This window comes from Taudactylus pleione, unplaced genomic scaffold, assembly GCF_031769625.1.
Source record: "Taudactylus pleione unplaced genomic scaffold, aTauple2 ptg001443l, whole genome shotgun sequence".
Lineage (NCBI taxonomy): Eukaryota > Metazoa > Chordata > Amphibia > Anura > Myobatrachidae > Taudactylus > Taudactylus pleione.
The window spans coordinates 565,758-626,705 of record NW_028285842.1 but is presented as its reverse complement, the minus strand read 5'-3'; the positions used below and the strand labels follow the sequence as shown (position 1 = coordinate 626,705).

The following is a 60,948-nucleotide window of genomic DNA, read 5'->3' as shown; positions in this document are numbered from 1 at the left end:
TTAGTGCTATGAAATATGTCTTTGATCCATGCAGTCACTTTCTTTTGGCTCCAGAGTTGGTAGCCAGACACGATATAACTCGTTAAGACTTTTTTATGTATTTTCAGATTTGTCATTTTATTTAATCCCTTCTGGATCCTTATGACCCCTCATATGAAGTGGACCCATAATCTCCCTTCTTAGTTTAGTTTCCATTGTTTCTTATAGGATTAGGTTTTTGTACTGGGATTTAGCGCTCACTAATCCTCTCTTACTGAAATGACCCCAAATACTGCGAGTTAAATACTTATTATGTATTAGGTAAATCCCCCCTAATACGGAAATCTCTACATTCAGCACAACTGCAAGAAATTCACATAAAATGACGTCACAGGGCTTACATCTCTGAAGGCCAGATAAAGCACATGGCCATTGCCCAAAATGTAAGAACCCTAATGTATTGTTCTTTCCCAATTTCTGGCAAAGTCCTAAAATTCAAAAATGTTGGTATCAAACTCTCTGGTTTATCAATACTACGTTTGGTTTACACTGATCCCTAGACCCCAGGGCACTGATAGTTTTGAATGTCTCTTCTTGGGGTCTGCACTCTCTACATAAACACCTTACCTCATTTCTTTATGTCCTCACACTGGCTAATAATGTGATTGTATCTAAGTGGATGGAACGCTCTAACCCTAGGCCCAAACAAGTTCATGTTCTGCTTCTACATATGCTACACTTAGAGCATCAGTCCACTCTTCCTGATGTGCAGAGAAATGTAACCTGATGTTATAATATATGGGGTACTTATATTGTATCTTTAGGCCACTATGAAGATGGCTATGTCCTTCTTTTCCTGTTTTTATGTATGACTTTTGGTTCTTTATGCACCGTCATGTACTCTGTACGGTTCCTGATTATGATGTTCATATATCTTATTTGTTGTGTTGTCTTTGTTTCCATCATAGTGTTTGTTTTTCTTAAAAAACTCAATAAATACATTTTCAAAAAGTGTTTTTAATACATTATCCGCATTGCATACAACTACACCTAACGCTTATAACCAGTGCACGTCCATCAAGTCTATGTACATACACTGGTATGCCTCAGTGGGGACTGTTCTTGCATCCCAAACGGTATCTGACTACATAGGGAAGTATACATTTTCTTATTGTCATCTTTTATGTATGAGAAGTAATGCTCATGTCCATCTGTAAATAATCCCCTTAGTGTATAAACAGAATATGATAAAAAAAGAAAATACACTTAATTCTGTAGAGAACATTTCTCAACTCTGGAACATTTAGAATATTGTTCCAACTCCATTTTAGGTCTCCCAGTTCACAGACAATGCAGTTCTCCTGTGCATTTTCTGATGTTTAACAAGAGATGATTTATGTGTAAAACATTTCCCACACTCTGAACATGGAAATGGTTTCTCACCTGTGTGACTTCTCTCATGTGTAACAAGATCTGATTTCTTTCTAAAACATTTCCCACACTCAGAGCATGGAAATGGCCTCTCACCTGTGTGATGTCTCTGATGTATAACAAGATGTGATTTGTATGTAAAACATTTACCACACGCAGAACATGGAAATGGTCCCTCTCCTGCCTTAGCTTTCCCTATGAAAGAGGGAAATATTTTATCTGTACTAGAAGTTCCAATATCAGAGTTATCAGGAGAACATTCCCCATGAGTAGAGGGATTAGATGACACATCTGCACGGTGATGTACTGGGTGTATAATGGGACTTTCTCTTGGGGAATCTCCTGTGGTGTCGTTGCCTTCTATCTCACAATCTGGAGAGAGCATGGGAAATTCCTCCGAGACATTCCTGCTGCTACATCCATGTGCTGGAAATAAAATAAATACATGGTAATATGAATGTTTTCCCTATGACAAGTTTACTTTGCCCAATAAAGACTATAGTTAAATGTCCCAGAATTACCACCAAATAGATACAATGATGATGCTGCAATGTATAATGTATAACTCATTACTGACAGTGTAAGTTGCCCTATGCATATAGCAGGGTTTAGAAAAAACATTCAGACTGCGGTTAATTAAAAAGAGGTGGGGACTGGGCAATTAATCAATATTAATATTCTCTAACATTAGGATATTACATATAAAATGCACCAACAAACACTTTTCAAGCCAGTCCTGGTTTAGGAAATAAGGGAAAAACCAGCTTGGGAGTCCCCCATATTTCAATGAATCAGCATCGGGCTCTTGTACCAGTCCAGTTCAGCAAATACAGTGAAAACAATACATAGGGGTCTCCTGTATTACCATCAACCAGCTTTAACTAGCTGGGGGATCATGTCAGAGCAAGGGGACACGATTCACAGAGTCCCCCTGGCCAAAGCACTGACTCCTTTAACTAGTCATCTTAGGACTGGGATTCCATGGGAATTAGGCCCACACTTAAAAAGGGGAACCCCCTGCCAAGTATACCCCAGGCTGATAGCCCGGGGTTATTCCCCACACCCCTAGTACCTTTGGTGCAGGGTTGTGTAAAAATAGAATATAGTCCATTACAGTAGGACTACTGGTCCCGGAATGTTGGCAATTAGAGATTCGCAAGTGCCGACATTCTGAGACCTAAGGGCCTGCTGGCACTTTTAGTCTTACTGCAAAGGAAATATTGAACAAACAACATGACACACACCGAATATGGTATTAGTTTAATACACATGCACTCACACTCCTCCATGGTGGCAGTCGGTCCTCTTCTCCATGTAGGCATTCCAGGACTTGGCAAAATAAAAAAATCAAATTACCCATGCCCACGGACAATAGCACTGTACTCTAAGTACCGCACTTGCCAAATGATGGCTTAGTCATGCTGTTTCCCACAGAAGTACAGGGGAACCCCCACGCCATTTTCCCCCTGTATTTCCTGAACTATGAGTGGCTCAAAAAGCCCCGTGCTGGTTATGCTTTGGGAGGTCGCCTTTTTTTACATTTTCTTATACATTACATACACACAGAAGCCTGCACGGATATCACTGATCGGTGCAGGCGTCTACAAACATGCGGCTCACAGGGCACTGAGCGGGTCCGGTTTTCCGAGAACCGTACCCACCCGAACTTCATGTGAAGGATCGGAAAACGAGGCAAGACACGTCATCCACCTACAGATTCTCGCTGGTTTTGGATTATATAAAGGTCCCCGTGATCTGCGCCATTTTCACTCCAGCTGTGGAGAGAAGCTAACAGACGTGTAGTACTAGTTGGTCACTCAGTGTGTGCGCCCAGTCGGGGTCTTGGGCTGAAGACTGCTGCTGTGTTGTCCATAAAGGGGCTTAGCCTGCAGTATATAAAGGGGGGCTTCCTTTAGTGGGTGCTGCAGCTGTTGTGTCACTTGTCCTGTCAATTAACTGTGGCTGCTGCTGTGTTGTTGTCCTGTCCATCAGGCTAGGGCTGCAGTCCATAAAGGGGTGCTGTGTTGTCCAGGGGGGGTGCTCTGTCAATTAGGGGTGCTCTTCCACAGCGTGAAAAAAAAAAAAATACTTTTTCTTTTTTTTTTGGTGTGCGCCTTAGCAACTTAGATGCGTTATTATTTTTCATGACACTGCCACAGTTTATTGTCCACGTATTTGTGACTCTGCAGGTGGTCTGTCCACACTCGGCTGGGTTGCGCTTGTTGTCCATAAAGAAGGGGTTCTGTCTGTGTTGTTCATCAAGGGGCTGCTGCCTCATTCAGGGGCACTTATTGTGACACTATAAGTCATAGCGTAGTGTGTTATTCTTATTCATAAAAAATATTGTCATACTGTAAGTGGTAGCGCAGTGTTTTACTCATAAAGAATCTTTTGACAATAAGTGGCAGATCAGTGTGTTCTTTCCATATTCATAAAAGAATCCTGTGACACTGTAAGTGGTAGCGCAGTGTGTTATTCTTATTCATAAATAATATTGTGACACTAAGTGGTAGCGCAGTGTGTTATTCTTATTCATAAATAATATTGTGACACTAAGTTGTAGCACAGTGTGTAATTTTTATTCATACTTAATCTTGTGATACTAAGTGGCAGCGCAGTGTGTTATGCTTTTCTTATTCATAAAAGGTCTTGGGACACTGTAGGTCATTGATACCGCAGTGTAATTTTTAAAATTAGTACAAATTGACATGTGCGCTGTACCCCCACTTCATTCGTGTTTGTTGATATGGAGAACAATTAGTTGATACTTGAGAGGAGAGGAGGAACCACATATTAGTGCTGGGGCTTCTGCCAGTGCCATCAGTCATGACGATACTAGTCCATATACATAATCTACTAAAGCCGATGCCCAAGGGCATAGAGGGCTTAAGGGCATCTAAAATCAAGAACCAATCTTTTACAGTGGTAAAGAAAAAACCATCAAAGGGAAAGTTAGCTGCAGAAAGACAGTTTTACCACATGAAGTGGCAAGGAAAGGCTAAGGCCTTGACCTTTATTTATGACTGGTGGTTCTGCCTTTTATGATGATGTAAGCACAAGTGAACATGCTGACATAGATATTGAGGCTACTTCTGTGGAAGTGCACCAGGATATTTGTGTAACTGACGCTAATAAGGATGTTGATGAGGATGTTGTTTGTGTAAATTAGGCACCAGTGGATTAAACAGTTGTTGCCCATTATGCCTTTGCACAAGACAAAAATACTTGGTTGTGTTGACTCATCTGCATCACCAGTGTTTTTTTTGGTAAAGTTTCATTTTTTTTCTCGGCAGCACTTGCTGGAGAAACTGAAGGAGAAGCCATCTCTGCAACACGTGACACTTGAGCTGACAATTTGCTTACCAACAGCCCTATACATCTCTTCAGATCTGTGTCCGTTGGGAAGAAAGACACAACATATGAATTAAACCTTGAATCTTAAGTTTGCTCTGTTCAGCTTGTCCTCATAGCTGTGGTTAAAAGGACAGTGGGTACAACAGCATTTTAGAGGCCAATAATTAAGTTGTTTTTTTTTTAATGTCCCTGTACAGGTTGGGAATTGCTTTTCTAGTGAAGAGGAATCTTGATGGAATTTGGTAGCGGGGACACAGGACCTCAATTAACTGTCTAAAACCCACTTCATTATTGGCGGATATTGGACCACATCTAATACCAGCATAGATGTTATGGCATCAGTGATCCTCTGGGTAACTGGGTGACTGCGGTCATACTTGCTTTAACAGTTAATTGTTTTTTAAAGTATACTACTAGTAGTCTTCCTGGTCCCACTCTGAGATGAAAATCCACTCCCAGCAGCAGCAGGCATAGCGCTCAAGGATTCATCTGGGGCAAGGACTAATGTAAATGAGTAAAATATTTTTTGTACATGCCTCCCCTCCTCCCTCATAAATTTGCTTTGGAATCAAAAAATTTAATGAAATTTACTACTAATCAGATCTTCCTTTCTCTGCCTTCAACTACATACATACTCCAACTCCCTCAGGCCTCTTGATTAATGAAAACATGTTTCCTTATGTGCCATGTTGGAAGTTGAACTGCCACGTGTTTGTGTCGCTCACTGCTGCCGCTTAGCTTAGTCAGCCAGTTAGCTTGGTGCACATTTTGTGCCTAAACCGAATGAAAACAATATTGTGAGCTCTTAGGTGGTCAAAATTGACTGGAAACAAGTGGAAATTGATGTTATTGAGGTTAATAATACTGTAGGAACAACTCCTCAGTGAATGGCATCTTGGCCAGACATGATTCTTAGTATTATTCCCCTAATCTGCAGTAATGGGTCACATCACTGTTACAGGACACCAATAACAGTACGCTCCAGTTAACATGTAGGGGTCGGTGTAATTATAAAGCCCATTTCATATCAGAATGGGCATATTAGCAATGTTATTAGTAACAGTATGTGTTATGATCTGTAGACTTATGATCCACTGTATAAATTGTATCCACTAACCAAATGATTTGTATGTTCAGATATAGAATGTTGAGGATTATGAAGTTGTAGCCATGGAAGACCGATGACAAGACGATGAATAGCTTTGTGAATAACTAGCAGCTATAGTAGTAGAATTAGTAATGAGACCTCATTGAATGCGGCTCCCGTCCACCGCTGTGAGAAAGACCAATGATGATGTAATAAACTTCCCAGCAGCTACGGAGTCAAAGTGTGTCAAAAGATTCGGAGTGGTGGTCAAAGTCACATTCAACAAATCTTTATCTTTAAAGTCTAACTTGTTATCGTTATTACCACACAACACACCACTCAGTCACATTAATTCCAGAAGGGAAGCTCCAGCTAAAATAACTTTTACTTATTGCACTGGAAATAAACACTGGGACTGGAATGTAGCACCAAATGGGACCGGACTATAGCACAAACTGGAGCCGGGTGGGACCGGACAGTAGCACAAATTGGAGCCAAATTGGGACCAGGCTATAACACAAACTGAAACTGGATTGGGACCTAACTATACAACAAAATGGAGTCAGATTGGGACCGGATTATAGCACACCCTGGAGCCGGACTGGTACCACAACAAGAATCAGCAGTGAACTGCAGACAGCTAGCCAGGGAGCTGGAGCCTAGTAGTCTAGTAGTGACGAAGCTCAGGCACAGAATGCTATCAAAGAAGGATAGTTATACCCTGGGTCAACGCAGTAATTGGCTGGTGCAGTCAGGTGGACATTAGCCTGGCTACCACGGGGAAATAGCGGTAAGCTGACCAGGTCCAACATGGCGGCGCCCAGTATCCGGAGCCAACAGGAATGCCGCCTGAGCTCCAGGCCTAAGAGACGACCACCATGCTGAGGGCCTGCCAACAGTGCACTCTCCTGAGTCCCTCCATAATGTGAGGAGGAGAATGTGGGGAGGAGACTGGACAGATTTCTGGGCTGGTAACACACAGTGACATGATGTGAGGGGGAGAGCAGGTGTATAATAGGGGCTGATGGCTCCTTATGTATGAGATACACCAGAGAGTGTGGGGAGGAGACTGGTCAGATCTCTGGGTTGGTAACACACAGTGACATGATGTGAGGGGGAGAGCAGGAGTATAATAGGGGCTGATGGCTCCTGATGTATGAGATACACCAGAGAGTGTGAGGAGGAGACTGGTCAGATCTCTGGGCTAGTAACATACAGTGACATGATGTGAGGGGGAGAGCAGGAGTATAATAAGGGCTGATGGCTCCTGATGTATGAGATGCACCAGAGAGTGTGGGAGGAGACTGGTCAGATCTCTGGGTTGGTAACACACAGTAACATGATGTGAGGGGGAGAGCAGGAGTATAATAGGGGCTGATGGCTCCTGATGTATGATATACACCAGAGAGTGTGGGGAGGAGACTGGTCAGATCTCTGGGTTGGTAACACACAGTGACATGATGTGAGGGGGAGAGCAGGAGTATAATAGGGGCTGATGGCTCCTGATGTATGAGATACACCAGAGAGTGTGAGGAGGAGACTGGTCAGATCTCTGGGCTGGTAACATACAGTGACATGATGTGAGGGGGAGAGCAGGAGTATAATAAGGGCTGATGGCTCCTGATGTATGAGATGCACCAGAGAGTGTGGGAGGAGACTGGTCAGATCTCTGGGTTGGTAACACACAGTGACATGATGTGAGGGGGAGAGCAGGAGTATAATAGGGGCTGATGGCTCCTGATGTATGAGATACACCAGAGAGTGTGGGGAGGAGTGGTCAGATCTCTGGGTTGGTAACACACAGTGACATGATGTGAGGAGGAGAGCAGGAGTATAATAGGGGCTGATGGCTCCTGATGTATAAGATACACCAGAGAGTGTGGGGAGGAGACTGGTCAGATCTCTGGGTTGGTAACACACAGTGACATGATGTGAAGGGAGAGCAGGAGTATAATGGGAGCTGATGGCTCCTGATGTATGAGTTACACCAGAGAGTGTGAGGAGGAGACTGGTCAGATCTCTGGGCTGGTAACATACAGTGACATGATGTGAGGGGGAGAGCAGGAGTATAATAGGGGCTGATGGCTCCTGGCTCCCCCACTGGCGGATACATTTCCCTCATTAGTTTGTACTGACAGAGGAGGGTGTAGGATAAGAGACTGTTGTAGTAACTGAACAAGTAGAATATGTGACTCTTTTCTGTAACAAGTATTTATTACTCACCTGTGCGGATATCTGTAGGGATTTCCTCCTCCTTACACTGCTGATCACCCCTCACATACGTCTCTTCTTCTCCCTCTGTATCTTCAACTTTAATATCAGTAAAATCTTCACTCTAAATGTCCCATAAAAATTAATATCCGATTTAATTAATTTAGACCACAGATTCTCAAACTCGGTCCTCAGGATCCCAAACAGTGCATGGTTTCCAAGTCTCCCCACATAATCACAAGTAAAATAATTAGCTCCACCTGTGGATCTCTTATAATGTGTCAGTGACTAATGAATACACCTGTGCACCTGCTGGGTGATCTGGAAGACGTGAGTTGTATGAGTTTGAGAACCACTGATTTAGACTAAACAGTACAATATCAGTGTATAAGGCACACACAGCTGCTCTACAGATCATATAGTGAGTCACTGTGGTATATTTTTGAGACCCTAAATTCCATCTACCTGATGCTCCTGTGGGGTCCTGTGATTCTCTTCTGTACGCTCCTGTGAATACAGAGGACGGGGACATCTCTCTGGGGTATTTCTGTTACTGGGTCCATCTGTAGGAGACACACAGTGACTGAGTACATTGTATATATGTGATTATCAGATGATGTGTGTATATAGGGGGTCCCCATACCTGGTCTCCCCTGTACAATAAATGACAGTCTCCTCTTACCCAGTGATGTGAGGGGCCGGTGATTCTCTATCATCACGTCCTTGTACAGACCCTTGTGCTCCTCTATATACTCTTCCTCCTGCATGGAGACATAGACAGTGACATCCCGATACCTTATAGGAACCTGACACACACAATGATACAGTCATCACCCAGACACATCCCCTGGTGTTACTGTATAATGTCCCATTCCCAGCATTCACTTCTCCAGTCAGCAGCTGAATGATCTTGTTGGTGAGTTCCAGGATCTTCCGGTCATTGTCTCTCTCATGTATCAGTGGATGATGTGGAGGCACCGTGATGGAGCGTTGGGTCCTGCTCAGTCCTCCTGACACATGGGGACAGCTGCTGGGTGTCTCACAGTCAACAGATGTCTTCTTCACTACTGTGTAATCCTGTGTATAGGGGGAAGACACCAAATATAACTGCATACACTCCCAGATATCACTGTAACAGTCCCAGATCCCCTCACCTCCCCAGTCATGTCCCTGTAGTATTACTATAGATATAAGTGATGTCACTGTGACACTCCCAGATCCCCTCACCTCCCCAGTCATGTCCCTGTATTATTATTATAGATATAAGTGATGTCACTGTGACACTCCCAGATCCCCTCACCTCCTCAGTCATGTCCCTGTATTATTACTATAGATATAAGTGATGTCTCTGTGACACTCCCAGATCCCCTCACCTCCCCAGTCATGTCCCTGTATTATTACTATAGATATAAGTGATGTCACTGTGACACTCCCAGATCCCCTCACCTCCCCAGTCATGTCCCTGTATTATTACTATAGATATAAGTGATGTCACTGTGACACTCCCAGATCCCCTCACCTCCCCAGTCATGTCCCTGTATTATTACTATAGATATGTGATGTCACTGTGACACTCCCAGATCCCCTCACCTCCCCAGTCATGTCCCTGTATTATTAGTATAGATATAAGTGATGTCACTGTGACACTCCCAGATCCCCTCACCTCCCCAGTCATGTCCCTGTATTATTACTATAGATATAAGTGATGTCACTGTGACACTCCCAGATCCTCTCACCTCCCCAGTCATGTCTCTGTATTATTACTATAGATATAAGTGATGTCACTGTGACACTCCCAGATCCCCTCACCTCCCCAGTCATGTCCCTGTATTATTACTATAGATATAAGTGATGTCACTGTGACACTCCCAGATCCCCTCACCTCCCCAGTCATGTCCCTGTATTATTACTATAGATATAAGTGATGTCACTGTGACACTCCCAGATCTCCTCACCTCCCCAGTCATGTCCCTGTATTATTACTATAGATATGTGATGTCACTGTGACACTCCCAGATCCTCTCACCTCCCCAGTCATGTCCCTGTATTATTACTATAGATATAAGTGATGTCACTGTGACACTCCCAGATCTCCTCACCTCCCCAGTCATGTCCCTGTATTATTACTATAGATATGTGATGTCACTGTGACACTCCCAGATCCCCTCACCTCCCCAGTCATGTCCCTGTATTATTACTATAGATATAAGTGATGTCACTGTGACACTCCCAGATCCCCTCACCTCCCCAGTCATGTCCCTGTATTATTAGTATAGATATAAGTGATGTCACTGTGACACTCCCAGATCCCCTCACCTCCCCAGTCATGTCCCTGTATTATTACTATAGATATAAGTGATGTCACTGTGACACTCCCAGATCCCCTCACCTCCCCAGTCATGTCCCTGTATTATTAGTATAGATATAAGTGATGTCACTGTGACACTCCCAGATCCCCTCACCTCCCCAGTCATGTCCCTGTATTATTACTATAGATATAAGTGATGTCACTGTGACACTCCCAGATCCCCTCACCTCCCCAGTCATGTCCCTGTATTATTACTATAGATATAAGTGATGTCACTGTGACACTCCCAGATCCTCTCACCTCCCCAGTCAGCAGGTAAATGATCTCCAGGGTGAGATTTAGTATCCTCTCAGTCAAGTGACTCCTGTCCATGTCCATCCTCAGTGATCAGTGATTTATACAGGACACGTCTCACCCTCACGTGACTTCTCTAGTAACAAGGATCTAACTCCTCAGTGAACAGATATCTAGGAATAAATATATTTATTAGAAGTTATTTCTTACCAGTTATTTATGTAGTGAGCACACATCACACAGCGCTTTACAGGGGATATTTAGTCACAACTGTCCCTGCCCCAGGGGAGCTTACAATCTACATTTCCTATCACACGGACACACACACTAGGGGTACTTTTAAAATAAACCAACTAACCTACCAGTATGCACATGGAAGACACCAATGCTAACACAATAAGAACATACAAAATCCACACTGACAGGGTTTTGGTCCGGATTTGAATTAACAACCTCAGTGCTGAGTAGTAATGCTGTCCATTACGCTATCATGTTGCCCATATAAACATAAGAGTACACTGAGTGACCACTAAGTCCCCTCATTCATAAAGACATAGGCCCTGATTCAGAGCCGGATGCTCTTTCAGAGCGCTCGCTCTGAATCAGGGCGTTTTTTCTTTTATGGAGCCGGCCTCCTGGCCGCTCGCTAAGCTGTGGGTGACCACCCACAGCTTTTGCGAGCGGCAAGGTGATGGTCGCGACCATCGGGGCTTGCGACGAGACCCTTGTGGTAGGGTCTCGTTCCCGCAAGCCCCAGTGAGCTTCCTGCTCTAAATAGAGCAGAAAGCTCACCACTGACATCACTGGTGATGTCAGTGGTGCCTCACACAAACAGCAGGCGTTCCTTCGGGAACGCCTCCGTTCGTGTAGCCACCTCCCCTGCCCGCCTCCAAAATGGGGCGAGCTGTCAATCACAATCGACAGCCGCCCCGTTTTGGTGCAAGAACAGTAGCGACAGAGCACCCGTCGCTAGCCGGGTCTCGCACATGCCCAGGGGGCAAACATCGACCCGCTTGCGAGCGGGTCTGAATCAGCCTCATAGTGTCTTGTTCAGTGTTTCACAGATGTTCCTCTGACCCAGCTTCATAGCGCTGCTCAGTGATCACCACACGGCATTGCTGGAGGTTACACCAATGGTGCTCTCATGGCCAAGAGTCCTGGACCTTCAAGACAAATACTTGATGCAATTTGCCTGAGGAATCAGACCTGATCCGTGTATAGGGGGTTACACAGACACTCCCAGGTCCCCCCCTCTATTAGTATTTGGGTAACCATGGTTGGCTTGAGCCCTCCTGGGTGAGAGGGCTAATAGTCCCCTCCCTAGATATGATGTTGCCCCCCCCAGTGTTAAAAATAATGGATGACTTGTTATTGTGGATGCCTTGTATGCAAATGCTCTCCCTCTGGGTGTGAGTGTTTTACAGGGACTCCTTCAAAATGTTGCTGCGGGGCCACAAAGCTCTAGTTACACCTATGGTACTGAGACACCTATTCCAGGAGCTGGACGAGATGGAATTAGTAATCTAACACCTGTTCTGGCAACTGAAACATATAGGACTACTGCTCCAACACCTATTCCAGAAGCTGGTGTGAAGGGCTCAGGTACTTAGAGCCCCATTCCAACACCCAGAATGGATGGTAAGCTACTGGGACACCAATGGGGCAGCTGGATGGGATGGATAATGTTCCCGTATACCTATTCCCGACACGCAGAACTGCTGGCTAACATACCCAAAGCTCCATTCTGGCACCAGGAACAGATGGCTAAGGCACATTGTGCTCCATTCTGGCACCTGGACCTGCTGGCTAACGTACTCAGGGCTGCGCACTTGGGGGAATTTAGCGCGGAGGATGCGATGAGCCGTTCCGGAGCCCATCTGCACTGTGAGGTTTTCTCTCGCAGAGGTTCAATGTCAGCTCTACTGTACATGGCAGATCTGTGCGCAGCCCGGCATCACCTTCTAGCAATCCCACCTGGCAAATGTAAATCTATATTCATATGTGATAGGAAGAATTGAATGGCGTCATGTATTTGCCCTTACGGCTTCCTTTTGCAGGAAATCTATTTTGACAAATGCAGGATTTCTAGCAGCCCCCTCCCCAGATAAGGTTACCACTTGTTTCCAGAATTCAGGGGTCTCAATGTTCCTCAGCCTTCACCCACCACATAACCAGCTAAGCACGACCCACGGCACACCTACACACCACCTCGTTTATATATATATTCTAGTAAAAAAACAGATACGCACGATGTAATAAAATTGTACATTTCATATAGATGGAAGTCTCCAAACACCGACGCTATGATCGTTCCGCTCTGAGACAGCAGAAGAAGCTTTATAAAGAGTCGGCGGGGAGTTCTGATACAGCCGTCAGCGCGTGAGTACCACACCTCGCTGTGAGGTCCGTCACAGAGTAATCACATGAATCACCATCCCAGGCGCTCCCAGATGCATTTCATCCACAAAGACGTCATCAGTGGGTGTGTTCTAGTGCCCCATACATTACCTTATATCCAGCTGTCACTCATCATTATATATAATACATCACCTTATATCCAGCTGTCACTCATCATTATATATAATACACAAAGCCTTCATCAGTGGGTGTGTTCTAGTGCCCCATACACTACCTTATATCCAGCTGTCACTCATCATTATATATAATACACAAAGACTTCATCAGTGGGTGTGTTCTAGTGCCCCATACATCACCTTATATCCAGCTGTCACTCATCATTATATATAATACACAAAGACTTCATCAGGGAGTGTGTTCTAGTGCCCCATACACTACCTTATATCCAGCTGTCACTCATCATTATATATAATACACAAAGACTTCATCAGTGGGTGTGTTCAAGTGCCCCATACATCACCTTATATCCAGCTGTCACTCATCATTATATATAATACATCACCTTATATCCAGCTGTCACTCATCATTATATATAATACATCACCTTATATCCAGCTGTCACTCATCATTATATATAAAACACTTAGGGGTAAATCTACTAAAGTGAGAGTTTTTAGAATTGCGTTTTAGAAGTGATGTTGCCCATAGCAACCAGTCAGATTCTACTTAACATTTAACTAGCACCTTCTAGAACAGGGGTGGGGAACCTCTTTTCTGCCGAGGGCCATTTTGATATGCATAACATTATTCGCGGGCCAGTACAGGCCACGCCCCCTCTGTGTGATGTCACACAGGGGCAGGACCATAATCACCGAAGCTTACAGCAATGCCCGGAGCTGTAAGGGCAGCGGTGTGAAAGTCTGAAGCATCCTAAGGATGCTCCAGGTGGCACTGCTGCATAGATTCTGGCTGCAGGGTACCATTCTAGGCACCCTACTAGCCAGATGAGGCTAGCAGAAAAAAGCTCAGAGGGCCAGACCAAATGATTCCGGGGACCTTATACGGCCCCCGGGCCTGAGATTCCCCATCCCTACTCTAGAAGATAATAGCTACAATCTGATTGGTTCCTATGGGCAACATCACTTTTAAAACTCACTTCTAAAACCTCTCACTTTAGTAAATTTACCCCTTAGGCCCGAATTCCTGTACCAGTGGGGTCTGTTCCACATGTATTATACTAACAACAGAGTCTGTACCACCTGTATTATAGTAACAACGGGGTCTGCACCACCTGTATTATAGTAACAACGGGGTCTGCGCCACCTGTATTATAACAACAGAGTCTGCACCACCTGTATTATAGTAACAACGGCGTCTGTGTCTCCTGTATTACAGTAACAACAGGGTCTGCACCACCTGTATAATAGTAACAACGGGGTCTGTACCACCTGTATTATAGTACGAAAATCTGCACCACCTGTATTATAGTAACAACGGGGTATGTACCACCTGTATTATAGTAACAACAGGCTATGTACCACATGTATTATAGTAACAGGGCCTGCCACCTGTATTATAGTAACAACGGGGTCTGCACCACCTGTATTATAGTAACAACGGGGTCTGCGCCACCTGTATTATAGTAACAACGGGGTCTGCGCCACCTGTATTATAGTAACAACGGGGTCTGCGCCACCTGTATTATAGTAACAACGGAGTCTGCGCCACCTGTATTATAGTAACAACGGGGTCTGCGCCACCTGTATTATGGTAACTACTGAGTCTGCACCACCTGTATTATAGTAACAAAGGGGTCTGTACCACATGTATTATAGTAACAACGGAGTCTACGCCACCTGTATTATAGTAACAACGGGGTCTGTGCCATCTGTATTATAGTAATAACGGGGTCTGCACCACCTGTATTATAGTAACAACGGGGTCTGCGCCACCTGTATTATAACAACAGAGTCTGCACCACCTGTATTATAGTAACAACGGCGTCTGTGTCTCCTGTATTACAGTAACAACAGGGTCTGCACCACCTGTATAATAGTAACAACGGGGTCTGTACCACTTGTATTATAGTACGAAAATCTGCACCACCTGTATTATAGTAACAACGGGGTATGTACCACCTGTATTATAGTAACAACAGGCTATGTACCACATGTATTATAGTAACAGGGCCTGCCACCTGTATTATAGTAACAACGGGGTCTGCACCACCTGTATTATAGTAACAACGGGGTCTGCGCCACCTGTATTATAGTAACAACGGGGTCTTCGCCACCTGTATTATAGTAACAACGGGGTCTGCGCCACCTGTATTATAGTAACAACGGGGTCTGCGCCACCTGTATTATAGTAACAACGGGGTCTGCGCCACCTGTATTATAGTAACAACGGAGTCTGCGCCACCTGTATTATAGTAACAACGGAGTCTGCGCCACCTGTATTATAGTAACAACGGGGTCTGCGCCACCTGTATTATGGTAACTACTGAGTCTGCACCACCTGTATTATAGTAACAAAGGGGTCTGTACCACATGTATTATAGTAACAACGGAGTCTACGCCACCTGTATTATAGTAACAACGGGGTCTGTGCCATCTGTATTATAGTAACAACGGGGTCTGCACCACCTGTATTATACTAACAACGGAGTCTGCACCACCTGTATTATAGTAACAACGGGGTCTGTGCCATCTGTATAATAGTAACAACGGGGTCTGCACCACCTGTATTATACTAACAACTGAGTTTGCACCACCTGTATTATACGAACAATGGAGTCTGCACCACCTGTATTATAGTAACATCTGAGTCTGCACCACCTGTATTATAGTAACATCTGAGTCTGCACCACCTGTATTATAGTAACAACGGAGTCTGCACCACCTGTATTATAGTAACATCTGAGTCTGCACCACCTGTATTATAGTAACAACGGAGTCTGCACCACCTGTATTATAATAACAACAGAGTCTGCACCACCTGTATTATAGTAACAATGGCGTCTGTGTCTCCTGTATTACAGTAACAACAGGGTCTGCACCACCTGTATAATAGTAACAACGGGGTCTGTACCACCTGTATTATAGTAAGAAAATCTGCACCACCTGTATTATAGTAACAACGGGGTATGTACCACATGTATTATAGTAACAGGGTCTGCCACCTGTATTATAGTAACAACGGGGTCTGCACCACCTGTATTATACTAACAACGGAGTCTGCACCACCTGTATTATAGTAACAACGGGGTCTGTGCCATCTGTATTATAGTAACAACGGGGTCTGCACCACCTGTATTATACTAACAACTGAGTCTGCACCACCTGTATTATACTAACAATGGAGTCTGCACCACCTGTATTATAGTAACATCTGAGTCTGCACCACCTGTATTATAGTAACATCTGAGTCTGCACCACCTGTATTATAGTAACAACGGAGTCTGCACCACCTGTATTATAGTAACATCTGAGTCTGCACCACCTGTATTATAGTAACAACGGAGTCTGCACCACCTGTATTATAATAACAACAGAGTCTGCACCACCTGTATTATAGTAACAATGGCGTCTGTGTCTCCTGTATTACAGTAACAACAGGGTCTGCACCACCTGTATAATAGTAACAACGGGGTCTGTACCACCTGTATTATAGTAAGAAAATCTGCACCACCTGTATTATAGTAACAACGGGGTATGTACCACATGTATTATAGTAACAGGGTCTGCCACCTGTATTATAGTAACAACGGGGTCTGCACCACCTGTATTATAGTAACAACGGGGTCTGCGCCACCTGTATTATAGTAACAACGGGGTCTGCGCCACCTGTATTATAGTAACAACGGGGTCTGCGCCACCTGTATTGTAGTAACAACTGAGTCTGCACCACATGTATTATAGTAATATCTGAGTCTGCACCACCTGTATTATAGTAACGGAGTCTGTGCCACCTGTATTATAGTAACAACGGGGTCTGTACCACCTGTATTATAGTAAGAAAATCTGCACCACCTGTATTATAGTAACGGTGTCTGTGCCACCTGTATTATAGTAACAACAAGGTCTGCGCCACCTGTATTATAGTAACAACGGGGTCTGCGCCACCTGTATTATAGTAACAACGGAGTCTGCGCCACCTGTATTATAGTAATAACGGGTTCTGCGCCACCTGTATTATAGTAACAAAGGGGTCTGCGCCACCTGTATTATAGTAACAACAGAGTCTGCACCACCTGTATTTTAGTAACAATGGCGTCTGTGTCTCCTGTATTACAGTAACAACAGGGTCTGCACCACCTGTATAATAGTAACAACAGGGTCTGTACCACCTGTATTATAGTAAGAAAATCTGCACCACCTGTATTATAGTAACAACGGGGTATGTACCACATGTATTATAGTAACAGGGTCTGCCACCTGTATTATAGTAACAACGGGGTCTGCACCACCTGTATTATAGTAACAACGGGGTCTGCGCCACCTGTATTATAGTAACAACGGGGTCTGCGCCACCTGTATTATAGTAACAACGGGGTCTGCGCCACCTGTATTATAGTAACAACGGGGTCTGCGCCACCTGTATTGTAGTAACAACTGAGTCTGCACCACATGTATTATAGTAATATCTGAGTCTGCACCACCTGTATTATAATAACAGAGTCTGCACCACCTGTATTATAGTAACGGAGTCTGTGCCACCTGTATTATAGTAACAACGGGGTCTGTACCACCTGTATTATAGTAAGAAAATCTGCACCACCTGTATTATAGTAACGGTGTCTGTGCCACCTGTATTATAGTAACAACAAGGTCTGCCTCCTCTATTATAGTAACAATGGGGTCTGCGCCACCTGTATTATAGCAACAAAGGGGTCTGCGCCACCTGTATTATAGTAACAAAGGGGTCTGCGCCACCTGTATTATAGTAACAACAGAGTCTGCACCACCTGTATTATAGTAACAACGGAGTCTGCACCACATGTATTATAACAACGGGGTCTGCGCCACTTGTATTATAGTAACAAAGGGGTCTGCGCCACCTGTATTATAGTAACAACGGAGTCTGCACCACCTGTATTATAGTAACAACGGGGTCTGTGCCACCTGTATTATAGTAACAAAGGGGTCTGCACCACCTGTATTATAGTAACAATGGAGTCTGCATCCCCTGTATTATAGTAACGGGGTCTGCACCACATTTATTATAGTAATAACGGGGTCAGCACCCTCTGTATTATAAAAATAGGGCTACATAGTGCATCCCACCCGCTCAATGATAACGCAGAACCACAGTCACTGTTGCCAACTTTAAAATAAAAAACAAGGAACTGATGGGTGACAAAGAAGCCCAGACCAATCCAAAATAGCCCAACGTAATGTGGGGGCACGTGGGTGGGGGTCATTTAATGAAAACCACAAATGTTTTGGTTCATTTCATTTAAATACATAAAAAGATTTATACATCTACCTTTAATTTCTTTCCCGTCCGCTCCTTCGTCCTCCCGCTCAGCATTATGGGACAGAGACGTCATAGCGCCTCTCCCTCCACCCACTGCGGGAGCCGGAAGGCGGAGCTGATGAGTGATCTCCAGCCCTGGTCCCCTCCGTGGATGCAGCAGCCAATGAGAGTCTGTCTGACCCTGGCTGACAAAACAAACACACCGCCGTGTAGGAGCGCACTACCCGGCGCCGGCGGTGAGATCTGTCACTGTGTTGTGTGGTCCGCACTGCACATAGGGACAGAGGTGACCTGGACCGCGGCCAACTGATCAGACGACGCTACGCCACTGATTGGTGGGCGGGAGGGGGGGGTTCTGGGTGCTCAGAACCCCCCCTGCGTGCACACATGCCATCTCTATGTGATTATACCTGCAGGGAGGAAGACTGTTATCACCACCTAATAATACAGATTAGCACCAGGACTGTCACCATCCTACCTGCCCTCCCCTGCAGCAGTCTCCCCGGTGTCTCTCTGCTTCTATTGTGCCCCCTCTCCCCGGCAGCAGCAGCAGCAGCAGAGGATGAGACAATGACTGAGTGACTCTGTGTCTACAGCGCTGCCCGGAGGAGATCACATGATAAATAGGGGGCAGGGCTCAGACCAGGAGAAAATGGCCGCCGCTCCCATAGTAACTGCCACACCTGGTATACAAGAAAATGGCCGCCAGTCTCCTGCACTAGGGACATGTGTGGTCAAACTTATCACAGATCGGATCACATGATGCCACAGATTTCGACGGGGGGGAGGAGTAGTGACAGCCAATCGTACGGCCAGGTTGTAATGAGGCGGCTCTGCCCACCCGCCGTCTCTATGGCTGCAGCCGTCACCTCCTCCCTGATAATGAGTAGACGGACGTAGCGAACAGCCAATCAGATTGCACAAAATACACAACTAGGAAAGTGAGAGAGACACGTGACGGTGCGGAGAGGGCGGGGCTACATAGCGAGAGATTCCAGATACCTTAGCCGCCATTTTATCCATCCGGCAACATCTCTGGTGATTATGTCATGTGACTTCTTATATGATATCTGTGATATTATCATTATTATATAGGGGAGAGGGGACAGTACAGTGATATATGAGGGGGAATTAAACAGCTCCCAGCACACACAGATATGTGGTATTATTATTATATCGGGGGAGGGGACTGTACAGTGATATATGAGGGGAATAACACAGCTCCCAGCACACACTGATATGTGGTGTTATTATTATATACGGGAGAGGGGACTGTACAGTGATATATGAGGGGGAATAACAGCTCCCAGCACACACTGATATGTGGTGTTATTATTATATACGGGAGAGGGGACTGTACAGTGATATATGAGGGGGAATAACACAGCTCCCAGCACACACTGATATGTGGTATTATTATTATATAGGGGAGAGGGGACTGTACAGTGATATATGAGGGGGAATAACACAGCTCCCAGCACACACTGATATGTGGTATTATTATTATATAGGGGAGAGGGGACCGTACAGTGATATATGAGGGGGAATAACACAGCTCCCAGCACACACTGATATGTGGTATTATTATTATATACGGGAGAGGGGACTGTACAGTGATATATGAGGGGGAATAACACAGCTCCCAGCACACACTGATATGTGGTGTTATTATATACGGGAGAGGGGACTGTACAGTGATATATGAGGGGGAATAACACAGCTCCCAGCACACACTGATATGTGGTATTATTATTATATAGGGGAGAGGGGACCGTACAGTGATATATGAGGGGGAATAACACAGCTCCCAGCACACACTGATATGTGGTATTATTATTATATAGGGGAGAGGGGACTGTACAGTGATATATGAGGGGGAATAACACAGCTCCCAGCACACACTGATATGTGGTATTATTATTATATACGGGAGAGGGGACTGTACAGTGATATATGAGGGGGAATAACACAGCTCCCAGCACACACTGATATGTGCTATTATTATATAGGGGAGAGGGGACCGTACAGTGATATATGAGGGGGAATAACACAGCTCCCAGCAAACACTGACAGGTTTGTAGTGACATAATGTTTATGTGGCTATTTATGATTTGTCAGTGTCTGTGAGGGCCATGAACAAATCTCTGCTTCCCCTTGTACTGTTCCATAGTAACTTATAGTGGTGTCTGTCAGACTTCTCTTGTAGCACGCACAAAATACCACAGTTAGTACTAGCTGGGATACCCGGAGTTGCCTTGGTTGAAGAATGGACCTTGAATAACATCTGCAGACTACATCTTTTACATGGTCCTCTCCTATAACCCCACCCCATTGATACTGAGAAGGATTATCACTGTGTGCTAACATGATTTAGCCCTGAAAAGGACCTATCGATCCATTAATATAGAATATGTAGACACTGTTATCTCAACACTGAGGTGTGATTCTCTCTTCAGTGGCTACTCACCTCTCTTGCTGAGCTGCCAAGCGTGCTTGTACTTCCTCTGAGGTCTCCTCATCTCTTCCCTCTCTCTTACTTCTAGCAGCTGTGGAGCTGTGACCCAGACTGGATGTTTTAATTTGGTGGCATGGCTTTTCTGATGGCATCGTGCGAGGCGATCCATTGTTCGACATATCAGGCGGTCCGCACACATGGTGCGAACGGTTGGCCGACCGCCCGATATGCTGGTTCCCTCATCCGCATAGCCATACATGGGATCGCACATCGCATCCCTTGATGTTTTGGTTATGCAGAGAGATCAGGGGGTGCGATGTACAACCCCACGGGAGCACGCTCGGCCCGACATCAGGGCCATACACGGTGCGATATAGCAAGCAAATCGCACCAATCAGTCGGATCGCCTGCTTTATCGCCCCGTGTATGGGAGCCTTTAGTCTTTTTTTGTGCTTTAAGAGTGAATAGTTCTGAAAAAGTCCACAATTTTAAAGGTTGCGATGTGAAAAGAACTAAATATAGATTGAATGAATGTGTTATACTTAAGGGAGAAAGCTTTGACAAGCAACACAGAAGTCATTCACACTTGGATAACAATGCAATTTAGGAGTAAATGGCAGTGGAGGCAACTGTATTCTGACTGGTTGGAATGTGGTATATAAGGAGCAGAGTGACTTACAGGACAGAAATCAGTATAGCTTCCCAAATCACTGCAAATTCAGAAATCATTGCCAGCAGAAATCTTTGCAGACCAATGGAAATGTGCTTGGAGGAAATCAGTAACTGTCAGTGCAGGTGCAGTGTGACAGTCGGAGGTTATTAGTAACATTCAGTGCAGTGTGACAGTTGGAGGAAATCAGTAACTTTCAGTGCAGGTGCAGTGTGACAGTTGGAAGTAATTAGTAACGGTCAGTGCAGGTGCAGTGTGACAGTTGGAAGTAATTAGTAATGGTCAGTGCAGCTACAGTGTGACAGTTGAAGGTAATTAGTAACAGTCAGGGCAGTGTGACAGTTGGATGATATTAGTAACTGTCAGTGCATGTGCAGTGTGACAGTTGATCCTCTGTTTCACTGTTCTCCCGTTGGAGCTCTACCTGCCGCCCACTGGTACATATCAGCCTATGCCTTAAGATCAGAGCTGTTTTAGGCACTGGAAGCCATCCGAAACGAACTTGCTTAAACAAAAATTTCAAATCGGAGACTCCACGGCCTACTTGGTAGGCACCATGTTAGGTCTCCATGGCCCTGACGACCTTCAGACTTATTCAGAAACCTAATCCTGATCAAACTACACCACAATGCTGAATTTAGTGGAGCTAGGTATAAAACTCTGGCTGTGTATAAAGGAAAAACAGACACACACTTTCTCTTGTATTATATAGATATGGTCTTTAGAGCAGCTGTAGTTAGTCTTCCATACTGATATTCTTCTGTTTTTACTTATGTCTTGTATCATTTATTGGTATTTCTACTTCAGGGTCCATAGGGTTCCACAGGATACCTTGGGGTATAGGCGATGGCGGCAGACATCCAGGCACCACAGAGTTAAATTTTCAGCCTCCCAGGATGCACTGGGGTCCCTCTCCTATACCCAGAGCCTCAGGCCACTCAGTTTTCGTCGGTGCCTGGCCGGACCAGTCGCACCGTACAGAGGGGGGTCTTTTTCAGGCCCCTGAATATTTCTTCGCAGCTGTGGCTGCACAACTAGAGTGCTCCAGCATAGGACAGTCAGTATTGACGTCCATGCTGTCACTCCTACACCCCGCCGGTACCGATCCGGGGATGCTGGTAGGTAGCTGGGGACACAGCTAGCGGTGATCCCGGCTACCTGGACTGTGGCTGGATGCACGGGGAACAAGGTAAGCGGCGGGGTCCCGCGGTGGGCACCCGCCGGTAACACAGTCCTGTTTGGTCCCCAGGCAGGGGGGCTTCCTGGGGAAAGGCTGCGCGTGGGACCCGCGCCTTCCACTAGACCACCAGGGACAGCGGGCCGCAGCATGTGCGGTACAGCGCGGCGTCCCAGGGGTTAATAGCAAGCCAGGGGAGAACGCCTTACCTGTCTCACAGCCGGCGTCTCCCCCGCTGCACAGTGCCATTCCACAGCGGTCTGAGCGGGCTGGATCAGCGCTCCTCCCCCGGGCCCTGCCTTCTCTCTGCTCCTCGGTGGCCATTTTCTCACTACATGTGCTGGGGATGGCAAACGCTGCTGGAAGCTGATACAGATGCCATTGCGGTCCGGGTCCCCCGCATACCTCTCCTTCAATTAAGGTCAGTGTATGCAGTACTGTTTCCTACCAGGCTCTGGTCTGTGTAGTTGATCGCAGTGTTTGTAATGCAGGATATTATCTGTGCATTGTATGTGACTTAAATGCTAGCGCTGTTTCCTGTACTTTCATTTCTGACTGTCAGCCTTTTTCCTATCCCTGTTCTTCTGCTACAGCCCTTGCGGTGCGGTGTTGCAGGGTGTTTATTACCTCACAGTAAACGTGTTTTTTCTGTGTGGGAGGTCACATATGCTCCGTTCACACTCCTCATGTCGGAAAGTGAACGAGGATATCCTCTTCCAGCTATAATTTACTGATATCATGTGCAGTTAGCGGAGGGATATGTAGACGCTGAGGGTTTATGGAGGGCATGCTGTATTATATATCACGCCCCATTTCTGTCACTGTGCCTGCACAAAAAAGGGGACCGCCCTCGGCTGGCTAAGATGCTTACAGCCTTTGAGGGCAACGCCCCCTGCGTTTCCCCATAGGGGTTATCGCAGCCTGTGGTGGTCTCATCACATGCAGGGGTCCCTGGACAGTTGATGGTACCCCAGTGTATCCTGTTTTTCGCCCCCCCAGGTCTCGCAGGAGCCTGTGTGGGTGAATTTATTGTCCAAATGGTATAGCACCTGATGGACGTTTTACAGGGGGAGTCACCATTTCGGCCTTCTAAACGGCCTTTCGGGTCTCAGACGGTAAAGGCATGACGTCTGATGACGGTGACATTATTGACTTTTTCAGACACGAGCCCCTTAGTGCAAAGGAGGCGTAGTCTGGGTCTAAAGTCTATATACCTGGCCTTCTACGGGCAGTCCGTGCGGCTTTGGTTATTACATATCCCCCGTGGCTAAATCCAAATATGCCTTCTTTAAGGATAAGGGTGTTGCCACTGTAATTCCTCTATCTGGTCAGGTGGATCATTTAGAGGAGGCATGGAAAATCTGGGTAAGCGGTTCCAGCCTCAAAAACGGTTGACTTTTTGCATACCCCTTTTGTGGCTAATTACATTTCCGAATGGGAGTTACCTTTACGGGTAGATTCTCATGTTACACGTCTAGTAAGGAGTGCTACGTTGCCCATGCCCTCCAGGTCCTCTTTGAAGGAGGTTCCAGATTGCAAGGTGCAAATATATCTAAAATCCAATATTCCCTTGCTGGAGGGGCTTCCAGGCCGGCTATGGCCGTGTGCTGGGGGGACAGAGCCATGGAGCGCTGAGTAGGTAACTGGATCTCTGCACACTGACTCTCCAGCAGAGCAGGTGGATAGTGGCAAATTCTAAGAGACTTTGCCACGTTCATAATGAGACGGTCTTACATATAGCCTACTCCTTTCCAGAATCTCCTCGGCTGCAGTAGCGGCTTGCCGCTCCCTGTGGTTGCTCTCTTGGAAAGCGGACGCAGATTCCGTTCGGAATGCTTTGCCTTTTACGGAACTAGTCCTGTTTGCCCCACGTCTGGACGCAATTGTGGCCCCGCAGGCAGCAGCTACGTCTGCGTGTCTGCCATCGGCTACAGTCCCATCAGGGTCTGGGGCTTTGTTTTTTCGGCCCTGTGAGGCCAGGATAAGTCTAAAATACAGCTTTCCAAGACAGTCAGTAGCCAGGAAATCTGCTCAGCCATAAGAACAGGCTTGGAGCACAAGACGTCCTACTCCCAAGTTGGACTATAAGCCTTCAGCCTCACGGGACGGGCCTCCTCTCGGGAGACCCCAGAGTTGGAGGCCGGCTTCTCCAGTTCGCCCAGTGCTGGTGTCTGACCACCACGGACACTGGGGTAAGAGAAGTATTTTCTTGAAGGTATGTCCTCTCCTCCCGGTAAAAGCCTCCTAGACGGTTTTTCGTTACAGGTCTTCTGTCAATTCAGGACAAGGCCCTGTAATTTTTGAGGGTGTTACACTCCAGGCAGGAGTTATAGTACCTATTCCGTTGCCCCAAAGGGGAACGAGGTATTACTCCATCCTCTTTCTGGTACAGACACCCAATGGGTCTTACCAGGACATTCTCAACCTCGAATCCTTCAACAAATTCTTAAGGGTTCCTCGGTTCGGGAGGGGGACCCTGCATTCCATCATTCAATGGAGCCTGGGAAATTTGTGGTGTCGTTGGATGTATTCAGGGTGACTACCTGAATATCCCTCTTTTCTTAGCACACCAGTGTTTTCCTCAGGTTTGCAGTGGTCGATAAGCATTTCGTTTCTGGCATTGCCCCTTGGTCTGGCCTCCGCGCCTCACGGTTTACCAGGGTCATGGCAGTTATGGCAGCCCACTTGCGGATGCAGGGGGTCCGCTTGTTACCCTATCCGGGCGACCTCCTGTTGTTACCAGGTCCCCTGCGATACTTCAGTGCCATATGCAACGGACAATATCTGTGTTGCTACGTTAGGGCTGACTGATAAACTGGAAATGGTCCTCTCTGATTCTTCACAGAGGATGATCCATATCCCAACATCGGAGGATCTTTGTGATTGAGGAAAAGATCTCTGCATTACAGGCAAAGGTACACAGTTGCCTGCAGAGTCGCCGAGTGTCTATTCACTTGGCAATGTGGTTCCTGGGTTCCAGGGTGTCGCTGTTCGACATGGTGGAGAGTACCCAGCTTCACTCTAAACCTCTGAAAAACTTGATCCTCTCCGGATGGGATGGTATTGCCCCATCGGATAAAGTCAATAGGCTTTCCCCGGAGGTTTGTCTCTCTCTGGCCTGGTGGCTGCGGAAAGCTCACCTAAAAAAGGGGCACCCCCTTTGGGATTGCGGACAGGGTCCTTCTGACAACGGACGCCAGTATCCGTGGCTGGGAAGCAGTGACTGGTCCACACTTGTTCCAGGGCAGGTGGACACCAGTAGTTTTTGCGCTTCCCATAAACATCTGAGAACTCTGACCAGTATTCTAGGCTCTCCAGCATGCAGGATAGGTCCTCCACGGAAATACCGTGCAGGTACAGTCTGACAACGCCATCATGATGGCTTATGTAAACCACCTAGGAGGTTTCCGAAGTCAGGCGACACTAACAGTGGTGTCCCGAATTCTGGCTTGGGTGGAAGGCTATATCCCTGCCATCATCGGCAGTGTTCATTCAGGAATCCTCAGATGGAAAGCAGACTTTCTCAGCCGTCAAGACGTGCATTCAGGGAAATGTCCTCTTTATCAGGAGGTGTTCAATCTTCTGGTGAACAAGTGGAGCCTTTCAGAGAAGAGACTCTTCTGATAGACGTAGGTAGGTCCAGTGGACCTTCCAAGTGGTGTACCTCGTCCCTCCATTATCCCTTCTTCCTCCAGTAATAGCAAGAAGGAGGCACGCTCCTGCTGATAGCTCCAGCGTGGGCCAGATGGCACTATTACTCAGATCTTCGGAGCCTCTCAGTTAACACTCCGGAGCTGTTGCCTCTACGCCCAGACTGGTTGTCTCGGGATCCTGGCTGATACCCAGACCTGGGTTGTCTGTCTTTGACGGTGTGGCGGTGGAGACTGCCCTCTTAAGGTCTAGGAGTTTTTTCCAGCTCTATAGTTAACAGGGGCTCTGTCCATGCTAAGAGCTCGGAAGCTTTTATCTGCAAGAATTTACCATTGGGTATGGTATACTTTCTTTCAGTTGTGTCGCCCTAGAGGCTAGGCTCCTCGGGTATTCCGGATATCCAGAGGTTGGCTTTCCTACAGGTGGGCTTAGATAACGGTCTTCGCCTTGCTTACCTGAAGGTGCAGGTTTCTGCCCTGTTAGTATGGTTTCAGTGTAGGATTGCTACTCTTCCTGATGTCCGCACTTTTGTGCAGGGTGTAAGTTTTATATTCAGCATCCCTTTGTTCCACCTGAGGCTCCTTGGGATTTGGCTGTGGTCCTTAGGGCTCTCTGAGGACCGCCATTTGATCCGCTGGGCTCAGTGGATTTCAAATGGGTTACAGCTAGGACTGTATTCTTTCTGGCTCTTAATTTGGCCAGTAGGATCTCAGAATGGGAGGCTCTGGCATGTAGACCTCCCTTTTTCTCATCTTTCCTAGGAACAAGGCAGTGCTTCGCACTTGCCCTGGTTTTTTACCTACGGGGGTGTCTAGTTTCCACATCAATGAGGAAATTATAGTACCGGCCTTTACTTCCCCAGTCCTGTCTGCTGGTGAGGCCTATTTGGCTGTGGTACGGGCGCTAAGAATTTAAGTTGACCGTACCAGTCCATTTAGGAAATCAGACTCTCGGTTTTGTCCTTTCTGGTTTCCATAAAAAGGGTTGGCCTGCCACTACGCTAACTTTGGCAGAATGGATTCACAGGTCTTCCTGTTCCATCCTCTATTAAAGCTCTTCCACTAGGACTGTGGGTCCTTCGTGGGCAGCTCGACGTGGCGCCTCAGCGGTGATTGGCAGCCACGTGGTCATCTGTCCATATTTTTGTAAGGTATTATGCTTTTGATACCTTCGCCTCTCAGGATGCTTCCTTTCGGCAGCGGATTCTCCTTACAGCACAGGAGCATCCCCACCCTTAAAGGATACTGCTTTGGGACATCCCCAAGGTATCCTGTGGATACCCTATGGACCCTGAAGTAGAAAATATGAGATATGGTAAGAACTTACCCTTGTTATCTCTATTTCTACGAAGTCCATAGGGTTCCACAGGACTCCCGCCCTGTCGCACCTGTACTGCAGATGGGCTTTGATCTGGTCACCGGTTTCTCCGTCTCCTTCTGGTGAGAATGTGATTCTTGTGTGTTCCAGACTGTCTTCTCTCTCTTTTTTGCTCCTGCTCCGGCCTATGGCTTGTTACGAAACTGAGTGGCCTGAGGCTCGGGGGCGGGGTATAGGAGAGGGACTCCAGTGCATCCTGGGAGGCTGAAAATTTAACTGTGGTGCCTGGATGTCTGCCGCCATCGCCTATACCCCCAAGGTATCCTGTGGAACCCTATGGACTTCGTAGAAATAGAGATAACAAGGGTAAGTTCTTACCATATCTCATATCTAACGTGTTATTTTATTGTTTTTTGTGTTTTATAAGGTAAAGAAATGACTGATCTAAAGGCAGAAGATATAGAGGGAGAAGAGGAGGCATATATGATGGGTAGTCAGCAGTTTAAAGAGGAGGAAATCACTACATATATCAGCGCAGGTAAGTAACAAACACTTATTGCTGAAGAGTCACATTTTCTCCTTTGTGTAGTCACTACAGTAATCTCTTATCCTGCACCCTCCTCTGTCGGTACAAACTAATGAGGGAAATGTATCTGCCCAGTTGGGAGCCACAGCCCCTATTATACTCCTGCTCTCCCCCTCACATCATGTCACGTGTGTTTCCAGGCCAGAGATCTGACCAGTCTTCTCCCCACACTCTCTGGTTTATCTCATATTTCTTTTTCAGGGTCTATAGGCTTCAAAGAGAGACCGCGGGGTTTAGGTGGTGGATGAGGAATCCGGACACCACGCAGTCAAAGCTTTAGCTCCCAGGAAGCACTGTGTCCACTCTCCCTATACCCCGACCCAGCGGCATTTCAGTTTCATTGGTGCCCGTCCGGAGTCTGGTCTCCATTAAGCAGGGAAGCCCTTAAACGCTTTATTTTTATGATTTTATGTAGTTTTTACTACAATAGAGCACACAGCAGCAGACTGTCCATAGGATGTCTGTGCTGCCGCTCCATCAAGCATCCGCTGCTGTGAAGCCAGTACTGATCTGGGACTCTCGGTGGGCATTCTGGGGGTCAGCGCTAGCCAGGGCCCCTGGTGAGGACCCAGACTGCAGCCGCATACTACGGGACAGGTAAGGCGGGTCACCGCCTGCGGTGATCCACGTATAAAGGCAGTCGATACCTCTGGTTTCAGGGAACAGACCGGAGGTCCTGGGTGTGGACGCAGGCTCCAGCCATTGTGTTCCACTGGACCGCACTTTGGTGCAGAAAACCAGCATCCCGGGGGTTAATGACCATGCAGAGGAGAAAGCTTCCCTGTTTTAGCGGCTTCTCAGCATAGCACGCCTTTCAACTGAGGTCAAGCTTTGCTGAGCTGCTCTCCTTCTCTGGCCACGCCCCCTCTGAGGTCCCCGGTGGCCATTCTCTTAATGGCATAGTCGCAGCTCTCTAAGGACAGCATGAGGTCCAGTCTACATACCTCGCCCTTGGGTCAGCGTATGTAGCACTATTGCCTACCAGACACTTTGTCTGCGTAGTTGATTATAGTGCCATTGTGCATGTTTCTTTCTACATTGTATGTGACTTATGCTGGTGCTGTCTATTTTTTTTTTCACAAAGCTGTCAGCATATATCTATACCTTTTCTCTGATTCATGCCCTATCCTACAAGTGTAGTCAGGGTGTTTCTATTATCTCACATATATAAAGCTAAGTATTTGTGAGAATTGTCACATTCCTTTGTGTGTTGCACTGTGCCATATCTGGGAGGGGAAACCCATGCAGGTGCAGTCCCACAACGCCACCACCGTGGCTTACATCAAACTTCAAGGAGGCACTCGAAGTCAGGCAGCAATGACAGAGGTGTCACTCATTCTGACGTGAGCAGAAGGTCATCTCCCGGCCATATCGGCAGTGTTCATACCAAGAGTTCTCAGTTGGGAAGCAGACTTCCTCAGCTGTCACGATGTGCATTCCGGGGAATGGTCTCTTCACCAAGAGGTGTTTCAACTCCTAGTAGACAAGTGGGGCCTCCCAGAGGTGGACCTGATAGCCTCCCGTCACAATCACAAGCTGCCTGTGTACGGGTACAGAACAAGAGATGCCAAGGCTATCTTGATAGATTCTCTGTTAGTGAAGTGGACCTCCCAGTTTGAATACCTGTTTCCTCCAGTCTCCCTTCCTCGAGTTCTAAGGAAGATCAAACAAGACAGAGGCACTGTCCTGCTGGTGGCTCCAGCATGGCCCAGACGTCATTGGTGCTCAGATCTTCAGATTCTCACTATAGACACTCAGTTGCTGTTGCCTCAACGTCCGGACCTGTTGTATCAGGGTCCTTGCCTTTACCCGGACTTAGGTCGTCTGTCTTTGACGGCGTGGCTCTTGAGACATCCCTCCTAAGGTCCAGAGGATTCTCCAGCTCTGCAGTTAACACTATGCTTAGAGCTCATAAGCCAGCCTCTGTTCGGAGCTACCACAGAGTGTGGCATACATATTTTCGATGGTGTCGTCCCAGAGGTTACGATCCCCAGGTGTTTTGGATTTCCCGAATTTTGGCCTTCCTTCAAGCGGGATTGGATTGTCACACGCCGCTATGGAGACCCCAGAATCAGACCCCGCCGCTTACCTGTGCGGGCGCTGACCTGCGCTGTCTTCCGGCTCCTGTGCCGTACTCCTCTCTCAGGGTGGTCTCCTCTGTTGTCCTCTGGAAAGTCCCGCTGCTGTGCTGCTTCCTTGCCGGCTCCTGCTGATCGCTGGTCCCCACTGGTTACTTCCTAGAAGCGCTGTCCTCCGGTCCATGGGCGCGGCCATCTTGGATTGCCCATGTGACTCCACTACCACCAATGAGGAATCTTCTCCTTCTCTCTCAGCCTGTCAGCTCTCAGCGTCCACTATAAAAGGATCCCCAATGCTGACACAAGTTGCCAGTGCAACTAGTTTCTTAGTTCTACTAAGTGAGCCTTCCCACTGTGCTCCGAAGGTGTTTCCTGCTAGTATTCACCTCCCAGGTACCAACGTCTCTACACGGCTACCCAGCCGGTCCACGTAGTCACCCAGCTACCAACGTCTCCACACGGCTACCCAGCCGCTCCACATCACAGATCTGCCCTGTCACACTGCTGGGGATGTGAGGGCCCTAGACATAATATCACAGATCTGCCCTGTCACACTGCTGGGGATGTGAGGACCCTAGACATAATGTCACAGATCTGCCCTGTCACACTGCTGGGGATGTGAGTACCCTAGACGTAGTGTCACAGGTCTGCCCTGTCACACTGCTGGGGATGTGAGTACCCTAGACATAATGTCACAGATCTGCCCTGTCACTGCTGGGGATGTGGGGGACCCTTAGTGATGCATTGTACCATATCTTTTGGGAATATCTTGCAACACTCATGATAGATATTTGTTCCCTAATATAAAGAGCTTTGACATTTCCTATTGTTCCAACTGGTTTGTTATAAAATTTATGCGATGCCTCCTAATATACTTTTTTTAAATTGCGTTTATTTATAAAGTTTGTCATTTTATAACAAAAACATCAAATTACAACCCATACAACAAAAAGAAAAAACCCTCCCTCCTATAAACCCAACCCCCACAGAAATAAAATAGCTAGCTATTGAAATAATACCATTACATATTCAAAAACAGTATATAAATAAAACAGAGCACATTATCAGCACAGAAAAATATCCCAACCTTGCAGTATAAGAGAAAATTTACTACAAACATCTCAGAATAACAAGACATTATTGCACAGTCTCGCCGGTCTCCAGCTCCCCACCATCCGAAGTCTCCTCACCTCCATTAACATAATAAATTGAAGAAATCCACGGACCCCAAATACGTTCATACTTCAGGATAGAGTTACGTTTGGTGTATATGAAACGTTCATGCCCCACCACTTCGTTCATCAACCCAGACCATTCAGCAAAAGTAGGGCCCCTAGCTGCCATCCAAGTACGGGCAATACAAACCTTAGCCAAAGTCATCGCATTAATAACATATTGGGCCGTCAATCGATTAACCCTGTTCAAAAGACCCAGTCCAAAGATGCAGATTTTAGGTGACAAAATGGGAATACTACTCTCTGTGTTGGTAACACAGGTGATGACCCGGGACCAAAACACTGGAACAGCAGAGCACTCCCAGAGGAGATGCCAAAATGAGCACTGGGAAACAGAACACTTAGGACACCTATCCGACACTCCAGATCCAAATCGATTCATCAACAAAGGAGTAAGATACACCCTGTGTAGTAAAAAGAACTGTATATGTTGGAATCTCACTGCAGAAGTGGCGATCACATGACTATTCAACATTAAAGACCACTCATCATCGTCTAATGGACCCAAATCATCCACCCATTTAAGCCTAAGTGATACTAGGGTATCATCGGAATCGGCAGTAAGGAGGTAGGAATAAAATCTGGAAATTAATCTCCTACCACTAGTTACTTGCAGCATAACCCTAACAGGATCAGGAGTAAATTGCGGAGGGCCTGAAGAAAGCTGGACAGCTAGAGCATGTCGGAGCTGTAAGTAACGGAAAAACATAGTATTCGGGACCCCAAATTCAGTTCTAATAGTGTAAAAAAATTTTAATACCCCGTCACTATACAACTGTCCGATGGAGAGAACCCCCCTCCCAGTCCACAAAGAGCTACTATATAATAGGGCCAGTTCTCTAAGAGCAGAAGAATGCCACAAAGACAAATCAGGATCAATACCCTCCGTCCCCGCTATTGCACGAGCCTGTTTCCACAGCTTATGAGCCTGCGTGACCAATGGAGCTCCCCCTGTAGGGCACTTGTCATCTAATAATAACTGCAATGGGGAACATCCTCTAGTAACAGTGTGTACCAATAAGGTAGGTAGATCCTGGCTCTCCCCACACAAAACCCATCCCTGTAAATGAACCAATTGTGAGGCCAAATAATAGAGGCGGAAATTTGGCAATGCCAGACCACCCAGTGCTCTAGGCCTACATAAAGTTTTAAGTTTAATTCGAGGACGTTTTTCCACCCAAACTAAAGAGGAGATATAACTATCTATCAATTTAAATATGCGTGGAGAAATATAGATAGGGGCCTGCTGAAAAACATATAAAAATTTGGGGAGAACAATCATTTTTACCAAATTAACCCTACCCGTGACGGTCAAGGGAAGTTTATTCCAAACATGCAGCTTGGATTTCAGGAAATCAATTTGTGGTTGGACATTAAGTGGGACAAAGTCCAACATAGATGACGTTACCCAAATTCCCAGATGTTTAAACCTAGTGGTCCACACCAAGGGAGTATTCACTGCACTAACAGGAGTAGAAGGACCATGTAGAGGAGGAATGCAAGATTTGTCCCAATTAATGCACAGTCCAGAAAATCGTCCAAAAGAGTCTACCACCGAGAGAAGGGCAATTAAAGACTCTGAAGCATCAGACAAGAATAACAGCATGTCATCCGCATAGAGAGCCACCTTGTCGACCCTTTGTCGTATCTGAATTCTCTGTATTCTGGGATGAGTTCTTATAAGACACACCAAAGTCTCGATGGCTAGGGCAAAGAGAGCTGGGGAAAGAGGGCAACCCTGTCTAGTATCCCTAGATAGGTGCAAAGAAGGGGAAACATCCATTAATACAAACCCGCCCTAAAGGGGAGGAGTATAACAATTTAACACAAGCTGTAAATCTAGGTCCCATCCCAAAACGAAACAGGATCTCCCAAAGATCGTGCCACTCTACAGAGTCAAAGGCTCTGGCGGCATCCAGAGACACCACCACTGCCCCATCCTCCACAGAATCCGCCAGCTGAAAAATTGAATATAATCTCCTAAGATTTTATGAGGTAGACTTCCCTGGCATAAAACCAGTCTGGTCAGAATGCACTACCTAATTATCCTATTGAGCCTGAGTGCAAGCATTTTGGCCAATATTTTAATATCCGTAGAGAGGAGGGAGATCGGACGGTAAGAGCCAGGATCAAGGGCATCTTTTCCAATTTTAGGGATCATGACAATAATGGCTTCAGACATAGAACAGGGGAGAGTACCCAGGCCACACAGTTCATTAAAAAGATTAAGTAGTCTGGGAAAAAAGAAAAGGGCATGCTTCTTATAAACCTCAATGGGAATCCCATCTACTCCTTGGGCCTTACCTCCCGGAAATGAGAAACAGCCACCCCAACTTCCTCTACAGTAAATGGGGAGTCTAGAAATGCTCTGCTATCCTGAGAAATGGAGGGGAGGGATATATGTCCCAAATATTCAAGCATCTCGTCTAGTGAATAATGGGCTTGAGAACAGTAAAGGTTAGCAACGTATTCATAAAACACCTTCGTGATAGCTGGTGTAGAAGAGTGCAAGTTACCACAGGAGTCACGAATTTGAGCTACAACTGTAACAGGTCAGACCTCTCTAGAAAGATATGCCAGAAAAGCCCCAGATTTATCAGAGTCTGAATATTGACTACGCCTAACAAATAGTAGACGTCTTCTAGATTTATCTAAAAGGAAATCAGATAAAACTTTAGTGGCCTCCATATATGCGGATCTAGCAATAATAGAACCCGAAGATAGATATCTCTGTTCCAGCAAAGTACAACGATTTTCCAGCTCAGTCTCCTTTTTCTTATGAAAAGTTTTAATATTTATCACCCTACCAATTAAAGAACCTCTCAGAATAGCCTTGAAGGCATCCCATAATATGTTATAGGAAACAGAGCCAGTGTTCTCAGTAAAAAAATTAGCCCATTGGGATTCCAATTCTGAGCCCGCACCCATTAAAGTAAGCCAGAAGGATTACATTTCCAAAAGGAATGGCCTCGCGGAGCAGCAACATCAATAGTCAGTGCTAAGGGGGCATGATCCGATACACCCCGGGATCGGTACTCCACCTCCACAACCTGCGGGACCAGCCTCCCGGATATCAGCGCGAGATCAATCCTAGAAAAGGAATGATGAGAGGCCGAGAAGCAAGAGTACCGAGCCAAGGAAGGATGCCGAACCCGCCATACATCCACCAGCCCAAGCTCATCCACTAAATTAGCAAAAGAATGAGGGGAGGGGCCAGACACATTCAAACTTTCACGCCACCTATCTAGGGCAGGGTTTAGCACATTATTAATATCCCTGACACAAATAACCGGGGTATCAGGTGATAAAGAAATTCAGCAGATTTCCTTAAAACCTCACTGGTATAAGGTGGGGGAATATAAATTGCAAGAATGTGAAATGGGGAGGAGTGAATAGAAGCCCGTATGAAGACATATCTACCCATGGGGTCCACTCTAACATCATCCAGCACAAAACTCAGGGATTTTTGAACCAAGACTGACACACCTCTGGAATATGAGGAGTGTGTAGAATGGTAAGCCCAGGTTTGCGCAAGGCCAAAATTTTCCCGCCCACCAAGTGCGTCTCCATCAAACAGATCATATCGGCCTGAGCCTTTTTCACCTGATTCAATACTAAAGAACGCTTGACCTAATCATTGAGGCCCCGGACATTCCAGGAAAGAATCCGGAGAGGGGAACCTAAACTAGTAGCCATCATGGAGTAAGACATACATCAGGAGAACGAGGAGACATTAACGGAGACAAGACAGCAGGGAGAGGCGACCAGCGAGACACGGCAGCTCTGCACAAAGAAAACAGCAAAAGCCGAGAATAGCTTAAATACCAGCATATTAGTTTAGTAGATGACATAGCAATGGCATGAAATAAAAACATAAAAAAATAAATTCCCACACAATATCCCTGAAAACAAACCCACATCCCACCCTGTATATCTACCCCAACCAGATATACCCAAATCCCTAACCAAACAACTATTAACCCCAAACCAAAATATCCAATAAACCCCTTATTCTTGTTTAATTATACTAAAGAGTAAAGTAGAAAAAAAAAGGAAGGGGGGGGGAGCAATTCTTACCTCAGCCGTAAGGTGGAGTATCGGCTAGGCCCAGAAAAGAATTGCCCTCCCCAGCACCCAAAATAACCATATAAATGGATACCACAATAATAATGCCAGTTGAAAAGCATCAAAAAAAATAAAAATAATAATCAGCAGACTATTCAAAGAACAAACACATCTGGAATAATAAGTTCAGGTCAGTCCAGAGGAGCATCTTCACCATGACCCCTAAGATCCAGCCACGATGAAGCCTCCCGTGGGGAATCGAAGAAGTGAGATCGACCATCAGGCACCACACGGAGTCGGGCAGGAAACAACATGGCGTATGAGAGGCCCAGATCACGTAAATGCCGTTTAATTTGTTGAAATTGGGACCTAGACTTCTGAACATCCATAGAAAAGTCCGGGAACACAGCCACCCGATTCCCATTGTATTCCAAAGGGCCCCGTAGATGAGCCAAGCGAAGTATCGAGTCTCTGTCCTTGAAATGCAGGAATTTAGCAATGAACGTGCGGGGGGTGCACCAGGAGGCAGAGCCCTGCCAGGGATACGGTGCGCTCTCTCCACTGCAAAGTGAGCAGTGAAATCATCTCGGCCAAATGTGTCCACTAACCATTTTTCTAGGAACGCCTCTGGTTGAGACCCCTCCGACTTCTCTGGAAGACCCACAAAATGGATGTTATTCCTACGAAGACGGCCCTCTATATCAGAGAGTTTTGTACGACAGGCCACCATCTGGGACTCCAAGGTTGTAAGCCGTCCCACAACCGGAGCAGTGATATCCTCTAATGTGGAAATACGAGTCTCAGCTTCCCCGACACGTTCTTGCATCGTCTGCATTTCATGACGGATAAGAGAAAGTTCCCCATAAACTTCAGAAATCTTGCCAGACAGCGTTTTCTCTGAGGAAGTAATTGCCTGCATTAAATTTTGCATAGTGATCTCAGGCCCCGGAGGAAACTCCCGAGGAGCAGGCGGGGAGGAGGGCTGAGAATTAGACAGTGTTTCTAAAGAGCCGGATCCCGTAGCCCCACCGGTTCCAGAACGGGAGAACCTTTCCAGCCACGCAGCAGCCGACTGCTGGGAATTTTTCCCCATCTTCACTGGGCTTCGGACCGATGCAGGAGGGAGCAAAAAAAAAAAACTTGAAACCAATACAGGCTATTGATTAGCAGCTGGACACAATGCAGGGCGATGATCAGCAGCCGGGCACAGCGCGGGGTGGTGATCGGCAGCCGTGTACAGAGCAGGGTGGTAATCTGCAGCCGGGTACTGTGCAGGGTGGGGACCAGCAGCTGGGCACAGTGTAGGGTGATGATTAGCAGCTGGGTACAGTACAGGGAGGCACTCAGCAAATGGGGAGAGTGTAAAGTGATAAGCAGCTGCTAAGCTCAGTACAGGGTGGTGATATTCAGCTGGACATAGGGGGAGAAGAGTTTGCAGTGTCCCAAATGACCCAGGGAACCAAAGAAAGGGCCAGCCACCTTCCCAACTCGTCAGGACACTAACCAGGGGTGTGCTGCACCCAGCACTGCAGACAGGAGGTCCAAATCAGCCTGTTTCCGGATCCAAGATGGCGGCCGCGATCGGGAATCGCGGGTCCACAACCGCAATTAATGTGCAATCTGCACACTATATAAGGATTCCTCTCCTCCCCAGCACTCCAGGGACCCCCCCGACTGCCAGAAAACACCAGAGCCAGGAACAGGCACAGAGACCAGGATCCGGATCCAAGATGGTGCCCGCGACGAGGAAACGCTGCAGGGAGAGACTTTCAACTCCCACAGCACAGCAGCCAGCGTGCCCAGACCAGCCTGAAGACTCCTGGAGCAAGCAGTGGTAAGTATCCTGTGTCAAGGTAGGTGCCAGGGACCGGGCAGGGGATTCAGAATGGGTTAAAGGATATTAGGGCCCAGGAGCTCCAGAGTCAGCAGCCTATCTCCAGCCCATCCAGGCCACGCCCCCCGCCTCCTAATATACTTGGTAAATGCACCATAGGGAGTCACACCTAGAGAGCTTTCCCCATCCAGTATATTTGGTTAAGTTACTGTACACACATCACCAAATAATCACATATATATACAATGTACTCAGTCACTGTGTGTCTCCTACAGATGGACCCAGTAACAGAAATACTCCAGAGAGATGTCCCCGTTATCTTTATTCACAGGATTGTACAAAGGAGAATTACAGGATCCCACAGGAGGATCAGGTAATATAGGCTCTTCCCGAAGATTGAAATACCAAGGTGTCTTTTCATTAATTGACCTGCATTAAATAATCTGCACCTAATTGATCGTATAATATTAGCATGTAAGACAATTATAATACTTAGATATCAATTACTAAGACATTATTGAAGTATTATTTTGTTGTTTTGTGGGTAATTTAGGATGAAGTTCTGATTGATATTAAGGTAGAAGACATAGAGGGAGAAGAGACGTATGTGTCTGATATGAAGGCAGAAGATATAGAGCGAGAAGAGACTTATGTAACTAATATGAAGGCAGAAGATATAGAGGGAGAAGAAGAGATGTATGTGACTAATAAGTCAGAAGATACAGAGGGAGAAGAAGAGATGTACCTGACTGATATGAAGGCAGAACATAGAGAGGGAGCAGAAGAGACATATGTGACTGATATAAAGTCAGAAGATACAGAAGAAGAAGAGACGTATGTGACTGATAATAAGGCAGAAGATACAGAGGGAGAAGAAGAGACGTATGTGACTGATATGAAGGCAGAAGATATAGAGGGAGTAGAAGAGATGTATGTGAGGGGTGGTCAGCAGTGTAAGGAGGAGGAAATCCCTACATATATTAGCTCAGGTGAGTAATAAACACGTATTACAGAAAAGAGTCACATATTCTCCTTGCTCAGTAACCACAACAATCTCTTATCCTACACCCTGCTTTGTTAGTGAGCAGTTTGTTAATTTCTAAATCTAATTAGAGGTGGTTACTGCAGATTTGTCCACAATTTAAATGAGACATGGAAAGTGCAATCAGGCCGTGACTGTAGTCTAAGTCTTTAATGGATATAATATTTTAATCATACCAGACAATAGAACAAATGGCGGATCTTAGTATAGGAATCAGTATGGGATGCCGGCAGTTGGCTAACATACCTAAACTTGTTGTTTGGTAAGCTAACCCTCCCCCTCTGCCTGCTACTTACCTTCGGTATTCTGGCGGTCACGATGTTTGTATTGTGATAGCCATCGGTATTCCGGCTTCGGTAATATCAGTGCCGGCATTGTGACTCCTAGGATACGGACTGTAACCCGTAGTATATTTCAAGTAGGAATATGTGAATCCTTAACACATTTCTGTAGACTACTTTCCACGCAGACTCCGCCCACTGCGATGAATCAGGGCTCTGAGATAAGTCAGTAGATGAGTACACGGTCTAACCCACTAGATGTTTCATGCTGATGCTTTTAGTAGATCTGTGTGCTTGGTGCAGGGCTGTATTCCAGATTTAGACATCTTTAAAAGTGGTTCAAAAAGTGTCCAAGGGGATGCAGCCTGAAGGTCTGGCTGTACTGATCTGGAGGCAGTTGGAAATATACAAGTAGAGTTTAAATAAAACACCCAATGACAGACTTGGGGACAGGACAGCACTGGATTCCCGGACACCTCCGGAGGCTGCACACCAGTCTGTGGAGCCCAGCCCTCCTGTCTCTCCCTGTGCCAGGGGTCTCCAGCTTTTGAGGGTCGACTGGCTTTTTGCATCCAAGGATGTTAGTGTTGGGTTTTCTGAGCATACCCTCCCCTAGGGACAGCTTCTGAATGTCCCGTGGTCCAGTGTCTCCCAGATTGGATGAATGAATAAACAGGTGGCGCTGATTAACACTTACATAAATAACTGGCTAAGCAGCTGTTCAAAAAAAAGAAACATCAAAACAACATCCAAGTAGGACTAACCGCTTCCTCTCACAATCATATAGAGCAGTGATTCACAACCTCGGTCCTCAAGGCACACTAACAGTCCTGGTTTTAGTTATATCCATGATTGTGCACAGATGGTTAAATCAAAATAACTGAGGTACTAATTAAGTCACTTGTGCTCAAGTATGGCTGTCCCTAAAACCTGGACTGTTAGTGTGCCTTGAGGACCGTGGTATAGGGTAATCCCAATGTCTGTGAATAATAATAATTGGAATGGTAGTATAAATCTCTTAAAAGTCACTGTCCAGAGTCTCAGCTTGCTGATAAGATGTGTTACTGGAAATACACCGTAGTTACGGGGGGACAGGGTTATGTCACAGTGAGATGCCAGCACTAATCCCAATAGTATGTAGAGAGGTTTGTCATATCACTGTGCTCTGTTATCACTACATGTTGCTCCCATGTTACAGAGTAACCAGCACAAATGATTACAATAAAGCTGTAATCCCTGCTCCATACATAACAGCGTAACATGTCAGGTGATGAGTGTTATATTGTACCTTAGAGCATTGTTAATTTATCCATTTGATGGTGATATAAGGACCTTTGATAAGTCTTTATGGATAATTATATTTATGGTACATTCATATATTTATTTTATTATCAGCAGATGGATATAACAGCAGGAATATCTGGAAGGAGAATATAGTTTTATTTCCAGATTGTGAAATAGAAAATAATGACCTCAATCAAGATTCTCCGGGAGAAAACCTCATTACCCCAATTATACATCCAGTACCTCACAGTGCAGATGTATCACCTGATCCTGCGTATAATGAGGAATGTTCTCCTGGTACCTCTATTACATCTCTTAGAGCCGATAAAGTATTTCCCTCTTCTGTATATGCCAAATGTCTTACACAGAACAAAAAGCGTATTACTCCTCAGCCAGCTAAGGCAGGTGAGAGGCCATTTCCATGTTCTGAGTGTGGGAAATGTTTTACATACAAATCACAGTTTGTTAGACATCAGATATGTCACACAGGTGAGAAACCATTTTCATGCTCTGAGTGTGGAAAATGTTTTGCACGGAAATCAAAATTTGTTATACATCAGAGAAGTCACACAGGTGAGAAACCATTTCCATGTTCTGAGTGTGGGAAATGTTTTACTAAAAATTCAGATCTTGTTAGACATCAGAGAAGTCACACAGGTGAGAAACCATTTCCATGTTCTGAGTGTGGGAAATGTTTTACTAAAAATTCAGATCTTGTTAGACATAAGAGAAGTCACACAGGAGAGAAGCCATTTCCATGCTCTGAATGTGGGAGATGTTTTACACAGAAATCATATCTTGTTATACATCAGAGAAGTCACACAGGTGAGAAACCATTTCCATGTTCTGAATGTGGGAAATGTTTTACACAGAAATCATATCTTGTTAAACATCAGAGAAGTCACACAGGAGAGAAGCCATTTCCATGCTCTGAATGTGGGAGATGTTTTACACAGAAAACATCTCTTGTTATACACCAGAGAAGTCACACAGGTGAGAAACCATTTCCATGTTCTGTGTGTGGGAAATGTTTTCCACAGAAATCATATCTTGTTATACATCAGAGAAGTCACACAGGTGAGAGGCCATTTCCATGTTCTGAGTGTGGGAAATGTTTTCCACAGAAATCATATCTTGTTATACATCAGAGAAGTCACACAGGTGAGAAACCATTTCCATGTCCTGAGTGTGGGAAATGTTTTGCACGGAAAACAGATCTTGTTATACACCAGAGAAGTCACACAGGTGAGAAATCATTTCCATGTCCTGAGTGTGGGAAATGTTTTACAAATAAATTACATCTTGTTAGACATCAGAGAAGTCACACGGGTGAGAAGCCATTTTCATGTTCTGAGTGTGGGAAATGTTTTACACAGAAATCATATCTTGTTATACATCAGAGAAGTCACACAGGTGAGAAACCATTTCCATGTCCTGAGTGTGGGAAATGTTTTCCACAGAAATCATATCTTGTTATACATCAGAGAAGTCACACAGGTGAGAAACCATTTCCATGTCCTGAGTGTGGGAAATGTTTTGCACGGAAAACAGATCTTGTTATACACCAGAGAAGTCACACAGGTGAGAAACCATTTCCATGTCCTGAGTGTGGGAAATGTTTTACAAAGAAATTACATCTTGTTATACATCAGAGAAGTCACACGGGTGAGAAGCCATTTTCATGTTCTGAGTGTGGGAAAACTTTTACACAGAAAACATATCTTGTTTCACATAAAAGATGTCACACAGATTAGCTACTCTGTTCATCAGAAATTAAAGAGATCAGGTCTCATTAGACCATCCTTTGTTTACACTGGAGAAAGTGTTATCTAATTGAAATTATGTGCAGTCAGTGTAATGATTATCTAGCAGGGAAAGCACCAGCGGTCACAGCCCCTGTATGACACCAGGGTATATTTCTGTGTAGATATACTATTCTCTTCCCGAGCTTCGAGAATGAGGCTATAAAGATCTATCTATGTAACTTAATATTGTGCTGTATGTACTAATAATAGTATACATGCTACATTCTAATATTGTATAGTTTTATTTCTCTTATTCTCCATCTAGAGGATGCAGCCAAACATCTTAATGTATTGGGATTTGAGGGACCGAATGTTTGTCATGTTTTAATTAACTAAACAAAATATCATGAAAAATTGTTTACGGTTTATATTGTTTTATATGTCATGTACACAAACTAGAAGGTCCACTAACATCTGTGGACCAATGTCATGCAGAAATTGGATCAATCCCACTACAAAACTACTGTCTCCCTGATGGATCCATGAATATTGTGGTATATTGATCTCTTGAGACACATCTGAGTGCTGTGTTGATTCCCAGCTTCATTCTTACAGGCTAACAGTGTATACACTAAAAGTAGTCACAGTACTCACCAGGACTTTGCAGAATAAGGAGACACCTGTGGATACACTTGTGCAGCTAAATCTCTCTGAGTGTAAGGTCAGCAATGGTTGTGTTACATTTTTATTAAGTATTTTTATCCAAAGTGGAGTGAAAACGATATATATGTAATAAATCTCCCTTCACATTAGCAAAGGTGAAAGGAAAACATTGCATGTAGCGTCTGTAGTCCAGTCATTCCCATGTCATGTTAGTGCTTTTCCCATCCACAGTAATATGTTCACATGGAGCAGTATGTGCAGTGTGATGATTATCTAGCAGGGAAAGCACCAGCAGTCACAGCCCCTGTATGACACCAGTAATATGTTAGCATGGAGCAGTGTGTGCAGTCAGTGTCTCTTATATAAAACAAGTATATATACATATAGCCTGTGAAATAATCGGTAACATCGGAGTCTCACGCACACTTGCAAGAGGTCTGACCCTACTCAGACATTGCTAACCTCATTGCACTCAGTGAATGTTACACTCTAGGGTAGATTATGGATGTAACCCGTATTTGGGAGATGACGAGACCTTTTTCTGAAGCGCGGAATCTAATGTGCCGGCGGTGTTCATCAGGGACCCCCGCTAGAAGGTATGGACTTGGCTGTGTCTGACACACAGGTCGCGGCTCTCAGGATAGGTTTCCCTATACAGGTGCTGGTGAGCTCTGGATACAGCGGAGAAGACTTTCAGCATAGTCGACAGGAAGGGACAGAATCTAACTGGCAAGACGGTTCCAGGGATCAGACGTATGCAGGTCACGGAGGATAGCTGAGGTCAGAACCAGATTACCAAATGCAGTACCAGGGGTCAGACGAAAACGGGTCTGGAAGAGATTGCAAGTACACAGGAATGTTGGAGTAAGGTAATGGAGCGTATACTCTGGCACCTGTCTCTTGCCAGACACTTTTATAGGGAGTTCTAATCAAACCCAAACAAGACTACACATTTGGCTCGCCTGTCTCTTTAAATTTCCCTACAGTTTGGTGCTGCACTCCCAGGAGAGCTGCGATCACCTGCTATTTATCTGCTGCACAGAGCCAGACACATCAGCAGCAGGCTCGAGGACTCCTCGGCTGCAGCCTGCCACCTGGGACGCTAGTGATTCTGGACCTGATAAGCAGCAACCGGAGTCCAGTGCACTGTGACATTACCCCCCCTCTATGCGTGGGCACCGAATGCTCCACAAATAGTTTGTTATGAAACATCTGGTGGAACCTCTGAAGAAGCAGAGGTGCATGAATATCTGAGGCCTTGACCCAGCAGTGCTCCTCAGGAACATACCCCCTGCAATCCACCAAGAACTGAACAGCTGTAAAAACCCTGGAGTCCAATATCTGTTTCACCTCATACTCCTGATGGTCCACCGAAATCGCAGGAGGGCTGCAAGGTGCCACGAAACGATTAAGCACCAGGGGTTTTTAGGAGGGTGTCACGGCTGCCGACACTTGAGACTCCTGGGAGGAGGCAGGCCTACTAGGCACAATAAACTGGGGTGACTTTAGGAATGACCTTTTCATGAAATCTCGATAGCACGGAATAAAAGTAAATAGAATTTATTCACAGGAGAAATATAATAATAACGTGTCACATAAAGTCTCAACAACACTGAGGTTCACATAAGCGATAATGAGTATAGGAGGAAACAACCATTATAGTCTTTAACACAGAAAAGTTAATATGGTAGGGAACCCCGAGTCCAGTATGAGGCTAACACCTCAGGATGGTATAGAGGAGCTTCACCTGGGTGGAACCCTGTAGTGATGGAGATCCGGAGCAGAGTGAGCCCTGTGATGCGGTGAGGTTGAAGCAGGGTTAAGCCCTGTGATGCGGTGAGGTCGGAGCAGGGTTGAGCCCTGTAATGCGATGAGGTCAGAGCAGGGTTGAGCCCTGTGATGCGGTGAGGTCGGAGCAGTGTTGAGCCCTATGATGCGATGAAATCTATAAAGAATCAATGGTCTAAGCAAGGAGACATGAAAGGAGTTAGGTACACGCATAGTTGGAGGTAACTAACTTACATGCCACTGGGTTGATAATTTTTATAATACGAAAAGGACCAATATACCGTGGAGCAAACTTCATAGTAGGTACTTTTAAGTCGAAGATTTCTAGTAGACAACCAGACACGATCCCCAACAGAGTAGGAACAGCCGAACATTTTCTATCAGCAAAGACCTTATAATTATGAGAGGCTTTCCTAAGACACTTATGTACCTGTCTCCAAATTCCAGAAAAATGTTGGAGGGTAGCTTTGGCTGCTGGAATGTCCACTGTAGGAATTGATTGAAGCTCAGGAACTCAAGGATGCCTACCAGAATTAGCAAACAAAGGACTTACACCTGTAGCAGACGAATAATGAAAGTTATGAGCAAACTCAGCCCAAGGCAAGAAATCCATCCAATCATCTTGAGAAGAAGAAATATACATTCTCAAGGTCTCCAACTCCTGGTTCACTCTTTTCGGTTTGTCCATTTGACTGAGGGTGATATGCAGAAGAAAACTAATTTGCAATGATGACCATAAAGCCCTCCAAAACTGAGCAACAAACTGGACACCCCGATCAGACACTATCTCAGAAGGAAGTTCATGAAGACTAAATATCTCTTTGATAAATATTTGTGCTAATTTGGGGGCTGATGGAATTCGAGCCAAAGGACAAAAATGAGCCATCTTGGTAAAATTATCCACCACTACCCAAATAACTGTACACCCCCTAGACCAGTGATTCCCAACCTTTGTCCTCAAGGCACACTAACAGTCCTGGCTTTAGTTATATCCATGATTGTGCACAGATGGTTAAATCAAAATAACTGAGGTACTAATTAAGTCACTTGTGCTCAAGTATGGCTTCCCTAAAACCTGGACTGTTAGTGTGCCTTGAGGACCGTGGTTGGGAACCCCTGCCCTAGACTCATGAAGATCTGTAATAAAATCCATGGAAAAATGGGTCCATGGTTGGGTGGGAATGGGTAGTGGATGGAGAGGACCAACTGGAGACAGCCGGGAGGTCTTATGTCGTACACACTTAGAACAAGAACGTATAAACTCTTGGACATCTTTTTTCATGGAAGGCCACCAATAGGAACGTTGCAAAAATTTGTACATTTTATGAACCCCAGGATGTCCAGAGAAATGAGAATTATGAGCCCAGGAAAGAAGTTTACCTCGTAACTCTGGTGCCACAAGTATCTTCCCAGGAGGAGGATCAGGAGAGATAGAAATTGAAGAAAAAGCCAGAGGGTTTATTATAGGGTACCTTTGATCCTCATTTTGTTCTGTCTCTTCCAACATTGAGCGTGAAAGTGCATCTGCCTTTTTATTCAATGAACCTGGACGATACCTGTGGACAAAATCAAAACGAGAAAAAAAGTGCCCAACGAGCCAGTCATGGGTTCAGACAATGGACAGTTTTCAAATACAACAAATTTTTATGGTCTGTAAAAATAGTAACGGTGCTTTGCGCCTTCTAATAAATATCTCCATTCCTCCAAAGCTAACTTAATTGCTAACAACTCTTGGTCCCCGATGGAGTAATTACTCTCAGCACTAGAAAACTTTCATGAAAAGAATCCACAAGACACTGTTCTCCCATCTGCAGCCACTTGAGACAAAATAGCCCCAACTCCATAAGTGGAGGCATCCTCTTCTAGCATAAATGGCTTCTCAACATCAGGTTGAACTAGAATGGGGGCCGCAGAAAATGCATCTTTAAGAGTCTGAAAGGCATCCAATGCCTCTGGGGACCACCCTTTCGGATTAGCCCCTTTTTTGTCATAGCAGTAATTGGAGCTACAATCGTTGAAAACGCTTTGATAAACTTTCTGTAATAATTGGCAAAGCCTAAAAATCTCTGAATAGACTTTAATGAAGTGGGCAAAACCCAATCTTGAATAGCCTTTAACTTCTCAGGGTCCATCTGAAGTTCAGAACCGGAAATGATATACCCCAAAAAGGGTATCACTGGGACTTCAAAAACACACATGGAGATCTTACTATAAAGCTTATTAGCTCGAAGGCGACTTAATACCTCTTTAACATGGGGAAAAAAATCAAAATATCATCAAGATAAACAATAACAAACTGATAAAGTATATCTTGGAAAATGTCCATCACAAACTCCTGGAACACCGCAGGAGCATTACATAAACCAAAAGGCATGACGAGGTTCTCATAATGGCCATCTCTCATATTAAACGCAGTTTTCCACTCATCACCCTCTTTAACTCTGATCAAGTTGTAAGCTCCCTTTAGATAAAGTTTAGTAAACAGTCGAGACCCCTTAACTCTGTCAAACAATTCTGTAATGAGAGGCAAAGGATATTTATTTTTTACCGTGATCTCATTTAGATCTCTAAAGTTGATACATGGACGAAGACCACCATCCTTTTTCTTTACAAAAAAGAAGCCCCCTCCAGCGGGAGATGAAGAAGGCCTGATAAACCCCTTTCGTAGGTTATCTTGCACATATTCCGACATGGCTTGAGTCTCAGGAACAGAGAGAGGGTATACTCGACCTTTGGGTGGCATTTTACCAGGAATAAGTTCAATTGGACAATCCCAGGGACAATGCGGTGGAAGTTCGTCTGCCGCCTGCTCAGAAAAGACATCAGCAAATTCATGATAAGGCTGTGGGAGAGAAGGTGGGACATCTACTTTCACTTCAGCCAATCGTACCACAGAAATCAAACAATTTAATATGCATTTAGGACTCCAAGAAAGAATTTGAGAACAAGTCCAATCAATATGAGGGTTATGAAGAGTTAACCATGGTAAACCAAGAACTATATCATACATAGAAATAGGTAATACCAAAAACTCTAAACTTTCTTCATGCAAAGCTCCTACCCTCAACTTCATAGACTTTGTTTGATGCGTAACATATCCATTAGAAATTCTAGTCCCATTAACTGCAGAAAGGGAAAAAGAACGGGTTAATTTGACAACAGGAATTTTTAATTTCTGAACCAAAGACAATGAAATAAATTGCCAGCTGCTCCAGAATCTAGCAATGCAGAAAACTCTTGACACGAAGAACCAAAATCAGGAATGCTCACAGAAATGAAACAATCCTTTTTGGGGGAAACTTTAGAAAGTACCCCTAGTTTGACTTCCCCTCCATCAACTAGGGACGATCGTTTCCCGGCCTTACAGGACATTTAGCCAAGAAATGTTCTGAGGATGCACAATACAAGCACAAATTAGAGTGCCTTCTACATTGCTTCTCAACTTCAGCCAATTTAGCTTTATTAAGTTTCATAGGCTCATCAGATGTACTATGAAAAGAGCGAGACTGGGGAAGAGAACTTTTAGAACATTCAGAGCGACTCCTCTGATCCCCTCATTCTCGCATATGCAGATCAATTTTAATAGTCAATGAAATTAAGATCCCGAGTCACCAACTCATCTTTAAGTCTCTCAGAGAGACCATTCCAATATGCTGCTCTTAATGCCCCATTATTCCATTTAAGTTCTGCGTCTATAGTTTGAAAACGAACCACATACTTACCAAATGGAGCTGTTCGTTGCTTTACTCGCAAAATATCCACAGACGTGGCCACTGATCTTCCAGGTTCGTCAAATATCCTTTTGAAAGTAGAAACAAAAGCTTGTTAATTAGACATTAAGACATCATTTCTCTCCCATAAAGGAGAGGCCCACTCAAGAGCAGCACCAGACAATAATGACATAATGCATACACAGAAAAAAAAGAAAGTAGGGCTAGTTGTTGGGGCACTCTTAAAAAATACTATTAAAATATAACTTTTATTAAATATAAATTAATAAAATATAAGGTACCAAAATCCCCCAAGAGAAAAAGAAAGCAAGGTCATAAAATGTGATTGGATCAACAAGATCCTGAGATACTCCTCTGGCGAAATATTTAGCAATTTATCATCATTCCAATGGGTATGGGAATGTTAGTCAAGAGTATTAGAGATGTTTAACCATAAATTAGGTAGAACAGATAGAAATATGGTTTGCAGTGCTCTGCCGGTCATCATTGGGGTCCCATATATTCCTCTTTAGCCTACGGCACCTGGTATTCCCTGGGGGTCTCCCCTCCAAGTACTAACCAGGCCTATCACCATTTGGCTTCCAAGATCAGACGAGATTGGGCATTTTAGTGATGTATGGCTGTAGTAATAACTCTATGAGGAAAGGTAGATTACCCCCACCTAGGTCAGAGCAAGAGCACAACCAATTAATAAATGTAGGACTATCACAATGAGAAGTCCACTTATTTAATATAAAAGATGTGTTCCAAAGAAAGTTTACACATGAGCATACTTTAATTGTTACACATATATTTTGTACACCAACGCTGCCAAATAAGTTGTACGGACAAATAGATATATTGTAATTAATGTGATAAAATAGATATAATAAGTTACATTTTATTTAAGTGGGGTATCCACAATAAATAAATCTATCACCTAAGTCCAGATATCACATGATCCCCTATAAGACACTCCCTTAGTGAAAATTCTATGTCACAAGACAAAGGATTTCAACTGGTATAGATATAAAGCCAATAGAGTAAAGTTCACATACATTGTACATAAGAGCAACTGCATACCATTAGCTGCAAGATAATTCTAAAACAGGTGTATACCATATAGTCACATCAAGTCATTGTGTCCACCTAGGTCTCTTGTATGCACTTCACCATATATCTCTCTCAGTCATTAAATATACATGTAACATACATAGACTAATTGTAAGACACGTCAAGCTAAATGCAAATGCATATTACTGTGTCTCCACAATTAGATTCAAGTCGGATATCCACAGTAAAGAGATATGTACGATATCACACATGTCTTAAAAGGACCATTTTTATCACAATATTTCAGTTTCCTGATATACATACATTATAGGTGATCCGTCAGTTTAAAAAGGGACCAGAAAAAGAGGGGGGTGAGGTCACAAAGCAGCAGTTTGTACAACGCTGGCTACAGAATGTACTAATTCTGAGGTAAATATGTATCATATATAGTCACATAGGGTTGTAGTATCCATATGTGTATCGTGTATATCTCATCACATTTTTTTTAGAATATATGTGTAAACATGTATCAGGGAACTAGATCACAATGCAGATACCTAGTACTGTGTCCCTTGCAGGGCCGGATTTACCATTGGGGCAACCTAGGCGCCCGCCTAGGGCCCCACGCCCAGCCCCCCTGGTTCCTGCCCAGGAGATAACCTGCTGCTCTGTGCACTGGCCGAGGAGAGATCACATCACAAAGGCAGCAACAGCATGTAACTCCGCCTCCGACCATGCTGCTGCCTTTGTGATGTGATCTCTCCTCGGCCAGTGCACAGAGCAGCAGGTTACTGCAGCGTGTACCCTCCGGTCAACACTGAGATGTGCCGTGTGAGGCTGCTGCTGTCACACGGCTGACTTCAACGCGGGGGTAGGGGGAAGAGGAGAACTTACTGTTCTCCTCTGCCCCCTACCACCCACGTTGAAGTCATCCCACACTCCAAACTCTCTCCCCGCCGCCTGCATTGCCCCCTACCCCCCCCATTCTCCGCTGAGTAGCTAGCCCCCTTTCTGCAGCATGAGCTGATCTAATCAGCTGATTCTAATCAACCCCCCTAGCCTACGCAGTCACAGTGAGTGCTTCGAATCCCCTCCATTGCAGCGCCTCTCACCTCCCCCCGCGGTGTAGTCAGTCTCCTCTAACAACCCCCTCCCGACAGTGTGCTTTCACTCCCCCGACTAATACCACAACTCCGGCTGAGGTCAATGGATCAGACTGGACTTCTGCTTCCTATGACATGAGATGGCAGTCTGAGTAAGTCAAACTGAAATAAAAAAATGATCTTACTGTTAAATAACACTCTACCTGTATGTATGTAACTATATATATATATTTATATATATACACATATATATATATATATTATACACACACATTGGTCACCTTGAAATATATATGTATTTATTTGCAGAGTCCCTAGCTATTGTGTAGGTGTTTATTTTCATTTTTGTTTTCCCATCTTCTCTCGTCTCTCTCTGTATGTCCCCCATTCCTCCCGTCTCCCTCTGTATGTCCCCCATTCCTCCCGTCTCCCTCTGTATGTCCCCCATTCCTCCCGTCTCTCTCTGTATGTCCCCCATTCCTCCTGTCTCCCTCTGTATGTCCCCCATTCCTCCCGTCTCTCTCTGTATGTCCCCTTTTCCTCCCGTCTCCCTCTGTATGTCCCCTTTTCCTCCCGGATCTCTCTGTATGTCCCCTTTTCTTCCCGTCTACCTCTGTATGTCCCCCATTCCTCCCATCTCTCTCTGTATGTCCCCTTTTCCTCCCATATCCCTCTGTATGTCCCCTTTTCCTCCCGTCTCCCTCTGTATAACCCCATTCCTCCCGTCTCCCTCTGTATGTCCCCCATTCCTCCCGTCTCTCTCTGTATGTCCCCCATTCCTCCCGTCTCTCGGTGTATGTCCCCCATTCCTCCCGTCTCTCTCTGTATGTCCCCTTTCCCTCCCGTCTCCCTCTATGTCCCCCATTCCTCCCGTCTCCCTCTGTATGTCCCCTTTTCCTCCCGTCTCCCTCTGTATGTCCCCTTTTCCTCCCGTCTCCCTCTATGTCCCCCATTCCTCCCGTCTCCCTCTGTATGTCCCCTTTTCCTCCCGTCTCCCTCTGTATGTCCCCTTTTCCTCCCATCTCTCTCTGTATGTCCCCTTTTCCTCCCGTATCCCTCTGTATGTCCCCTTTTCCTCCCGTCTCTCTCTGTATGTCCCCTTTTCCTCCCGTCTCCCTCTGTATGTCCCCTTTTCCTCCCGTCTCCCTCTGTATGTCCACCATTCCTCCCGTCTCCCTCTGTATGTCCCCCATTCCTCCCGTCTCCCTCTGTATGTCCCCTTTTCCTCCCGTCTCCCTCTGTATGTCCACCATTCCTCCCGTCTCCCTCTGTATGTCCCCCATTCCTCCCGTCTCCCTCTGTATGTCCCCCATTCCTCCCGTCTCCCTCTGTATGTCCCCCATTACTCCCGTCTCTCTCTGTATGTCCCCCATTCCTCCCGTCTCCCTCTGTATGTCCCCCATTCCTCCCGTCTCTCTGTATGTCCCCTTTTCCTCCCGTCTCCCTCTGTATGTCCCCTTTTCCTCCCGGATCTCTCTGTATGTCCCCTTTTCTTCCCGTCTACCTCTGTATGTCCCCCATTCCTCCCATCTCTCTCTGTATGTCCCCTTTTCCTCCCGTCTCCCTCTGTATGTCCCCTTTTCCTCCCATCTCTCTCTGTATGTCCCCTTTTCCTCCCGTATCCCTCTGTATGTCCCCTTTTCCTCCTGTCTCCCTCTGTATGTCCCCCATTCCTCCCGTCTCCCTCTGTATGTCCCCCATTCCTCCCGTCTCCCTCTGTATGTCCCCCATTCCTCCCGTCTCTCTCTGTATGTCCCCCATTCCTCCCGTCTCCCTCTGTATGTCCCCCATTCCTCCCGTCTCCCTCTGTATGTCCCCCATTCCTCCCGTCTCTCTCTGTATGTCCCCCATTCCTCCCGTCTCTCGGTGTATGTCCCCCATTCCTCCCGTCTCTCTCTGTATGTCCCCTTTCCCTCCCGTCTCCCTCTATGTCCCCCATTCCTCCCGTCTCCCTCTGTATGTCCCCTTTTCCTCCCGTCTCCCTCTGTATGTCCCCTTTTCCTCCCATCTCTCTCTGTATGTCCCCTTTTCCTCCCGTATCCCTCTGTATGTCCCCTTTTCCTCCCGTCTCCCTCTGTATGTCCCCTTTTCCTCCCGTCTCCCTCTGTATGTCCACCATTCCTCCCGTCTCCCTCTGTATGTCCCCCATTCCTCCCGTCTCCCTCTGTATGTCCCCTTTTCCTCCCGTCTCCCTCTGTATGTCCACCATTCCTCCCGTCTCCCTCTGTATGTCCCCCATTCCTCCCGTCTCCCTCTGTATGTCCCCCATTCCTCCCGTCTCCCTCTGTATGTCCCCCATTACTCCCGTCTCTCTCTGTATGTCCCCCATTCCTCCCGTCTCCCTCTGTATGTCCCCCATTCCTCCCGTCTCTCTGTATGTCCCCTTTTCCTCCCGTCTCCCTCTGTATGTCCCCTTTTCCTCCCGGATCTCTCTGTATGTCCCCTTTTCTTCCCGTCTACCTCTGTATGTCCCCCATTCCTCCCATCTCTCTCTGTATGTCCCCTTTTCCTCCCGTCTCCCTCTGTATGTCCCCTTTTCCTCCCATCTCTCTCTGTATGTCCCCTTTTCCTCCCGTATCCCTCTGTATGTCCCCTTTTCCTCCTGTCTCCCTCTGTATGTCCCCCATTCCTCCCGTCTCCCTCTGTATGTCCCCCATTCCTCCCGTCTCCCTCTGTATGTCCCCCATTCCTCCCGTCTCTCTCTGTATGTCCCCCATTCCTCCCGTCTCCCTCTGTATGTCCCCCATTCCTCCCGTCTCCCTCTGTATGTCCCCCATTCCTCCCGTCTCTCTCTGTATGTCCCCCATTCCTCCCGTCTCTCGGTGTATGTCCCCCATTCCTCCCGTCTCTCTCTGTATGTCCCCTTTCCCTCCCGTCTCCCTCTATGTCCCCCATTCCTCCCGTCTCCCTCTGTATGTCCCCTTTTCCTCCCGTCTCCCTCTGTATGTCCCCTTTTCCTCCCATCTCTCTCTGTATGTCCCCTTTTCCTCCCGTATCCCTCTGTATGTCCCCTTTTCCTCCTGTCTCCCTCTGTATGTCCCCCATTCCTCCCGTCTCCCTCTGTATGTCCCCCATTCCTCCCGTCTCCCTCTGCATGTCCCCCATTCCTCCCGTCTCCCTCTGTATGTCCCTCATTCCTCCCGTCTCCCTGTGTATGCCCCCTTTTCCTCCCGTCTCCCTCTGTATGTCCCCTTTTCCTCCCGTCTCCCTCTGTATGTCCCCCATTCCTCCCGTCTCCCTCTGTATGTCCCCTTTTCCTCCCGTCTCTCTCTGTATGTCCCCTTTTCCTCCCGTCTCCCTCTGTATGTCCCCTTTTCCTCCCGTCTCCCTCTGTATGTCCACCATTCCTCCCGTCTCCCTCTGTATGTCCCCCATTCCTCCCGTCTCCCTCTGTATGTCCCCCATTCCTCCCGTCTCCCTCTGTATGTCCCTCATTCCTCCCGTCTCTCTCTGTATGTCCCCTTTTCCTCCCGTCTCCCTCTGTATGTCCCCCATTCCTCCCATCTCTCCCTCTGTATGTCCCCCTTTCCTCCCGTCTCCCTCTGTATATTGCCCTTTTCCTCCCGTCTCCCTCTGTATGTCCCCCATTCCTCCCGTCTCTCTGTATGTCCACCATTCCTCCCGTCTCTCTCTGTATGTCCCCCATTCCTCCCGTCTCCCTCTGTATGTCCCCTTTTCCTCCCGTCTCCCTCTGTATGTCCCCTTTTCCTCCCGTCTCCCTCTGTATGTCCCCCATTCCTCCCGTCTCCCTCTGTATGTCCCCTTTTCCTCCCGTCTCTCTCTGTATGTCCCCTTTTCCTCCCGTCTCCCTCTGTATGTCCCCTTTTCCTCCCGTCTCCCTCTGTATGTCCACCATTCCTCCCGTCTCCCTCTGTATGTCCCCCATTCCTCCCGTCTCCCTCTGTATGTCCCCCATTCCTCCCGTCTCCCTCTGTATGTCCCTCATTCCTCCCGTCTCTCTCTGTATGTCCCCTTTTCCTCCCGTCTCCCTCTGTATGTCCCCCATTCCTCCCATCTCTCCCTCTGTATGTCCCCCTTTCCTCCCGTCTCCCTCTGTATATTGCCCTTTTCCTCCCGTCTCCCTCTGTATGTCCCCCATTCCTCCCGTCTCTCTGTATGTCCACCATTCCTCCCGTCTCTCTCTGTATGTCCCCTTTTCCTCCCGTCTCCCTCTGTATGTCCCCCATTCCTCCCATCTCTCCCTCTGTATGTCCCCCTTTCCTCCCGTCTCCCTCTGTATATTGCCCTTTCCTCCCGTCTCCCTCTGTATGTCCCCCATTCCTCCCGTCTCTCTGTATGTCCCCCATTCCTCCCGTCTCCCTCTGTATGTCTCCCTTTCCTCCCATCTCCCTCTGTATGTCCCCCTTACCTCCTGTCTCCCTCTGTTCCTCCCCTTTTCCTACTGTCCACCTCTGTTCGTTCATCCCCCTTTCCTCCTTTCTCACCTATTATATATATATATATAATATATACACACGCACATCTTATATATACACATACATACACACTTCGTTCATACAGCACATATGTGCACACACATATATATATATTTATTACAGAAGTTTATTTATATATATATATATATATATATATATATATATATGATCTAGTAACACTACTAACTACATATATTGCAGAAGGTGTCACTGGAGCAAGATACACACATCACACACACGTATATATTTCTATAAATAGATATATTATGACGCCTCTATATAACATGATTTGTGTAGCTTGATCCAGCGACACCAACTGTAATATATGCACAGGATTGTTTGGGGTAGGGGGGCCCCAAACCGGTATCTTGCCTAGGGCCCCATGAGATCTAAATCCAGCTCTGGTCCCTTGGGTGAGAAATATAACTCCTATAATAGGTAGATATCCCAGAAGTTTTGGGAATATGAAACTTGGCAGCAGGAAATGAGTTGCCTGTTCCAATGTTATGCCCATATGTAGTTGACATAAGTATAAAGCCTCTTGGCTAATATCTACCTATTATAGGAGTTATATTTCTCACCCAAGGGACACAGTACTAGGTATCTGCATTGTGATCTAGTTCCCTGATACATGTTTACACACATATTCTAAAAAAATGTGATGAGATATACACGATACACATATGGATACTACAACCCTATGTGACTATATATGATACATATTTACCTCAGAATTAGTACATTCTGTAGCCAGCGTTATACAAACTGCTGCTTTGTGACCTCGCCCCCCTCTTTTTCTGGTCCCTTTTTAAACTGACGGATCACCTATAATGTATGTATATCAGGGAACTGAAATATTGTGATAAAAATGGTCCTTTTAAGACATGTGTGATATCGTACATATCTCTTTACTGTGGAATATCCGGCTTGAATCTAATTGTGGAGACACAGTAATATGCATTTGCATTTAGCTTGACGTGTCTTACAATTAGTCTATGTATGTTACATGTATATTTAATGACTGAGAGAGATATATGGTGAAGTGCATACAAGAGACCTAGGTGGACACAATGACTTGATGTGACTATATGGTATACACCTGTTTTAGAATTATCTTGCAGCTAATGGTATGCAGTTGCTCTTATGTACAATGTATGTGAACTTTACTCTATTGGCTTTATATCTATACCAGTTGAAATCCTTTGTCTTGTGACATATAATTTTCACTAAGGGAGTGTCTTATAGGGGATCATGTGATATCTGGACTTAGGTGATAGATTTATTTATTGTGGATACCCCACTTAAATAAAATGTAACTTATTATATCTATTTTATCACATTAATTACAATATATCTATTTGTCCGTACAACTTATTTGGCAGCGTTGGTGTACAAAATATATGTGTAACAATTAAAGTATGCTCATGCGTAAACTTTCTTTGGAACACATCTTTTATATTAAATAAGTGGACTTCTCATTGTGATAGTCCTACATTTATTAATTGGTTGTGCTCTTGCTCTGACCTAGATGGGGGTAATCTACCTTTCCTCATAGAGTTATTACTACAGCCATACATCACTAAAATGCCCAATCTCGTCTGATCTTGGAAGCCAAATGGTGATAGGCCTGGTTAGTACTTGGAGGGGAGACCCCCAGGGAATACCAGGTGCCGTAGGCTAAAGAGGAATATATGGGACCCCAATGACGACCGGCAGAGCACTGCAAACCATATTTCTATCTGTTCTACCTAATTTATGGTTAAACATCTCTAATACTCTTGACTAACATTCCCATACCCATTGGAATGATGATAAATTGCTAAATATTTCGCCAGAGGAGTATCTCAGGATCTTGTTGATCCAATCACATTTTATGACCTTGCTTTCTTTTTCTCTAGGGGGATTTTGGTACCTTATATTTTATTAATTTATATTTAATAAAAGTTATATTTTAATAGTATTTTTTTAGAGTGCCCCAACAACTAGCCCTACTTTCTTCTTCTTTCTGTGTATGCATTGTCTTTTTGGGCTATGGGAGCACCACCAACGAATCCTTGAATGACTTTATTAGAAAGTAATGATTACCTATGGTTGGTCCTTGTGGATATTATTGATTTGAAAAAATCAGCTCTGTGTAGAATCTTCTCTTGTCTCTTGTAATAATGACATAATATAAGCTACTTTAACACGAGAGGTGGTAAAACTTTGAGGTAACAATTCAAAATGAATCTCACATTGGTTGAGAAATCCTCTACATGTTTTTGGATTACCATCATACGAGGTAGGAGTCGGTAAGCGTAGGTGAGGAGCAGAAACCCCTAATGTACTTGCAACAGGAATCTTAAGTTTATCAAGCCGTGTGGAAAGATCCTGTAGACATTACAAAACTTGAACTTGAGTGTTTTCCTGTACTTCCAAATGAGCGGTCAAACCCTGAAGCACCTGTACCCCAGTAGCCTGTTCCAGATCCAGATTCATTTTTAGGTCTGTGCAAACTGTCACGGCTGCTGACACTTGAGACTCCTGGGAGGAGGGAGGCCTACTAGGTACAATAAACTGGGGTGGCTTTAGGAATGACCTTTTCATAAAATCTCGATAGCACGGAATAGATAGAATTTATTCACAGGAGAAATATAATAGCAACATCTCACATAAAGTCTCAACAACACTGAGGTTCACTTAAGTGATAATGAGTATAGGAGAAAGCCCCCATATAGTCTTTTACACAGAAAAGTTAATATGGTAGGGAACCCCGAGTCCAGTATGAGGCTAACACCTCAGGATGGTATAGAGGAGCTTCACCTGGGTGGAACCCTGTAGTGATGGAGATCCGGAGCAGAGTGAGCCCTGTGATGCGGTGAAAGACGAAGCAGGGTTGAGCCCTGTGATGCTGTGAGGTTGAAGCAGGGTTGAGCCCTGTGATGCGGTGAGGTCGGAGCATGGTTGAGCCCTGTGATGCGATGAGGTTGAAGCAGGGTTGAGCCCTGTGATGCGGTGAGGTCGGAGCATGGTTGAGCCCTGTAATGCGATGAGATCCGAGCAGGGTTGAGCCCTGTGATGCGATGAGGTTGAAGCAGGGTTGAGCCCTGTAATGTGGCGAGGTCGGAGCAGGGTTGAGCCATGTGAAGCGGTGTGGTTCCGGAACAGGGTTGAGCCCTGCAGTGTAACTAGAATCCGGAGCAGGGTTGAGCCCCGTGATGCAATCGAGGTTGAAGCAGGGTTGAGCCCTGTGAAGCGGTGTGGTTCTGGAACAACGTTGAACCCTGCGGTGTGGCTAGAATCCGGAACGGGGTTGAGCCCCGCGATGCAATGATGATAACTATAATGGTGCAGTTGACAACTGTAACGAAGATGGGTTCGATGTTCACAGGAGTGAGAGGCAACAGACAAAGTAAATAGTACAGCGAAAGGTGAAACCACAGCAGTGGAGCAGAAAGCAATACTTCGGCAATGGCTATGCTGAGCTCTGTAGTGCGGCTGGTAACTGGCATCAGAAGTTTAGCTGGAACATGAGCAGAGATATAACAAAGTCCACAGCAACCCACAGGCACAGCAGGGATCTAGCAGGAGTCCAAGAAAGACCTGAAAGTAATGCTACACAGACACTGAGACACAGTAACAGGCTTTATACTATAGGTCTGTGATCCATAGGAAGTTCAGAACATGTGACCCAAATGGAATCAGGTTTGAAATAATGAGCAATCTAGGAATCCCACAACCTGACAACACCTTGGAGCAGATGATCACTTTAACTCTCTATTCCCTGTATGTGAAGAATACCAGCAGGCAGGATAGCTCCTCCAACGACCACAAAGGAACTTTGGAAAAAGTAATCTATCTTTATGTACTGAAATAGTAGCAGTCCCGACAGAGGGACACATGAAATAGGGTATCCTAAGTGTACTGGGAAGTTTCAGACAGAATGCCACTGGATTGATCACCTGAAGAATCTGGAAGGGATCGATGTATCTGGGAGCAAACTTCATCGTTGGGACTCTTAATCTCTGATTCTTGGTTGACAGCCAGACTTTATCACCAGGATTCAGCACCAGAACCCTCCTCTTCCAGTCTGCAAACAGTTTATACCTTGAAGAGGTTTTGCACAAATTCTTTTTTACCTCCTTCCAGATTTTAAATAACCAGTTTACTGTACAACATACGGCTGGCAGTAGCGTTCCCGCTAGGCTGTTTTAGCGGGGCACGGCGCCCTGCCCTCCTTCTGGAGGGCAAAAAGCACCCTGCCCTCCAGGAGGAGGGCAAAAAGCGCCCTGCCCTCACAGCCTGCGGGAGCCGTTCTCACCCACGGGACGCAGTGTCCCGCGGGTGGAGAAACATGCGGTGACCAGGTCACCGCCGGAGAATAGGCGCCGGGCGCATGCGCCCGGCATCTATTCTCCCTTTCTGCAGCGCTTGGGGGCTGCCAGGCATGTCCGTAAGCGCCGGGCACGCCCCCATGTATGACGAAAAGGGGACGCGTCTTATAGACATGCCCCCTTTTCATAACCACGCCCCTTTTCAGACATAATTGCCCGCTCTAGCTCCGGCACCCTGCCTGCCGCCGGAGCTAGAGGGAACACTATGGCAGTGATACTGATTGAAGACCTGGTAACTCAAGTAACCCTGGATGCAAACCGTACTGAGTAAAAAATGGAGAGTCCCCAGACGCCTCATGACACAGATTATTGCCCGCAAATTTAGCCCATGGCAACAGAGAGACCCAGTCATCCTGATTGACAGAAACATACACTCGAATAAATTTCTCCAATTCTCGGTTTATTCGCTCTGTCTGGCCATTACACTGGGGATGATAGGCCGAAGAGAAGCTCAGGTTAATGCCAAAGCACCTACATAATGCTCTCCAAACTCTAGAGGTAAATTGCACCCCTCGGTCAGAAACAATGTCTTTAGGAAATCCATCCAACCTAAAGATTTCTCTTATAAACACTTCCGCCAACTTTGGTGCTGAAAATAGCCCTTTTAAAGGAACAAAGTGAGCGACCTTGTAGAACCTATCCACCACCACCAGTTTAGTGTTGAACCCTTGGCATAAACCAATAAAAAAGTAAACGACCATCTGGACTGAAGATAATTTGTACAGTGGGTCATCTTGAGGTATCTAAAATTCTTATGATTGGTATAGACTGTCACTGGAAATTTAGATATCTCTAACAAGTATCACCACTCCTGAAGGGCCAACTTGATGGCTAGTAGCTCTTTATCTCCAACAGCATAATGCTTCTCTGGTGCAGAGAACTTTCGGGAGAAGAACCCACAGGAGTACAACTTGTTTTCTTTATCATTTTGCAACAAAACTGCCCCAACACCAACCATGGAGGCGTCCACCAGCAAGAAAAAGGGCTGATCACAACTTGGTTGCCTTAGAATGGGTGCTAAAAGCAAGGCCGCAACTAGGGTGGCACGGCCGGTACGCTCGCACAAAAAGCGCCCTGCCCTCACAGCCTGCGGGCCTGTGCCGTTCTCACCCGCGGGATGCAGTGTCCCGCGAGTGGAGAAACATGCGGTGACCCGGTAAACATGCATGCGCCCGGCATCTATTCTCCCTTTCTGCAGCGCTTGGGGGCTGCCCGGCATGTCCATAAGCGCCGGGCACGCCCCCAAGTATGACGAAAAGGGGATGTGTCTTATAGACACGCCCCCTTTTCATGACCATGCCCCCTTTTCGGGTGCGCACGCACAAGGTTGCCCGCTCTAGCTCCGGCGCCCTGCCTGCCGCCGGAGCTAGAGTGAACACTATACTGTGTATATATTATAACACATATGTAATAAAAATACAGTGTACATATTATCACACATACAAAATAACAATATCGTGTACAAATTATCACATATACCGAATAACAATACTGTGTATATATTATTACACATATGTAATAACAATACCGTGTATATATTATCACAAATATGTAAAAACAATACCATGTCTATATTATCGCACATATGTAATAACAATACTGTGTATATATTATCACAGATATGTAATAATACCATGTATATATTATCGCACATATGTAATAACAATACTGTGTATATATCACACATGTAATATTACCATGTATATGTTATCACACATCTAATCACAATACCCTGTATATATGTAATAACAATACTGTGTATATAATATCACACATATAATATTACCATGTATATGTTATTACACATGTAATCACAATACCCTGTATATATGTAATAACAGTACTGTGTATAGATGAACATGATGTGCTATTATATGGTCAGTAGATAAAAAAGTGATAAAC

The 60,948-nt window shown here is 45.7% G+C and overlaps 2 protein-coding genes and 2 pseudogenes across 4 annotated transcripts; 2 read left to right on the top strand and 2 right to left on the bottom strand.

Moving 5' to 3' along the window:
* Positions 1 to 978: 978 nt before the first annotated feature.
* ZNF436 (zinc finger protein 436) lies at positions 979 to 19,103 on the bottom strand. Of its 3 annotated transcripts, none has more exons than XM_088463774.1 (7): positions 18,979 to 19,103; positions 10,671 to 10,837; positions 8,910 to 9,139; positions 8,745 to 8,824; positions 8,528 to 8,625; positions 8,075 to 8,186; positions 979 to 1,836 (listed from the first exon to the last, which is right to left on the bottom strand). In XM_088463774.1, the coding sequence occupies exons 2-7, from the start codon at positions 10,746 to 10,748 to the stop codon at positions 1,307 to 1,309; spliced, it is 1,128 nt and encodes a 375-aa protein (XP_088319900.1). In that variant the 5' UTR covers positions 10,749 to 10,837; positions 18,979 to 19,103; the 3' UTR covers positions 979 to 1,306. The 3 variants fall into 3 exon arrangements, with proteins under 3 accessions (XP_088319900.1, XP_088319898.1, XP_088319901.1); XM_088463772.1 differs by having other exon boundaries at positions 8,745 to 8,868; positions 8,948 to 9,139; XM_088463775.1 differs by having other exon boundaries at positions 8,745 to 8,823; positions 8,948 to 9,139.
* Positions 19,104 to 19,427: 324 nt separating this feature from the next.
* Positions 19,428 to 41,861, top strand: LOC148442592 (uncharacterized). The gene is given in 6 exon segments (XM_088463766.1): positions 19,428 to 19,538; positions 28,198 to 28,308; positions 37,844 to 37,941; positions 38,122 to 38,557; positions 40,287 to 41,716; positions 41,719 to 41,861. Coding segments are annotated over 5 exon segments (2,109 nt in total). The 5' UTR covers positions 19,428 to 19,538; positions 28,198 to 28,205; the 3' UTR covers positions 41,761 to 41,861.
* Positions 41,862 to 48,612: 6,751 nt separating this feature from the next.
* On the bottom strand, positions 48,613 to 48,730 carry LOC148442591 (5S ribosomal RNA; annotated as a pseudogene).
* A 7,504-nt stretch (positions 48,731 to 56,234) lies between these two features.
* LOC148442590 (5S ribosomal RNA) lies at positions 56,235 to 56,352 on the top strand (annotated as a pseudogene).
* The last annotated feature ends 4,596 nt before the right edge of the window (positions 56,353 to 60,948 follow it).

Bases quoted from the DNA above. Each gene is read 5' to 3' on its own strand.
- ZNF436 (XM_088463772.1), bottom strand. From the start codon at position 10,748: ATGGACATGGACAGGAGTCACTTGACTGAGAGGATACTAAATCTCACC. The intron at 9,140-10,670 runs GTGAGAGGATCT...CCCTATACACAG, and splicing joins TTTACCTGCTGACTGGGGAG to GATTACACAGTAGTGAAGAA. The intron at 8,187-8,527 runs GTAGATGGAATT...TGGGACATTTAG, and splicing joins GGACCCCACAGGAGCATCAG to AGTGAAGATTTTACTGATAT.